This window comes from Trichosurus vulpecula, chromosome 1 (genome assembly GCF_011100635.1).
Source record: "Trichosurus vulpecula isolate mTriVul1 chromosome 1, mTriVul1.pri, whole genome shotgun sequence".
Taxonomy (NCBI): domain Eukaryota; kingdom Metazoa; phylum Chordata; class Mammalia; order Diprotodontia; family Phalangeridae; genus Trichosurus; species Trichosurus vulpecula.
The window spans coordinates 241,818,397-241,890,485 of NC_050573.1; positions in this window are offsets into that span (position 1 = coordinate 241,818,397).

Sequence of the window (72,089 nt, forward strand, 5' to 3'; positions counted from 1 at the left end):
TTCCATTAGTTACTATACTCACCTATCTTACCCGAGGGGTCACAGAAGTCCAGAGGCTCTGACAGGAACAACTTGCTGCTTCCCCAACAAAAACTTTGGGTGTAATCTGAATTAAAATTTTGTATAAAAGAATAGATTGCACAGGTCAGTGATTGATTAAACAATAATCATGCATTAAATGCCTACTATGTGCCAAGCATGGTGATAGGAAGAGGAAATTCGTGACAGCCTATGTAAAGTCCAGAGACCAGAGATACAGGTTCTGTGCTCAAACATTCATCTTTCCTTTCATTTTTTAATTTTTAAAAAAATTTTTTTAATCTTTTTTTTATCTTTCCTTTTATATATGTCTTTCCCTGTCGATTCTTTGACTGCATCTAGAACTATTCCATCAATAAATGTTTCTTGAGCTTGTTTACAGGTGGGCTACTTGTGCAAGGTAATGTAGGGGAATGCACAGAAGTTCTGTGGTGTGGTACAAATAGGACTCAACTAGGAGTTAAAAAAACATCTATTGTAATCCTGGTTCTACTTGTAGCTACTTAGGTGACACTGCAAATCATCTTGCTCCTCTGAGGGTTTTGAACTAGATGTTTTCTAAGATTTCTTCTAGTTCTGGGTCTATGATGGCATAGGATGCAGTCCCTGCCCATGGAGGAGTTTCTTTTAAATAGATAAAGGAAAGAAAGAGACACCAATAATTTAAGTGTTCTCCCCCCAACTTGGGAAAGAGGAGTAGAGGAAAAAGGAGGAAGAAATACTGTAAGAATAAATACTTTTGCATCGAAGTAGAGTGAGCTAAACTAATTATAGGGAATAAGAATTGACTTAAAAGAGGAAGATAATTTTTAAAATCTTAAAACAACACCAGAAACACAAATGGATGAAAACCCAAACCCAACTCTCATAATTTTAAATGTGATTAGTTGTTGTCCTTTGTTCTCGAAGAGGACCAAAATGACATCACTATGCCAGAGTGAAGTTTTAATGTGTCCAACTGCGACTGATCAGACCAATACAGGCTAGAAATGCTCTACCACAGGTTGGGCACAAATAGTCCATGTGAACATTTGGGGTGGATACTCTAAATTTGTGTGTCCTGGGTTTCCTTTGAGCTGTTTCAACTCTGCTTTGCTCATAGAGCACAGCACCTTCTCTGATGTGGGCATGCCATGCTGAGCTGACCTGTGTCAGTGCATTCCATGTCACACAATCAATTCTAAAATTCTTAAGAGAGACCTTGAGAGTGTCCTTGCATTGCTTCTTCAGACCACAATGTGAATTCTTGCCCTTTGTGAGTTCTCCATAAAATAGTCTTTTTGGCAAGCATACTTTTGCATTCAAACAATGTGGCCAGTCCATTGGAACTTTGCTATCTGAAGCTAGGTGGTGCTGTGGATAGGGCACCAGGTTTGGAGTTGAGAAGACCTGAGTTCAAATCCAGTCTTAGAAACTTCCTAGCTGTGAGACCTCTGACACGTCATTTAACTTCAATATGCTGCTGGAAAAGGAAATGCTTTTAAATGTGAATAACTAAACAAATCGATTAAAAAAAAGTCACCATGGTCTGCTGCTTACAAACACATCTAAAAAACAAAGGAATACATAGAATCAACAAGAGGTTGTAACACAATTTACTATGCATCAGGAGAATTAAGAAAAGCTGGGATTGCAATAATGTTTTTAGACAAAGCAAAAATAAAAATTGGTAATATCAATAGATAAATAAGGAAATTACATTTTGCTTAAAAGAAACTTAGATAATGAACAATTATCAATATTAAGCACATGTATCAACTGACATAGCATCTAAACTATAGAAAAAAAACTAAGTCAATTGCAAAAAGACACAGTAACACAATAACAGGAGGAAACTTTAATGTGACTATCTCTGAGTTTGACAAATCTAACATAAAGGCAAACTAAAAAAATGTGGAACTGGACAAACTGTTGGAGAATTTAGATCTAAAAGATTTATGGTGCCTTCTGAATGGGATTGCTAGAGTATGTAAATATTTCTAACATGTCACATGGCATTCTTACAAGATAAGATCACATATAGAGAAATTACAAATAAATGTTTAAAAGAAGCAGAAATACTAAACAAAATTTTAATAGATCATAACACAATTAAAATGGTCAAAAAACACAGACTTAAAAAGTGACTTCACCTAAATCACAAGTTAGTCAAAGAAGAAATCATAGACGTAATTAATAAAGATGAAATATCATATCAAAATTCCTAGGATACAGTGAAAGCAGTATTCAGAGGAAAATAATATCCTTAAAAATAAACATCAATGAAATAGAAAAAAAAAGATTAATGAACTGAATATATAGTTTAAAATTATAAAACAAATAAATAAATTCTAAAATAAGCACAAAAGAAGAAATCTTGAAAATTAAGGTGAAATGGATACAATGGAAACAAAAACCAAACCATAAACAAAACTAAAACTCATTCTTTGAAAAGACTGACAGAATTGACCAATTTTTAGTCAACCTGATTTAAAAAGAGAGAGGAAAACCAAATTAACAGAGTAAAAAACAATGAACAAAGAGAAATTGTAAGCCCAGATGAAATATCAAAAACATTTTATAATTATAAACTGATAATTCAAAAGAAATTAGAAATTATTATAAAAAGTACAAAACACTGAAATAAACAGAATTCCCAATAGAGATCTTAAATAATTCAATCTCAGGAAAGGAAATTGAACTAGCAGTGGGAAGTATCAAGGAAAAAACAGCAATGTTGGTCTAGATGGATTTACAGGTGAACTACATCAAAATTTTAAGGAAAATTATTATCTATGCTACACAAATTATTTTCAAAAATTAATAAGCAACTATATCAAAACAAATATATCATTAATACCTAAGCTACGGAATGATAAAGGAAATATAGATCACTATAGACCTATATAATTAATTGATATCTATTTTAAAATTTTAAAAAATCCTGGCAGAAAGATTATAGCAATTTATGTGGAAAAAAAAAAGAAAACATTTATTATGATCACATTGAATTTATTCCAAGGTGGCAAGAATGGTTCAATAGTAGGAAAACAATTTACAGAATTAATCGTATTAAAAATATCAAAAGCTATGTGATTATTTCAATAAATGCAGAAAATGTCATTGACTAAGTGCAACGTTGATTTTTGAGAAAAAATCCTACAGAGTCATTTTTTATAAATATGGTTAAAAAGCGTCTATCTAAAATCCAAAGCCAGCATTATTTGCAATGATAAAATACTCTAACCTTTCCTAATAAATAGAAGTACAAAGAAATGATGCCCTGTTCCCCCACTGTTATTTGACATAGTTCAAGAAATGATACCAATATCAATGACAAGAGAAATAAAGTCAAAGAAAGGAGGATACTCAAAGAAGAGCCAAGACTATCTGTATTTATTGATGACATAAAAGTTTATATTTTAAAAATATCCTAGGCAATCAGCTAAGAAGCTAATTAAGAGAATTAATAGATTCAGGAAAGTTACAATCTGCACAAAAAAACTCATAAAAATCAATAGACTTTCTATATAACAATAACAACCCAGTAAACAATAAAAGATAGCAAAATTACATTCAAAATAACTACGAAATGCATAAAATATCTGGGAGTCAATCTATCGGAGAATACTTAATACCTGTGTAGATACAGTTATACAATGCACCTTAAAGAAATAAAGAACTTAAATAGCTGGATTTATTAATAACTGGAATATCCTTTGCTTGTGAATGAGACATACCAGTAGAACAAAGTGACAATACCACTCAAGTTAATTAACAGATTACATAATTTATAGTGCTTGATAAAACAAAATACCCAAATTATCTGGGAGAGAAAACTCTATTTGACAATTATTTTTTAAAACTATAAAGCAATTTGGCAGAACTTAGTTTTATATAAACATTTTACACAGCTATACCACAATAAATTGAAAATTGATACATGGCTTGAATATGAGAGATCACATCGTTAAAAAAATAGAAGGTAAGCAGATTGTATACCTTTCACAATTATGAGGTTAAGAGGTGACTTCTACACCAAACAAAAAATAGAGGTGATTCCAAAAGGTAAAATATATAATTTTGACTACATGTATTTAAGGCTCTTGCCTAAACAAATTCAATGAAACCAGGATAAAAGGAAAGTGTGTGACTAAGGAATAATCTTTGTATCAAGTGTCTCTCATTAGGGTCCTATCAATGAATCAATCAATAAACATTTTTTAAGTGGCTACTATGTGCCCGGTCTGATGTCCAAGATATGTAAATAACTAACAGAAATATGCAAGATCAAAGATATTTCCCGATAGATAAGTAGTTACAGGATATGAACAAATAGCTCTCAAAAAGTTGCAAACTGTTAGTTGTTGTCCTTTGTTCTCGAAGAGAACCAAAATGACATCACTATGCTTGAGTCAAGATTCAATGTGTCCATCTGTGGCTGATCAAGCCAATAGGAGCTCAGCATGCTCTACCACAGGTCGGGGACAAATAGCCCGTGTGAACATTTGGGGTGGATACTCCAAACTTGTGCGTGCTGCATTTCCTTTGAGCTGTTTCTGTTTTGCTCATAGAGCACAGCACCTTCTCTGATGTGGGCAGCCATGCTGAGCGGTCCTGTGTCAATGTCTCCCACGTCACACAATCAATTCCAAAGTTCTTGAGAGATACCTTAAGAGTGTCCTTGTATCCCTTCTTCTGACCACTATGTGAATGCTTGCCCTGTGTGAGTTCTCCATAAAACAGTCTTTTTGGCAAGCAAACGCTTTGCGTTCAAACAGTATGCAAACTGTTAACAGCCATGTGAAAGAATACTCCAAATAAATAACAATAAGTGAAATGCAAATCAAAGCAACTCTGAGATTTCACGTCACAACTGGCAAATTGGTCAAGATGACAAAAGATGGAAATAGTCAATCTTGGAGAAGTAGTGGAAAGGCAGGTACGCCAATCCATAATTGATGGAGCTACAAATTGGTCCAACCATTCTGTAAAACAATTTGGAATTATGTAAAGAGAGTTGACTCAGATTCCATTGCCAGGCATATTCCCCTAGAAGATCAATCACCAAACAAAAGACCCCATATACACCAAAATATTTATAGCAGTACTTTTTGGGGTAGCAAAGAACTGGAAACAGAAGCGATGTTCACTGGGGATGGCTAAACAAAATTTTGCATATGGATAGAATGAGATATTATTATAGGAAATGTAGGTGATATAAAAAGAAAAGCTCAATAAAAATTTATTTGAAAAATGGTATGTAAGCTTATTGGGAGCAAGGACTCCTTCCCCCTTCCCCTTTCTGTCCTCAGTACCTTACACAGTGCTTGGCACCTAGTAAGTACTAAATAAAAGTTTTTTGAATTGAGTTAAATTGAATTGATTTCTATTCTGCATCATGGCTTCTTCAGTGATCTGTGATTTTATTGATGTGGGTTCTCCCTTCACCACTGGAGATTATAATCCATTCATGCCCATTACTGTAGTTTTTGTACATCCCTTCTATTTCTTATTTGTTTATGTATCATATCCTCGACCCCACCGCTTCCCCCCCAAACCACCAGATCCGCGAGGGCAAAGTACAGTGAGTATTATCTCTGTATCTCTCCTGGTGATGTTCTACTGAATACATGGCTATTGAATGGAGGACAGAATGACTGGAGAGCCAACAGCGTAATTCAACAATCATTTATTAAGCACCAATTATTTGCAAAGGCACAGACAAAATCATTCCTGCCTCCCAAGGGCTTACATTCTCCTGGAGGGATAGACTACATCTACACAGATAAGAAAGGGTAAAGAATACACCAAAAGATGCAAAGTGGTTTCAAAAAGGAGAAAATGTTAAGGTGGGGTGAGGATCAGGTATAGCTTTCCATAGGAGGAAGCACCTGAGCTGCGTCTTACAGGGAGTGAGGGATTGCAGGAGGTGGAGTTCAGAGTACTAGAATCAGCTTTATGGCACAAATAAAAGACTTTATGGCATAAATCATTGTAGTAGGGGTGGGGAGATGATGGAGGACTATTTCAGAGTGATGGGAATCTCATTAAAAACCATCACATTTTCCATTTGAGGGCCATCTATTTCAAGACTATTCATGGTAATTCAGTTGGTAGAAAGAAGTCTTACCTTACAAATTACATTTTTAAAGGAGCATGAGAAACCTTCCCAAAGTCAACATATTGCAATTAAAGCCTGGGGGAAAAGGGGAAGAGAGTAATCCTTTCATCTTAGAGTGTTGAGGGGGAAGTAGGGATGGAAGAGAAACTGGACAGTTCCCAGATAAACAAACCATCAGTTTGAGACTTGACTCCCACCAGAGCTGCCTGCTAAATGAGGCCATCCATACCCTAGATGGAGTCATTAGGAAGATTTTCAAACCATGAAAGAAGAAATGCTCTGTCCAGTCAGAAGTATCTCTCGGTTTCATAGGTGCTGAGTGTAGTCTCTTTAGGAGAGGAGGTCTTAACCTCGTCATGGTTGTGTCATGGACCCCTTTGGCAGGCTGGCAAAGACTATGAACATCTTCTCAGAATAATGTTTTTAAATGCATAAAAATAAAATACTTTGCATTAGGAAGGAAACCAATTATCTTGACATAAAAAAGTAACTTTTTCTCAAATTCAAATTCATTATCCTCCTCCTGAAATCTATCCAAAGATAAGGGGTCTTTGGACCCCAAGCTTTAGGATTTGGTATCATGCTTCAGGAGTTCCTATTTTGGAAAAGGACAAGGACTCAGAAAAATCAATGGAGTCAGCAGAAATTACACGACAAATCAAATGGGGGCTGGGGAGTGCACAGTTAGGTGGCACAGTGGATAGAACATTAGCCCTGAAGTCAGGAGGATATGAGTTCAAATCCAGCCTCAGGTACTAGCTATGTGACCCTGGGCAAGTCACCTAATCCTAGCTGCCTTCCTCCCTCTCCCCCAGAAAAAAAATCAAATGGGAGTCTTTCTCCATTGAGGTGTAAGGCATCCAGATGGTTCATTTGTTATAAAACTGCTGGAATGGGGTTCTCTTTCCTTGACTTTTCTAAAGAGCTTAGACTTCCTGCTGTAAGGAAGCTCTCCTCTCCAGGAGGCTGCATTTTTATTGAAGCATATAACTTTATAGGATTTCGCAATAAGGCAGCAAAAGGGCCAGTAGTTAGAAATTTGAAAGGAAATCTCAATGGTGAAGCCTGTATGACTGGCTCCCTTTTCCTCTTTTCTTTTAACTTTTGGAGTGAATCCTCCCAGGTGGATGGCCTGTTCAATAAACCTTGGCTAAATGGATATGTTAATAATAAATAATAGTAATTATGGACATTATCTAGTTTTAAAATTTTCAGAATACAGTATAGAAATGAATTCATCTGAATTTACAACAGCTTTGTGAAGTAATTACTCTTATTAGTCACATTTTTAAAAGGAGGAAAGTGAGGTTCAGTGTCTTGTCTATTGCCACCTTACAAAGTAGAAAAGGCAGGGTTTGAAAATAGGTCTTCCAACCTCCACGTTCAATATGCTTCTCATTACACTGCAATGCCTCTCGAAACGATTGAAGGAAGTCAGATGCTTACAGTCAGTCAGTAAGTGCCTACTATGTGCCAGGAACTGTACTAAGCCCTGAGGATACAAAAGAAAGACAAAAACCAGTTCCTGTTCTCTAGGAGCTCACAATTTGGTGGAAGAGCTTACTAATCAGAAAGAACAGTAAACCAGAGCTAGATGGAAATCATTCTCTTGGCCTCACTCTCTGCCTTTATTTGTTGTTGTGTCCAGTCATGTCCGATTCTTTGTGACCCCATTTTGGGGTTTTCTTGGCAAAAATACTGGAGTGCTTTGCCATTTCTTTCTCCAGCTCATTTTCCAGATGAGGAAACTGAGGCAAACAGGGTTAAGTGACTTGCCCAGGGTCACACAGCTAGGTAGTATCTGAGGCCAGATTTGAATTCAGGAAAATGAGTTTTTCCTAACTCCAGGCCCATCATTCTATCCACTGTGACAACTAGCTGCCCTCAACAATGCCCTAGAGATCGGCGGTTATGTTGGAAGATTCCCTCTGACCATGTCCGATACGTGAGATTAGCGGGAAGGGGACAGCCACTTCTCCTTATGCCCAGTTTGCCTAGCCTGTGGGGGGAACCTCCAGAAGTTAGCCAGGAGAGGAGGAGAATCCTGCTGGAAGTTAAGCAGAGTGAAAGGAAGTCCTGCGAGAGATCTGATAAGGTGAGAGGACCTATGTAAAGTACTTTGTAAATTGTAGAGTTCTAGGCAAATGCTAGGTGCTATTATCAATTTTATTATTTATTGTTCTCTTCATTCATCTGACAAACATTTATCAAACAGCCTAAGATGTGCAAATAACACAAAGATAATATAAAGCAGCTTCCCACAAGGATCTTATAAACCACTTGGGGAAACAAGATACACCTGTAAGAATGATGGAAGAGAGGCAGTTAGGTGGAGTGGTGAGTAGCGTACCGGCCCTGGAGTCAGGAGGACCCGAGTTCAAATCTAGCCTCAGACACTTGATACACTTACTAGCTGTGTGACCTTGGGAAAGTCACTTAACCCCAATTGCCCTGCCTTCCCCCCCTCCAAAAAAAATGATGGAAGAATCAAAGATTTGCCCAGGGCAAGAATATAAGCAGTTTCACAAGACAATATAGATTGTGTTCAGTGGATGGTACTGAAGAAATGAATGGTGTAGAAGTTACAATGATTGTAGACTGATTGCCTTTATGCAGGAGATGGAAATAAGGAGAGTCATAGATTTAGGCTTGGAAGGATCTTTGGAGACCATTTAGTCCAGTCTCTTCTTTTTATTGACTTAGGTCCCAAGAAATCAGTGACTTGCCAGGTTACACAGCTAGTAAATTTCAGAGCTTAGATTTGAACCCAGGTTCTTTGACTGTAAGCCTACTATAGACTGCACTGCCTTACCATGTGAGTGTGAGTTAGATATGTTATGTGGGGAATGGGGAAAAGACATAGTCTATGGCCCTGAGGAACTTGTAATTTTTGGAGATAATAATACTATAACAATGCCACATTAATAATGTTCATTTTTCATTTTCAAAGAGGACCAATTACATCATGGATGTCTTGACTTGCAAGTGAATTGGATTTGAGTAAGGCATGTTTGCACAAAGTCATCAGCCTTGCTCTCTTCCAGAGTCACTGAAGTCCAATGGCAAGACAAGAGTCAGGATGACTAGTGGTAGTCTGGGATGCAGTGGACACCCTTGGCATCATTGATGCCTGACCAAGCTCTCAGCACCCCACAATGCTTGCTTCAGCTGCCTTCATGGCCATTGGAACTCATCGTTGCCTCCTGCCCACTCTGGCAGGAGAAGTTTTCACATGTTTGGGGTAGACATCCTCTAACTCACCAACTGCTTTGAGGCCTGCTGCTTACTCTCCACCTGGTTAACCTGTCTGCAGAGACTCATTTACCAGGGTGTGGCTGCTGTGCATGCTACAGCTTCTTGAAGTTGGATAAAAAGTGGACACCATTAATAATAACTATATTAATATTAAATATTAATAATAAATTAATAAGATCAGTAACTAATGAACTTGTTGATTTGTTCCTGTTTCATTTTGTCGAGTATGCTTGGACAGTGATGCTGTTTATTCCACAGAGATTTGCCAGCAGGTTGTGAGGAACCTAGTGCTGTAAGCAGTGACTAGGGATCAGAAAGGTAGGTCAATCAGAGCCAGCCTGAGGATACACTGGAGCTCTGCAGGTCTTTGGGCCATGTTTTCTCAGAATCTGTCTGCTTTTGGGGGTTATGGACCCTCTCTTCCCCACATCCCCTTTTCTGATTCTGGATCACCTACAGGAGTTGTCACTAAAGGGAGGGTTCTTCCTCATGATGCTTTCCCCAGCTTCTAAGAGACCAGCAGTCTAATGGCTTCCTAACATCTGTGCTTTAATGCAGTAGATAGAGTACTGGACGTGAAGTCGGGAAGATCTGAGTTCAAGCCCTATCTCAGATACTTAGTAGCTTATGATTCTGTACAGATCATTTAACCTCTTTGAACCTCAATTTTCTCATCACAAGAGGTTTGTACTTGATGGTCACCAAGGTCCCCTCCAGCTCTGGAGTTTTGATTTTCCAACAATTTCCAGAATTTGGATCATCCATCTCCTTTTGAGTAGCCAGTTGGCCAAGATGGAGGGTTGGCTGGGTTTTGGGCACAGGCACATTACCATACCTAGCCAACTAACCACAGTGCCTTAAGAAAGGGACTGAGCAAAGTTGAGTTCACTTACCTGGCCAAAGTTGGTTGAATTGTCTCAGTTTTAGCAAATATGACAATCCATTGGAGCCTGATAATATGTGATTCTCCAGTAAGTGGGAAGGAAAACAGGGACCTCATTGAAGACCCACAGAGCAAGCCTCATTTTGGCACCTAAAGTCATCAATTTTAGTTGATCAGATCCATTTCGCAACTTGGTTATGTGATTCATAGGCATTACCTCTTATCTCCAAATAGAGGTGTGAAAGCAGAAACCGACCAGGCACAGGCTGGCTGAAGGCTCTTTGTGCTAAGTTGAAGGCTTGTCTCAGGGGAGTAGAATAGGACACATGATGCCTCTAGGTTAAATCCCAGCTCCTCACCCTCCCCACCAGCTCACTTCTTTCCTTCCCTCTCCCCCAGAAACGACCTGAAACCCTCTCATGTTGGCACATTGGCAGAAAAGAGATTCCTGGTCATTTCAGAGGGGAAAGGAAGAATGTCTACTACTGCTCACGATCTGTCTTAGTCCCAGCCCCCAGGGAACTTGTAGCTTGGACTGAACTACTTCAAAACCTCGTGAATGTTCCCCAAATGTGTCTTGAAGCTTATCCACAAATATGTAGCAGGCAGTGTTTCAGGGCCCTCCTGGGAGCAAAGAACTAAATGGCACCATGCCAGCAACTTCACAATACGGCATGTTGTTAATGCTCTTTTGGATGTTCCTGGGTGGCTTCAGCAGAGCAAAGGAGGATCTGTTTACAGTGACTGGCTAGTAATATTGATTCTTTGGGGAGTGACAACTACAATACAGGCCTCTGTTATTCTCTGGGCTGGCTTGGAAAGTGCTTGGCTAGCTCTTGAAGGTATCCTATGATCCTTTTTGGTTGGTACGGTACTAAATTACACACCTGGAAGGTGAGCTCATTCCTCCACTTCAGGGAACAAGTCCCTCATGAATGTGCCTGTGTGTGCCTGTGTGTGTGTGTGTGTATGTGTGTGTAAGTTAAGTGGGGAGTAGGAAGGAAATTCAGAGCTCCAGTTCTTTGAAGACTTACTATCTCTTAGAGAAAGGAGAAGATAGTGTAGGGTAGTGGTTTTTAAAGTATAAAAATATTATCTATGAATAGTTGAAGTTCATGAATGCCCTTTAGGTAGACTGGTCCAAAGAGCTATTTATATGGAAATCTGTGGGTTTTCCCCAAGGTTTCTTTCCCACTAATGTTCATCTTCTCTTGCTTCTCAGCGTTTTTTGATAAGATCAGGAGGTGAAGTCTTCTTCTGATAAGTCATTGTGGTATGGAAGTGACCCTAAGTTCTCGATGGTCACACATCTAGACTTGGAGTCAGGAAGTTGTTGTTCAATGGTGTCTGACTCTTCGTGATCCCATAGACCCTAACACACCACCAGACCCTTCAATCCTCCAATAGCTTCCAAAGACTACCCAAGCTCATGTTGGTTGCTTTTGTGACACTATCCAGCCATCTCATCCTCTGCCACCCCCTCTTCCTTTTGCCTCTTCCTTTTACCTTCAAAATTTCCTGACATCAGGGTCTTCCAATGAGTCAGAAAGACCGGAATTCAAATCTTGCCTTAGGTATTTACTAGCTATGTTACCCTGGGCAAGTCATTTGACTCTTTTTGGCTTCGATTTCCTCATCTGTAAAATGACTATACAGAATTGTTGTTAGAGCCAAATGAGGCAATATTTGTAAACGTATAACGCTATATTATTGTTGTTATTGTTATGCGTAAGCATCGGCAAGTTCTCCCACCTGGAAAAACTAGTTCTGGGCCCAGTAATGAACTGTACTTCTGCCATAATAGTAAGAACTAACATTTCTATAGCATTTACTATCTACCAAGTGCTTTACAAATGTTATCTCATTTGATCCTTAGGGTCCATTATTATCCCCACTTTACATATGAGGAAACTAAGGCAAACAGAGGTTAAGTGACTTGCCTAGAGTGACATACCTACCAAGTGTCTGAGGCCAGATTTGAACTCAGGTCTCTTCTGACTCTAGGCCCAGTACTGTATCCACTGCATCACCATCACCATCACCTAATGGTATGTGGAGAGGCTCACTACCAGGTAGATTGCAAGGGGATAGATAAGCTTTCCAATCCAGCTAGGTCTTAATGGCTGTCTAAATTGTCAGGGGGTTATGCTCTTCATTGGAGGGAGCACCCACACCTAGGAAGCCTGAGGCTGTTTTCTGTTGAGGACCCCAAACTGCATAAGTTTTTTGAGTCTGTTTCCCTTTGAGAAGATCCCCAGCACAGCCTAGCACTGTGTCTGGCATGTGGCAGTTGCTTCATAAATGCTCGATGACCGATTGAATCGAAATTAATCGGTACATAAACAATGAACTCTTCTAAATACTGCATGGTTTGCTATCTTTTGCTTAGGCAAAACTCCATTTGTTTGGTCAGAAGTGGGCGGAGTTGGTGACTCTGGAGCCTTTTGTTCTGTGGAACAACTACACCAAAACTAACCCTGGGCGGCAAAATAATGCAAAATTATAAAGTCCGTTAAGCTTAATGGTCTTCTTTCTCTTTTAAGGCCTTTCCTCAACCTCCCTTCTAAGATTCCTCCCACCTCTAAATCTGGAATCCTATGAATTGCCTACATAATGACTTGACTGACCTTCCCTGCCCTGAAATGTATCCCACCCCATTGGAAAATCTCATTGGAATTCTTTCTCCAGGGCCTATCCAGAATCCCATGCTGGGAGTAATTGATCTATTCCTACCATTCTTTATCAGAGGACCTGGGGATCTCCACATAAGGGAGCTTTCCAGAAAACTGAAGGTCACCACTTAAGGCACTAGAATACTTTTATTTTAATTATTTTTGATGGAAATCTTTTAAAAATGTAAATATCCTGAGATCCCTGCTTTTCTTCTATGGGGAATAGTGATGACAATCTGTTCTCCCAAGAATGGCTTAGGGGCATGGATAGAAACAAGGACTCTTGTACTTTGCAGGAATACACTTTTATGTCAGCATTAAAATATTTCTGTTCCCTCTCTAAGCCTGCCTCTAACAACCTCTCTCTATCCATTTCCCTTTTGGTTTGCTCCTTTGAATTTCTTTGAGCAGGGAAATCAGGTAATCAAACCTTGTTAAGAGCTGGATGTTAAGTAGGAGATGCTTGGGCTCAGAGTGAGGAGCTGAGGGATGCAGTGCAAGGTTTTAGGGTTAGGGTTGCTTCTTGGGGCTAGGTGTTGTGACAGCCGTTTGCAGGAGGAGGCTTTGAAACTTTTTTCTACTGCTTTAAGACTAGACTCCAGATATTTCCTGCAGGAAGCCTTCCCGACCTGTCTCGATTCCAGGGCTTTCCCTCTATTAATTATTTCCTATTTATTCTATATATAGCTTGCTTTGTAGGCAGCTAGGTGGCTCAGTGGATAGAGTGCCAGGTCTGCAGCCACCAAGACTCATCTTCTGAGTTCCAATCTGGACTCAGACATTTTCTAGCTGGGTGACCCTGGGCAAGTCACTGAATGCTGTTTGCCTCAGTTTCTCATATGTAAAATAAGGTGGAGAAGGAAATGGCAAACTACTCCAGTATCTCTGCCAAGAAAATCCCAGAAGAGTGTCACGAGAGAGATGTGACTGAACTGCCTGAACAAAAGCAAATAACTTACTTTGTATATACTCGTTTGCGTGTTGCCTCTCCCATTAGAGTATAAACTCCTTGAGGGCAGGGACAACTTTTTGCATCCCTGGTGCTTAGCACAGTATCTGGCATATAGCAGACACTTAATAAATGTTTACTGAATTGAACTGAATATTTGAGAATCTCAGTGAGGATGGAATTAGGTTAGGAGGAGCTCCTAAGGGTATTTGCATTTTAGTGGAGGAAAAAGGAGATCCTGGAAATGTATCTGAGGACCTGGCTTGCAATTCTGTCTCTACTTCTGTAGTTAACTTCCTGTGTGAACTTGGCCATCTTCTTTTACCTTTACCTTTGTGGGTCTCAATTTGTACTCACCGGCAAAATGAAGAGATTAGATAGATGATGTATGAGGTGCCTTTCAGTTCTAATGATCTATGATTGTATAAGTCTTTTGAAATCATCAAGTTAGAGCTGCAAGGGACCTTTGAGGTCACTTTGGCCAACTTTCTGATTTTACAAAGGAGGAAACAGGCTTATGGACTTGTCCAGGGTCACACAAGTGGTAACTACTCAGTGTCAAAGTCAGGAATTTGAACTCATGTTCTCTCTCCACTATTCTATACTCTCTCTCTGAGGTATGACTTGCCCAAGGTAAATAGCAGAGCTAGGATTTGACCTCAGGTCAATGCCTCAGATACTTACCAGCTTTGTGACCCTGGGCAAATCACTTAACTCTGCTTGCCTCAGTTTCCTCATCTGTAAAATGAGCTGGAGAAGGAAATGGCAAACCACTACAGGATCTTTGCCAAGAAAACGCCACATGGGGCCATGAAACATCAGACACAACTGAAGCTACTGAATAACAACAATGCTCATTCCCTTCCACCACACTGCTTCTCATAGACAAAAAAGTCTTGAAGACGGGAAGAAAGTCTCCTTCCCGTCTATGGAGAAACTTCAGGGACCATGACAGGTGTTAAAGGAGATATCGGTGTGGGATGGGATGTCCACCTTTCCTGGAACCCCTCAAATTCAAAGGCAATTTCCTAGTGACAAGGGAGGAAGGAAGAAACAAGTCTTCATTAAGCATCTATGTGTCAGGTGCTATGCTAAGAATTTGACAAATATCAGCTCGTTTAATCCTCAACCAACAACCCTGGAAAGTGGATGCTTTTATTATTCCCACTATAAATGAGGAAACTGAGGAAGCAGACAAAGCTTAAGTGACTTGTCCAGCGTCACAGAGCTAATAAGTATTTGAGACCAGATTTGAACTCAGGTCCTAGAGTGCCAGCCCTCTTTGCAGTCTCATCCTTCTGGCTGGTCATCCCAGAAGAGCATAGGGTGGTGGCCAAAGTAGGAGTTGGGAGAAGGAAAAGGCTCAAACACTTCATTGGCCTATGGAGGCTTAGACAGGTCAGACTTTATCTAGAGAATGAAACCATCTTGATTTTGTCTGCTTGGGGTGGCCAGGATCCCTAGAGTAGCTCAGTCTCCAGCACATATACCAGGATCATAGGATCGTACATGCAGAGCTAAAAGCAAGCTCAGACACCATCTGGGCCAATCCCTCCATTTTACAGATGAAAAGACCGCGGCCCAGGCAGATCAGATGATTTGTCTGGGGTCACCTGGGAGGTGGGTCTTCAGGGCTGTCGGTTGTGCTCTTCAGCAGCATGGGCACTGTTATAACATACTTTATAATGACATGGACCTATATGCTCTGATACAATATAATATCCTACTTTAAAAGTCTGATGCAATACTGAGAGAGGTATCATAGACCAGACGATTGGAATTCCGGATCTGCTGCTGTGTGGCCTTGGGATAGGTTACTAACCTCTCTGGGACTTAGCTTTCTCCTCCCATACAAAGTAAGGGGATTAGATTGGATCAGGAGATCTTCATCTCTTTTGTGCCGTGGATTGCTTTGGCAATTTGGTCAAGCCCATGTACCTCTTCTCAGAATAATGTTTTTAAATGCATAAAATAAAATACAAAGGATTACAAAGAAAACCAATTATACTGAAATAGTTTTTTTTTTTTAAAGTTTGTAGATCCCAGATTGAGAACCCTTGGTTCATATAATCTCTAAGGTTGATTTCAGCTCTAAATCCTATGATCTTGATTTAACCCAAGATCTTTAACACCAGATGACAATATAATATTAAGAAAACAATTCAGTAATGTTTCTTGTCTATTTCATTTTGGGGAATGGGAAAGGGATACTTCCTTATCTCTCCATTCATAGCTCCTTTTCTCTCAATCTGTGCCTACTGGGAAAATCCCTTTGTAGACCAGGGACCAGCTTCCATGCTGATGAGAATGAATCACTAGAAAAGGGTGAACTTTGCTATTTTCTCCCAAGGTTCCTTGAAGAGATCTGAAGTCTCTGTGGTCCCAGTCCATTGGAAAGAGGCAGAGAAATCAGGCCCCTTCCTTGTTAGAAATAATGTGAAATAATCTGTTCTCCCTAATAATAATCAGTCAATAAACATTTTTAAGTGCCTACTATGTGCCAGAAACTGTGCTTAGTGCTGGGGATACAAATAAAGGTAAAAGACCTGCTCTCAAGGTCTGATGGGTATGATAAGTCATGTTTGCTCAGGGAGAAACAAGGACCTAGAGTGTAAGAAGAAATCACAGGCAATGAAAACATCTTGAACCCTCCTTGCCCACCAACCATTGGCACTGGCCATGGAAGGTGTTGCCTTCTTTGTCTGTGTGGATTTTGTCACAACAATCCACATCTTCCTATCTTCAGCCTGACTATGTACGGCAAAGTCCCTTCCGGTCAGTCTATCAGCAAGGATTTATTGAGTGTTTTGAAAACCACTTGGTAATTTGGGCTGGCGCTGAATGTAGAGAAAAGGCAGTGTGTACGGTGCCTTTCAGATAGGAGCCGCTAAGGAAATATTTATTAACAGACTCAGGGATGTTCTAGTTGTATACTGTTTGTTAAATTTACATCAAGCACTTGGAACTAGCTACTCATTTGCTTTTGGATACCGTTCAAGGTGTTCGTTCTGATTAATGAGGCTCAGTACAGCATGTCAGTCTGCAGAAGATTAAAATATTGATTTGGGAGTCAAAAGAATGCTCTGGAAGGGTCAGGAGCTAGTGGTGCTGCCCACCAAGTTTATTTAAGTCCATTTGAAATGGGTGGAAAATGTTCATTTCAAGCTCACATCCAGTTTAGGGTCTGAATCATTTGGCAACTGAGTTCTAAAAACTTCTAAACTCCGCAAATATGTAAGGAACCAAAAGAAGGCCTCCAGCGAATTAGATGGGCTGTGTATGGAGGATTTACAGAAAGGCACCGACAAGAATCCCACAAGATGAGATGGCTTAGAGAAGATGACAGATGGCTATCTTTATTGGGGAGTGGAGTTCCCAAAGTAGTAAGAGACAGCATGGGGGAACGTGATAAATTAGTGGCTGGAGTAAGAGGGCCTGGGTCCAAATCCTGTCTTCTGATGCTTACTACATGTGTAACCTTGGCCAAATTTCTTAACCGCCTGTTTCCTTCTCTGTAAAAAGAAGGGCTTAGATTTGATGGCTTCTGAGCTCTGGATCTTTGATACCATAAAGAACCCAGATTTATTCAAATATCTGCTCACATCTACGCTAGCCACTTCATCTCACTAAGGCTTGGATGTCACCAGCTGGAGTCAGGCATATTTAAATTATACCATACACTTAGAGCAAGGGTTAGACTTCTGATCTGGCGTCAGGAAGACCTGAGTGCAAGACCTGCCTCTGGTATATACTGGCCATGTGACCATGAGGAAGGCAGAGCTCAGGCAACTCTGTATTAATTGCAGAAATGGTACTGACCGGCATCAGTAGGTGTAGTTTCTTTACTGGAAGTTCCCTATATGAATGAAATCATAGATCTATTTCAGAAAAACAAATGTGCCAGGTATTGTGCTAGACATCAGCCTACAAAATGAAAGAGTTTCTGCCTGCAGGAAGCTTCCATATACCAGGAAGAAACGATATGCGTATTTGTTGTTGTTCTGTCATTTTTTTTCAGTCTTGTCTGATTTTTCTTGACCCTGTTTGAGGTTTTCTTGGCAAAGATGCTGGAGTGGTTTGTCATTTCCTTCTCCAGCTCATTTTACAGATGAGAAAACTGAGGCAAATAGGGTGAAGTGACTTGCCCAGGATCACTCAGCTAGGAAGTGTCTGAGGCCAAATTTGAACTCTGGAAGGTGAGTGTTTCTGACTCCAGGCCTGCTACTCTATCCATCACACCACCTAGCTGCCCAATATGTACGTAGATGACTCAGTATGAAACAAATCCAAAGATTAAATCTAACTCTTGTAACCCCAGAACCTTACACATTGGATGAGCTTAATGAATTTAGGTTAAATCTGGTGTTCTGCCTGTACACAATGAAGACATCCCAACCAAGACAAGCTCGAGTTCCCGCAGAGCTTCTGCTGCTCTTTCTACAAGGCTGCAGAGACTCTTGGAGTTTATCTGGAGGATTGAGGGGAACCCATCTGAAATCAAACTACAACACTCTGACCACCTTCTTTGACTTTCTCCCTTCAGTCTTTCCTCTGAAGCTGCTTTGTTGGCCTTTGAGTCCCATAGCTGTTAGCTATTTGTTTACCTGTTGAGTAAGTGATCTCTGATGTCTGAATTCCAATGACTAATTTGTGAGTCACCTCATTCTGACAGAATGCCAAGAGACCTGAGTGCTAGACACACTTTTCCTTCAAAAATATTTTTCAAATTTAAATTGTTTTTCAATTAACAAGTATTTATTTTATCTATTTCTCACTTATCTCCCCCATTGAAAAGAAGAAAGAAAAAACCCCTAGTAACAACTATACATAACCAAGCAAAACAAATTCCCACATTTTGCATGTCTAAAAACGTATGTATCTTTTTCTCCATCTTGGGTCCATCATGTGTCTGTCAGGAGGTGGGTAGCATGCTTTATCATCAGTTCTCTGGAACCCTGGTTAGTTATTGCATGGACCAGAGCTCTTAGGTCTTTCAAAATTATTTAAACACACTTTTCTAAAAGGCACAGAAAGTAAATCCTATGAGCATGCAAACCTGCTCATGTTACAAAAACAAAAACATGCTATACTAGTCTTTTTTTTTAATAGACAAGTTGGGAAACTCAGATTTTCATTGTCTCCAAGAAGGAGGCAAATATTTATTGGGAGGAAAAGCCAGAGACATGGAACTGGAGAGGAACCCTGATGAAAGAAGGAGGTAACTGGGAATCAGATGAGCAAGCCACTCATCCAGGTAGCTTCATGGCAAAATTCAGATTCTTTGGGAAACAGGTTTTCCCAAAGACCAAGATGAATTGCCATGCTAACAACAGAAGGGTTTTTATTTTTCCACAAATGGAAAATGGATTTTAAAAATGTAAACATCCCCTTGTGGTGTTTGTAGCTTCTCTAATACAAGACGAAGGTCTTGGAGCTTAGGGTAAAAGACAGGAACAGGGGAATAGATGACGGTTCTTTTACAGGAGCATAGTGATCTAAGTATCGCAGGAAAAAAAATACACTATACATAAAAACACTGAGATGGTAGATAAATATTGGAATTAGGAGGTTATTGGCCTTTTCTTTTTCATTCTTATGAGTTTTCTTTATCTTTAAAAACAAATGAATCCTGAGAGTGAGGGAAGAGGGGAATAATTTGTACAAAGATAATAAACACAAGATATGTACCAAAAAATGAATGAATCTACCAACACACACTTATTAACTGTCAACCATATGCCAGACTTTGTGCTAGGCACTAGAATTGTGCTCATCCTCAAGGAATTTCCATTCTATCAGGGAAGATATAAATGTACATACAAAATAATTTGGAGGCACAGGGATGCATGAAACAACTGGAAAGGCTTCATGTGGACATTTAATAAAGCCATAGATTTAGAGCTGAAGGAGACCTGAGAAGCTTAATTTTGACCCTACCCAAGGATTCTAAGAGGACACCTTAGGAGGGATATTATTATAGCCATGGAGGATAGCTTATGATGTGCATGGAGATGGTTAATACAATGTCATATATGAGAAGGAGCAAAAAAGCCATATTTAGCTGGATCATAGGATGAAGAGAGGTAAGGAAGTAGACAGTAAATCTGAAAAGGTAGGGGAGAATTGGGTTGTGAATGGCTTTAAATGCCAACCAAAGGTATTTCATATGTGATCCTAGAAGCAATAGGGAGCCATAGAGTTTATCAATTAGGAGACAGACATAGCCCGACCTGCATTTCAGGCAAATCATTTTAGTGCCTGAGTGGAGGACAATTGAAGAAGTTTAAGGCTAGGAGACAAATTAGTAGGTTATGGAACACTTTGATCTTCAAAGAGAGACAGTGGGAGAGTCATTTGGAATCAGAGAGGCACTGACAAAGGTAGAATTTTAGAGCTATAAAGAAACCAAGAGCTCACTTAATTCAACTTTCTCATTTTACAGATGAGGAACCTAACAAGACCTTCTGAGTTTAAATGACTGTCCCAGGTTTACACAGTCAGTAGCCAAATTAGGACAAGACTCTTGGTATCCTGTATTTTTCAGTACCCAATGCAAAAGACATTCGTTAAAGGAAGAAAAAACAGATAAACCGAGGCAGGAAAGTAAAGATAAATGATTTGCCTAAGATAAAAGCCACAAAGAAAAATTCCAAATTGAAAAATGGCTTTTTCAGATGCCTTAGACTGAATTGAATTGAATGCACTAACCAGTATCTGGGTTAACTTAGAAATCAGTCATTAACAGAAGCAGGTGAATTGGAGTGATTGAAAGACAGTTGATTCAGTGGCCACCTGCAGACATGGTCAGTTTGCACGCTGCTCTTTTCACAGACAGGAAGCCAGAAGCCCAATTAAGTTCAGTGTTTCTTGACCAGAATCCAAGATCATCTTTGAACCATGAAGTGTTAATGCTCCCTTTTGTTGTGATATCACTTTTTTTTTTTTTACTGTGATTTGATTGGTGTAGGAGCTCCCAGTGAGGAACTAACTCTCCTGAGGCAGACTGGCACCTGTTTTTCAATTTATAGGCTATGACCCATAGTGACTTTGGAGAATGAAATTTTAGGTTCTATGTCTGCTGTTGGAAAGGTGCTGTGGATTTTGAAGAAAATGAAGATCAGTCAGTCAATAAATAATCATTTATTAAATATCAACTGTATTCCAGGTCCTGTGCTAGGCAATTAGGATGCAAACATGACGATGACAGCAACAACAAAACCAAATGGTCCCTACTCTTAAGGACTATAAAGGCCACCATAGTCATTCGAGGTTTACCTCTCTAGTCACAGTTTATACAAAAGCCATGATTTTGCTCTAGGTCTTTCTAAAGAATTTGTCACCAAAGGTAAAAAAATAAAATTAAAACATCCTTTTAGAAGGGAGAAAAGTAAATTCAAAACATCTTTTTAGAAGGGAAAAAAGTGAATTCAAAACATCTTTTTAAATCAAGCCCTTGGCACATCAAACATCATCTCCTGGGTTCCTCTGTTGGTTATAACTACACCGCCCACCTGTCTCTTGAGCCCTTCTGTGTCAACTGTCTCCAAGAAGTTGTCTGGATGGGTTGGCCAGGAAACCGACAAGGATGCCATGAGTGGGGAGGGTGGTGGTGGTGGTGAGTTCATACCCTGAATGATAGGCGGCGTTTATAACAGGTACATTGTGCAAGCCAGGCAGGCAACTAAACTTGTGAAACTTGTTCTAAGACAGAAACAAGAAGAGAAGGCAAAAAAGAGATTTGGGGAGAACCTGTACTTCTGACTACAGCCTCTGTGGACATGAACAATTTGATTGAGTTGTAAATGGGAATAACCCACCCCCTTCCCCTTTTCCTCCTTCTCTCAAAGGAGACCTGTCAGGTTTGGAGTGAGGAGCGGGGAGGGAAGGGAGGGGGACTCTATTTGCTCAATAGCCATCGTCAGGGCCATGCTTGTTACAGACAGAAACACGGCTGTGAATAGAAAGTCTATCATAAGGGCTCTCAAATATGAAAGTGAAGTTGGAACAAAGAGCAGGCATCAAGCCCACTTCCCCTGTTAAAGATTATGCAGCATGTCGCCAGTGCCAACGTTCCCATAAATCCCAGCAGCAAATGGCAGTTATATCTCACCTAAAGTGACTTAACGGCTTTGAAACCCTGCCCAGGACCTCATGGCATTCCATACTACCACCTCATCACAGGGGAATGAACTTTATCTCTAAGATTTTAAGTGTGTTTGCTTTAAAGATGATTTACTGTGCTCGACAATTATCGAATTTCCTAAATTAAGCCTGATCTCTTGTTGTAATTATGTACCTTGCAATTACAACAAAAGCAATGCCTCAGCGAGGGAAGAAACTCAGATCTATCTCTAGTACTGGAAAGAACATCAGACTTGGAGTCAGAAGGCAAGTGTCTGAGAGTTGACTGGCACATCTTAGCTATGTCACAGCATGCAAATCACCTAGTGTCTCTGAGCCTCAGTTTCTTTGTCCGTAAAATGGGAATACTTACAGTACATCAGAGGGCATGTATGAGGAAACTGGCTTCTAAACTTTGAACATTATATAAATTGGGGGTAAGGGCAGTGGTCTGGTAGTAAATATTTAATAACCAGCTCTCTGAAACAGTTCACCCATATTTTTAAGTTTAATCTGTATCATCGTTTTCTCTATCATTTTCTTAAACCTTAGACAATCATCAAAATGATAAATCATGCCCCAATGTGTAGCATTGCTGATTTCTGAGGTATAATTGCTTGCACCGAAAATTTAACAACCAGCTCTAGTTCAAGCTGCCTATACCACACTTTTTGGTGAAAGACATTATTGAAGAAATGTGATGAAAATGGAGATGGGGTTTCAGCATATGATGTGGGTAGAGGGAAAACAGAAGATTGAGTCCTAATGCTACACAAAAGGACCCAAATTTTCCTACATCAAAGATTAAAAAAAAGAGAGAGAGAAGAGGCCTTCTGTATACTGTGTAGATTCTTTATAGATGCTTTATGGAAATACAGGAACAAATATAACAGGATGAAAAGGCATGGGGGAATAGTGATCATATCAGCAAAAGGAGGGCCAGCTGCTGAATGGGACCTGTGATGTTCTGAAGTATCTTAGATCGCTAAATAACCCATCAGTTGGTGATAAGTATCGATTAAACACCTACTATGTGCTTGGGACTTTTAGGTACTCTATAAGAACACCATACCCTTCTAAGAACTTACAGTCTAGTCAGGGGGAAAGGTAAACTTCCCCTCCACCACATCCTCCCACCCTACCCCCTTTGTGCTGTTCATAAATTCCTTTCATCTGTCTTGGTCAGGTGGATGGGACCTTCTCTACCCCATGACCCCTTTACTGACCCTCCACCCACCAAATAAATAAATAAAGACTGTCACTAGTTTCCTTTTGAAGGACCCAAGAGTTGTGTGGGGAAGGAATAGGCCTCCCCTGTTTTTAAAGGAGAAATATATTTAAAATGAAACACATCAAAAGTAACAGGTGACAAATGTTTATATTTGGAAAGTGCTTCTGCTTTGATCTTGCTTTCTATATTTTAAAAGGTTGACAAATGTGCCCTCTGTAGTTTGGCTTCAAATGTCTTCAGGCCACAGAGTACTTTATTCAACGGGAAACTCATTTGATCCTGCATTAGCTGGTCCCTCAGGTATCCTATAGGGCTGGGGATCATGAAACGGGAAGGATACTTGTTATTATATCTCAGGGGTTGCTGGTCCTGAAGTATCCTCTAAGAGAAAGGTGAGAGAAAGGAGGATCAGGACCAAAGTGGTGGGGATTCTTATTGTTCCTTCTGAGGACTGGACACTGGACCTAGGGAAAATAGAGGTTGTGATTTCACTTGTTGGGAGAATTTGTACCAAAGCAAATTCTCCCCCACCCCGGCCCCCCACTTATAGTCTTAGTAAGTTGCCTAGAGCACTAAGAGATGAAGTGACTTGTTCAGGGTCACCCTGTCAAGTTGTATCAAGAAACAAGAGGAACCCCAAGTCTAGAGTGCTGACCACTCCACCATGCTGCCTCTCTGAGGAATAGGGATCTTTTATTTTATTCTTTTCACTGAATTGTCTCCAGGTACTTTACCAATGCAGATTACGTTTCTCAGATATCTCTCTTGCCTTTCTGTTCCATGAGGTCACCTGGAATCTTTTCATTGGGCTTTATGTGTGCTAAAAGCCCTTGACCAAACTGGTCTAGGAAGTCACTTGCAAAGGAAAATGCACTGAGAGAGTGTTATTGAAGACAGGTGATAACCTCCTAACAGGCACAGGACCTTTGTTTCCCTGGACCTCCTTAGTAGACAAACTTCAAAGGCCTTTTTAATCTTTTTTGAAGGTGAAAACTCATGGTATCAACTTCTGTCCAATCACAAAGGTACATTAAAAATGTTTTAACTAGATTTCAAATGTCCCTAAGCCCTGCCCCAGTTATTAGTTCTGGAGCTGCCTTACCATCTACTCACACCATAACCACCATAGCTAGTTAAGGCCCTTTTCACTTCTCACCTGGAATGCTTCCTAATTGGCTTCCTTCCTGCCAAGGTCTCCTTCCTCCAGTAGATCCTTCAGACAGGTGCTAAATTGATATTCTTAAAGCATGGGTCTGACCACACTGAAGAAACTTCAGTGGCTCCCAATTGCCTTTAATATAAAACACAAACTCCTCTATTTGGTATTTAGAATCCTTCATGATCTGGCTTTTGCCTTTCTTTCTAGACTGATTATCTTAGCTGCCCTCATGCATTCTACTCAACTCAAGCCAGCCTACTTGCTGTTCCTCATACACCACACTCCATATCCCAACTCCAGACCATTATAGATTGTTTCTGTCTTCCATGCCTAAAATACTCCTTCCTTACCTCTGCCTCTTAGAATCCCTTATTCCCTTCAGAGATCAGCTTGAGGACCACCTCCTATAAGAGGCCTGTTCTGATTCTCCGACATGTTGGTCCATGTGCCACCACCTTGAATTTACTTTTTTATATATTTGGGTGCCTCCCCCTTCCCCCCAGGAATGTAAGCTTTTTGAGGGCAGGGGCTCTTTAATTGTCATATTCCCAATATCTAGCACAGTGCCTGACACTTAGTGGTCACTATCAAGTTCTTGTTGGCTTGAAGTGAGTCAATGGCAGAGAACATTAATCTCCTGAAGATTACAGAACTCATCCTGTGGGTGTGTGCTTACAGAGCTTGGGTTGAAACCCTCTATTTTTTTTTTTTTGGAAGTCTTCATTCTCTTCTGTTTGCTTTATTTGGAACCAGGACTCATTTATTTCTGGATTTAGATCAGTCAAATTTACTTTACACTTTCTATTTATTGCTTTGCCTAATTTTATTTTCATTTCCGTAGGTGAGTACCAGAGATACATTTTAAACTAGGATTGATGAAAGAGACGAGTTGAGGGAGAGAAGGAAAACCTACTCGCAGGGTAAGGACCAGCAAGTCCTATAGAAGATGCATGATTTGGGCTCTGGTGGAAATGGCCCCCTTTGGACCTTCAGTCTTTTGAGGACTATATGTGGAAGATAGAGCTCTGATTCTCAGACTGAGCTTCCCAACAGAGGAGTGCAGGACAATTAGGGAGAATGATGAAGGATCTTGGAGAGAGAATGGTATGAGGTAATGGCAAAATGTGTACTTGCTAAAAACAGAACTGTCCATATGTCCAAACTGGTGACAGTCAGCAGGCACTGACACTCTCAGGAGAGCCCAGAAGCAGCGCCGGTGGAGATAACACCCCCAGCTCCTAACCAATCATCACTGCTCTTCTCAGAACTGCTGGCATGGGCAAGGTGGCGTTTCCATGAATGTTCAGACGAGACTGGGGAAGTAGTGAATTCACTCCTGAGACTGCTGAGAAATACAGACAGGTCCAGAGGGGGAAAATAGCATAAATGTATAGGATCATAAGTTAAGAACCAGAAGGGACCATAGAGGTAATTTAGCCCAACCTTAATATTTTACAGATGAGGAAACTGAGACCCAGCGAGGCAAAGTAGCACATAATTATAGGGCAGCTAGATGGTGTAAGGGCTAAAGTGCCAGGCCTGGAGTTGGGAAAACTCATCTTCCTGAGTTTGAATCTGGCCTCAGACAGCTGTGGACCCTGGGCAAGTCACTTAACCCTTTTTGCCTCAGTTTCCTCATCTGTAAAATAATCTGGAGAAGGAGATAGCAAACTACTCCAGTATCTTTGCCGAGAAAGCCCCAAATGAGGTCAAAAAGAGTTGGGATATGACTGAACAACAACTTTCTGAGCAACTGCTTTTTTCATTTTATTTTATTTTTCAATTAATAAGCCTTTATTTTCTCTCCCCTCATTCCTTGTCCCCTCTCCCCAAATGAAAAGGAAAAAATAAACCCCTAACAAATATTATCAAGCAAAACAAATTCCCACATTGGCCGTGTCCAAAAATGGGCATCTCATTTCACATCTTGAATCTATGAACTCTGTCAGGAGGTGGGTAGTATAGATCATCATCAATCCTCTGTAATCATGATCTTTGCACTTTCACTTTCACTTAAGCCTTTCAAAGTTGTTTGTCTTCACAGTGTTGTTACTTTATATATTGTTTTCCCGGTTCTGCCCAATTCACTCTGTATCCATTCATATAAGTCTTCCCAGGTTTCTCTGAACCCATCCCTTTTGTCATTTCTTAGAGCACAACAGTATTCCTTCATATTCATAGAAAAATTAGTATAAAATCATATTCATATAAAAATTCATGTAAAATTTTCAAAGAAAATATTCATATAAAATTTTCATATAAGTTTGTTCAGCCATTCCCCAACTGATGGGCACCCCCTTAGTTTTCAGTTCTTTGATACCACAAAAAGAGCTGCTGTAAATATTTTTTGTGCATATAAATCTTTTTCCTCTTTCTTTGATATTTTTGGAATATAAGCGTAGTAAGAGGTATTGCTGAGATAAAGCGTATGTATGGTTAGTGATTTTTAAGACATAATTTCAAGCCATTTCCTAGAATGGCTGGACCGATTTATGCCACCATCAATTGTGAGTATCTCCTTTGTACAAGGAATTATAGAAACATATGAGATTGGTTCTCTGACCTCAAGGAGTTCATGATCAATACTGTTAGTATTGCTAAGAATAGCTGGTTTGGGGGTGGGAAGAGAAAACAGATATACAACCAGCTACAATACAAGATATCATGTGGCAAATGATTTAAGACAGACAGGGAACTATGAGAGTTAAAAGAAAGGGATAACTTCTGACTGAGGGTACTGGGCAAGAATCACCATGTAGCAGGAAACTGATTGGAGCCTTGAAGGATAGATAGAATTTTGACAGTTGGATATAGTGGAGGAGATGTTTTGAATTTAGCTTAGGAGGTGGGAAAGGGCAAGCAAGATTGCATTTGGGAATGTTAAGTTGTCCAATTTAGCTGGAGCATGGACTATAAGTGGGCAGCTAGGTGGCACAGTGAGTAGAGCACCAGCCCTGGAGTCAGGAGGACTGGAGTTCAAATCTGGGCACTTACTAGCTGTGTGACCTTGGGCAAGTCACTTAACCCCAAATGCCCTGCCTCCTCCCTTCCCCCTCCCCCAAAAAGAAAGCTATAGGGGTGGGATGAGGAGGGTAGTGGAAACTGAAGACTTGGGAGCAAAGGAAGTGATAACAATAATAGCTACCATTTTGGGTAGCACTTCATGGTTTGCAAAAGTTCTTGACCTACAATTTGATCCTCACACCAACCCTGTGAGGGAGGTGCTATTGTTTTTTTTCCATTTTATACATAAAGATACTAATGCTCAGAGTGGTTAAATGATTTACCTAGGATCACACAGCTAGGGGAAAAATTTGACCTTGGGTCTTTCTCAACCCCAAGTCCAGGGCTCTTTCCACTAAATCCCATTACTTCTCATGAAACTACAGACTAACAGGTTAGTGAATCCTACATAATTTTTTGTAGCATTTTATTATTTTTTAAAAAGTCCTTTATTACAGGAATTCTCAACTTTTTTTTTTGTTTTAGTCATGGAAGCCTTTGGCAGTATGGTGAGAACTACAAGCCTCTTCCCAGAATAATGTTTTAAAATGTATAAAATAGAATGTAGGGAATCATTTTGTCATTGTACAGTCTTTGACGTGTCTAACAATATGGGTATAGGATCATAAAGGGAATCAATTCTATTTAAGTATCAAAAATATAGCCAGCAAATTAAACAGTAGTCAAAATAACAATCAAAATTTTTAAAAGTTATCAAAATATATATTAAAAAAAAGTTTCCAGATTCCAAGGTAAGAACCTCTGCTCTGTGAGACTCCAAAGTTCTCATCAAGAGTACTTTACTGAGCGAGCAGGTCAATTTTCTGGTGTGATGCTCTGATAGCTTTCTCTTGCTGTTAAACTCAAGGCTGTATTCTTTGAGGGGAGGAAGTTTCCTCCCCCCTCCCCCACTCCAGGAACTTACTACACGATTTAACAGAGAAAGCACTGAATTTGGAATCAGAAAATTCAAGCCTCTTCAACTTATAATCTTGCATAAGTGACATTGGGTGGGTCATTTAACGTCTCTGAGCCTTAACTTCTTCATGTGTAAAATGTGAATAATGGTCTCCAACTAGCTACTTCACAGGGCTATTGTAAAGATCAGATTCAATCATGTGTAGAAATCAACGTATACACATCAGCTATTCTCAATCTATAGCCTAGACATTTAATTAGAAAAAGAATCACTTAAAAAGACCTCTCAAGAACAACTGGATTTTTCTTCTGTGTTTCCTTCGTGAACACTGGGACCTTGGAAAGAGCATTGGACTTGTAGGCAGAGGACCTCGATTCAAGATCTACTCTTCACTGCTTGTGTGATTTTTGAGTAAATGACTCATTTCCTCAGTTTCCTCTAATGCAAAATAAAGGAGTTAGTGGTACCATCTAGCTCTCAGTCTAAAAGACCCTTCTCTTAGGAATTATCTATATTCAATGTGTTGTCAAGGCCTATTGATTTCACTATTGCAACAACTCTCTAAGATGCCCCCTTGTCTCTTCCACTGACTCCATCACTCCGTCATGCCTGGACTATTGTAATAGCCTGCTATAGGGTCCTTCTACCGCAACTCTCCCCTCACTCCAATCCATCCTCCATTCAACCACTAAAGTGATTTTCCCAAAGCTCTAACCGGTCACGTCACCTGGGCCCCTCAATAAAATCCAATGGTTCCCTACTGCCTCCAACAAAGGCAAAATGCTCAGTTTTGCATTCAAAACCCTTCATAGCCTAGCCTCCTCCTACATTTTCCAGTCTTATATCTTACCTCCTACCACATACTCTTCCATTATGTTTCACGGGCTATTTCTCTGCTCTGGGCCCCCAGTCTCTGGAACGCTCTCCCTCCTAATCTCTGCTTACTGCCTTCCAGGCTTCTCTAAGTTCCAAATAAAATCCCACCTTCCACAGGAAGCCTTTCCCAACACTTCTTAATTCTAGCATCTTCTCTCTCTTAATTATTTCCTATTTATCCTGTATAGAGCTGATTTGGCCATAGTTGCTTACTTGTTGTCTCCCCCTGAAGATTGTGAGTGCCTCGAGGGCAGCGACTGTCTTTTGCCTCTTTTCATTCCCGGCGTTCAGCACAGTGTCTGGTATACAGTAGGCATTTAATAAATGTTTGCTGACTGACTGAATTAGCCTGGATTTCCTTGTTTGATTATGGGGGAAAATGTGAAAAACAATGTACAAGATCTATAGGTTAGATTTCTTAGTAGTTGATAAGTAAGTCAATTCTCTGCCCAGAAATGTTCAGTGGCTCCCTATTGCCCTCTGAGCAAAAATGAAAATTCCTTTATCTGCCATTCAGGGCTCTCCAGAATTGGCACAGCCCTGCATTTCCTTATCTCATAAGGATATTATTCTTATCTTATATTACTTCCCTTCATGCAATCTATGTTGTAGTTCAACTGGATGACTGTCCCCTGAATATACTTTCTTGCTCATTTGCCTTTGTTCACAGGGATCCTTAGGCCCAAAATGTTCTCCTTCCCCCCTACCCCCCACCTTTGCCAGTCAAATTACAGTACTATCACTCACCCTTTAGAAGTGATGCAAATTCTGTCTTAAGCCCTGCTCTGATCCAGAGCAATTGCACGCAGCCCTCAGATCTCACCTAACACTTTGTTTGGCAACTCTATGGCACTAATTGAGTACATATTACAGTTTTCTGCATGAGTGTCTTCCTGCTAGATTGCAAAATCTGCAGGGGAAGGAATAATGCCTCCCCTAAACTTGTCTCTTCTTTAGTATGTGTGCAGTAGGCATTTAAGTGTTCAGTGAGTGAATGAACTCTCATTTATATATGGTTTAGTTTGCAAAATATTTTCCTTGCAAAAACAAAAACTCAAACCATGCAAGGTAGGTGGTATAAATGATTATCCCTGTTTTATAAATGAGGAAACAGACTGAATGAAATAAAGTGACTTAGGCACTGATCACACAGTATCATCACCCAGCTTCAAATCCCTGCCTTCAGCTCTCACCAGATTGCCTCTGTTGTACTCAGGGATGTATTGAAGCCAGCTGGAGAGCAGGTTCTGCCAATTGTTAAATTTTCACTGTGAGTGTTTACACCTCAGGAACTACACACCTACAAATCAGGGCTTGATTTATTGTTTTGTTGATTGTCTAGACCAGGGGTGGGGAATCTTCCACCTTGAGGCCATATGTGGCCCTCTAGGTCCTTGAGTGCGACCTTTTAACTGAGTCCGAGTTTTACGGAACAAATCTTTTTATCAAGGGGATTTGTTCTGTGAAGTTTGGATTTAGTCAAAGGGTGACCTTGAGGACCTAGGGGGCCACATGTGGCCTGGAGGCCACAGATTCCCCATCCCTGGTCTAGACTTAAGAAAGTAATGGAGGAAATGTTAATAATGAAGATTAAACTGAAAAGTACGGCACATATATATTTCCCCTAGAGTGCCAGTTGTTAAACATTCACCTGCACAGCCTTGCTTGCATTCTAGTTGACATTTTCAGAGGAAACTCTGATTCTGGTTGTTTAGCTTCCACAGAGAACAAAATATCACTAGTATTGTCCACTAAGCACCTCCCTCATGCATCACCACCTCCCTTCCCCATCTCATCCCTAAAAAGATGGGAGATGATGCATTTCACTTGTTTTCAGCAGTTTCTGTGGAACAAGGAACAAAAGAACTGTTTTCTTCTCTATTGTTTTCCCAAGTGTTCTCTGTGGACAAGAAGGCTGAATTTCAGTTTCCTTGTTTTCTTTGCAGAGTGATGTTTGATCAACCCCCTTTGATTTTACCGTTCCTTTTTTGGGAGTAAAGGGAGGTCATCTATGTCCTGTCTATGCTTCAAGTCACTTTGAAGTCAATGAAATCTTCATCATTGTGAGACGAGAGGGCGATCCATCTTCCATTGTGAAGACCCTCTCCAACCTAAGTCTTTCAGAAAAGGAGAGAAGGAATTTAGTTCCCCCTCCCAAAAGGTTGGGGTTGGACCAGGCGACTTCTAAGGTCCTTTTCCAGCCTCATTCAATGCTAACCTTAGGATCTGCTAATCTTTCACTCAGGGAGACTATTAGGAGTTGCCAGTTTGGGATGGACCCTGGACTGGTTCGGTCAAATTAGACTATTGTTTTCCGATTTGTTTTGAGAGGGCAGTATGGCGTAATGGGTGGTATAGTGACTAAAATGCTGTGCCAGGAGTCAGGAAGACCTGTGTTCAAATCTGGCCTCAGACACTTACTTGCTCTATGACCCTGTTTGCCTCAGTTTTCTCATCTGTGAAATGAATTGGGGAAGGAAAAGCAAACCACTCCAGTATCCTTGCCAAGAAAACCATAAACGCGATTAGAACAAAATGAGTGTTTAAAATTGTCTATACATGTAATTAGAAAAATACTATTCGAAAGAAAAATCAAAAAAGAGAAAGAGAAAAGGAAGTTTAAAAAAATGCTTTTTTTTTGTGCCTGGCACATAGTAGGTACTATATAAAAGCCTATTCTCTTCCCCCCTAACACTTTTGGAACACTCTTTATTATATATTGTAACTGTCTCCTATGCTTTATCCTTCAACTAGACTAGAAGTTCCTTGAGGGCAGGGACCATGCTTTATTAGTAGGACCATAGTTCTAGAGATGGAAAGGATCCCAGAGGCCATCTTGTTTTATGGATATGGAGTCTAAGGACCAGAAAAGTTGGATAATTTGATCAAGGTCACACAGCTAGTAATGTCAAATGTCTGAGGCCAGATTTGAACTCAGGTTCTCCTGGCTCCAGCCGAGGTGGGATTTAAATGCTGAGATAGTATTCTTTCCACTGTACCAGCTGCCTCCCTAAATATAATACTCCTCAAGCAAAGGGACTGTTTTGTTTTTTGTTTTCAGTGTGGACACATGGAATAAGTGCTTAATAACTGCCTATTGAGTGGATAGTGCTGGGCCTAGAGTCAGGAAGACTCATCTTACTGAGTTCAAATCCAGCCTCAGACACTTACTAGCTGTGAGACCCTGGACAAGTCACTTAACCCTGTTCCTCATCTATAAAATAAGCTGGAGAAGGAAATGGCAAACCACTCCAGTATCTTTGCCAAGAAAACATCAAATGAGGTCACGAAGATTGGACACGACTCAAATGAAAGAACAATAAAATCCCTGCCCCACTGTGCTCCCTTGTATCTTATAGAGTATAGTAGGAGCTTAACAAATATTTTTTCCTATTGGAGTGTACCTTCTGTTGTACCTGCTGTGTCCCTCAAACTAGATTGCAATCTTTCTGAAGGCGAAGATGAGATAATTTTCTTCTGTGTACTGGTAATATCCTGAACAGTACGCTGCTCATTTAAGTGACAGGCATTTAACAAACGTTTTTTAAATCAAATGAAAATGGAGCTGCCTACAGCAAGTCTTTCTTTTTCCAATGGGCCAGTCTAATTTTTAAAATTCTAGACCACTTTTCTTTTTTTTTTTGATCATTGACTATGTGGGGAGCACTGGGCACTGAGCGTGGGGTAGGAAGGATAGAAAAATGTATGAGACCTTGAGGAGTCTCTGCCCTTGGTGAATCAGGCCCCCGGCCTGGAAGAAATTACAGTTTACTCTTTTTCAGTCAGATAAGGAAGGCAGTCTAGTAATAGAATGAGCTCTGGATTTGTAATCAGGAGAAATGGGTCCATGTGTTGGACCCACTGACTACTGTGTGTGGCCTGATCATTTTACCCCTCTCAGTTTATTCACCTATAAAATGGGCAGGTTGGGGGTGGGGGTATGGTGGGTAATAGTACTTGCACCACCTCCTTCACAGAGTTTCTGTAAGGGAAAAAAAGTGCTATGAAAACCTCCAAGTGTTGCAGAAGTGTGAGTTATTATTAATAGCTGGTAGGGAGGTGATAAGACAGGTACAAAAATAGCTACAATACAAGTCTGTGTGTGGTAATTGCCATGAGTGGTACGAACAAAGAGCTTGTGGCAGTCCAGAGGAAGAGGGCTTACTTCTAGTTGGGACAATCGAGGAAGGTTTTCAATAGAGTTTTCTCAACTGTGCTAGGGGTTAGTGCAAGAAAGTAGGACTACTGGAAATGGTGCCAATTAATGGCATCCATCCTTCAAAGGCATGGGTCTAGTGGGATAATGTAAGGAAGGATGGACTCGGGAGTCAAGAGCTGGGTTCAAATCCTTCTTCCAAAGATCACAAGCTATGTGACCATAGTGGATTGTTCCCTGAGCCCCAATTTCCTCATCTGTAAAATGGAATAATAAAAAAAGTATGTAATAGTGAATTCATCAATGAAGGAAGTCCTACCAATGGAAATCAACACTTTCTCTGTAACATATAGTGTTAGAGAGCTGCCTAGAGCCAAGGTGTCAAACTTGGACACGAGAGGCCTATAAAAACTCTGGGAACCAGGGCCTGAAGCAGATTAGGATGTAATTGGAAAATGTTCAACAAAACATTTAAAAATGCAATATAAATAATGTTAATTTGTGGTTTTCTAAGTCAATAAGCCTAGTTCAGGGACCCAGTTCTATTGGAGTTTGAAACTACTAAGACTAAACGACCTTGCTCAAAGTCACAAGGCTGAGAGGCATCTGAGGTGAGTATGTATTTAATGTCAATTATAGCTACCATTGTTTATGACATCAATATGAGCAGGATGGAGAGTTTGGAATGGAGCTCTGTAGTCAGCCATGGCTGCCTCATCCCATCCCTCTGGATAAATGTATAACCAATGCCTTGTAAAGCAAATCTATTTCAGACGACAAATGCCCAAGCTTCTATGGAGGTGGTCTGACCTTTGATTTTCCAGGCTTTTGGTTTTAGGCTCAGAGAGTTTTCAAAGTCGTCTTGGTCCTGTCTGTGACCTGAGAAGTTGTGACTTCCTTCCTAGGTCAGACCCATGGATGAATGACCGGAGACACTGCTGTTGTGACAGGATCATAGGACCATAGATTCAGAGTCAGAAGGGACCTCAGAGGCCATTAAATCCAACTCCTTAATTTTACTCATAAGAAAACTGAGGGATAGAGAAACCACATGACTTGCTTAGGGTTACATGATACATTTACATAATGCAAGTGGATTTTTTTTTCTCCCCAAAGTAAATGCTAGGAAACAACATGGCATAGTAGGTAAAGAGCTGGCCTTGAGGTCAGGAAGATTTGAGCTCAAGTCCTGTCTCTGAGGGCTCTGTGACCCTGGACAAATGCCTAAAGGGCTTGAGGTAGCTCTAAGTCCTGGAGCCTGAAACTCTAATTTACAGAGAAGGATTGAACCTACATTAATGAAGGAAGCTTCCTCATTCAGGAAGTCCCCATACCAATGGAAATCACATGTCCAGTCTCTATTCTGAAGTGTTATTATGCCCAATTTATGGATTTGCAAACTGGGGTTCAGAGAGACTAAGTTTTGGCCTTTGTATCCACAGTACCCAGCATAGAATCTACCATGTAGCACTTAATACTTATTGATTGATCCTTTGGCTCATGGTCCTGCAGCTAGTAAATGTCTCCAGGATTTGAACCCCTCCTAGCCATGTCGTCCATTCAATTCACTAATGGTTGATCCTACAGAAATGATTTCAAAATATGTTTCGTCTACGATAATGTCCTGCATTTATATAACATCTTTATATAACATTTTTGCAAACATCTCCTTGGAAGGACCACCTTCTTGATTCTCACAGTAGGCCTAAATACTAGGTAGGTGCCCAAAGTCCATTTTGTAGATGATGAAACTGAGGTACAGGGTGGATAAGTGATACACTACACTGAGACCTGGGAGAGATGTTAGCTTGAAAAGGCCAAGGTCTCCCACTGCATCCAGGGCCATCTCCAGTTGTCCTGATCTGTATCTGGACACTGGACTCAGATGGCTTCCAAGGAGACAGTGAGGCTGGTTACTTTGCACAGCACTGCCTCACTTAAATCCAATTCACTTGCAAGTCATAGCATCATCTCCTGATGCTATGGTCCTCCTCCAGAATGAATGGCAAACAACAATAACAAGACAGCTCTAGCACAGAGCTAATTCTCCTGGGGCTCTTGTCTAAATTCCAATTCCTCTCCCCTACTTTTAAAAAAAAATTGGAAAGGGGAATAGAAAGTGGTTGAGGGAGGTGGAAGAAAACCTGTAAAAGAGAAAGGGCACGGGAGATAGGCAGTACAGGGTTGTTGCACAATCCAGAAAGGCTTAGGGGTTGAATTGGCAAAGGATGAGGAAGTTGGTAGAAAGAGCTTTCAAGATCAATATACAAAGAACAAATTTCTTGGGCCTTGTTATAGGGATAGGAAAAGAAATCCCATGGCTATTGAGACACTATAGGATGGGAGAAAGGCTATAGTTTATAAAGTATCTTTCCCCTTAGATTTTTTGCCCTCCCCTAACATACTTATGATGGATCATTATATACATACATACATACATACATACATATATATATATATATATATATATTCCCTGTATGTTTCTTGCCTCTCTATATTTGATAGTAATCTCTATGAAATGTTCTACCTAAACTTTGCTTATCTCCAGCACCTACAGCAGAGCACTGCACACAGTAGGTGTTTGCTGCATTAAATTGAACTCCATTTAAAACAACAACAACAGAAAACCAAAATGTTTTTCCAATACTTTGCTGCCTTTCCTGATGATATAGGATGGGGAGTAGGGAGGGAGAGAAAAGTAAACTGTGGTCATAAGGCATATCAATATTTCCTTGATTTTATTTCATTCAAAGTAGATTTTCTTTCTAGAGGTAACCTTTTTTTTCTTTTTCAAATTTCCAAAAGATGATCCCATGAGAGGGATAACTGCCAATTATTAATTACTTTTGTTGCGTCTCTCAGCTGAAGTGTTCTAGGGTTAACCTAGAGTGTCAAGAAGGACTTTATGATGTAGATATATATATACACACATTATATATATATACATATATATATATAATGTGTGTATATATATATATACGTATACATACACATGTATAAATATGTATATATTTTTACTGCCTATTTTGTTTTTTAAACCAGCTTGGTGTGTAGACAAGAACCCTAGGAGAATCAGCTTTGTATTACAGTCGTCTCGTTATTGTTTGTCATTCATTCTCAGATAGGACCACGGCATCAGGAAGGTAATGCCATGACTTGCAAGAGAATTGGATTTAAGTGAGGGAGGGCTGTGCAAAGTTACCAGCCTTACTTTCTCTTCTGGAGCCATCTGGATCCAATGACCAGATATGGATCAGGACAAGTAGAGATGCAGTGAGAGACTTTGGCCTTTTCAAGCCAATGACTTTCCCAGGTCTCAGTTTACTGTATCACTTATCCACCTTGTACCTCAGTTTCATCATCTACAAAATGGACTTTGGGCACCTGCCTAGTATTTAGGCTTACTGTGAGAATCAAGGAGACAGTCCTTTCAAAGAAGATAAACTCTTCAGTAGGGTAAAGCACCCTCTGCAAAAGAGGAGGAGGAAACCAAACCAAACAGGAGAGGGGTTTGGGGACTGAGCCAAACTAATATTGGTAGAAGGAACTGGGAATGTCTAGCTTAGAGAAGAAAAATCCAAGGGGGTGGGGAAGGGAGAACATGATTACTATCTTTAAATATATAGGATTGGACTTGCTTGGCTTTGTCCTAGAAGGCAGGAAGAGGAGCAATGAAAGCAGAGGGACAGATTTCAACTTGAGATAATGAAAACTAGCACTTGGAGCTGTCCAGGTCGGGAATTTTGGACAAGCATTCTCCAAGCTGAGACTGCATGATCACTTATAAGGAGACCTTACAGTGTAGGGGGATTGCTGTTCAGGTACAGCTTTGATTTGATGGCCCCTAAGGGTCCTTAGCAGCTTTGAGATCCCATGAAAATCTGGCCAGCTCTGATACTTACGTGCTACAGGGTGGAAGCTTAGGTGCCCTCAGGTGTAACATGGGGATAATACTTGTAGTACCCGTTTCTCAGGGTTGTTGGGAGGATCAGATGTGTGAAAAGAGCTTTGAAAACTTTAAATATCAGCTGTTATTATTCTGCCTTCAGAAATGGTACCTTTTAAATATATATATATATATATACACATATATATGTGTGTTTATATATATATATGTATATATATATACACATATATATGTGTGTTTATATATATATATGTATATATATATACACATATATATATGTGTGTGTGTGTGTGTGTGTTTATATATATATATGTTTGATTAGCAGGGCAAATAAACTCTTGGCTAGTGTTTGGAGCAGAGAAAATTCTATTTATCATTGGAAAATCAGGTTTTTTTTTTTCCTCTTGGTAAATTCAATTCCTCTATACCAGGTTCTGTTCTCTCTGTCTCTCTCTTTCTTTCTCTATCTCCCTTCCTCCCCTTCCACCCCTGACCCACTAGTTGCCTGCCAGTAAAAAAGCAAGTTGTTTTGGGAATGGGGTTAACTTTTCTAAGGACCAGTCTTATTCTCAGTGATATCCACATGTGATTGTAGCTAGTCCCATTGGTGGCTATGGTAGGGATAAGAAGCCAAAAGAAGGGGTGGTGATGAATGATGGGGAAACTAGGTTCCATAGATATCATTTTGGGAAATGTTATGAAAAAATGAGGTGGCTTAATGCACTCCATCCTATCCAGACTAGGAAGCAGGACACTGATCCTTACTTAACTAGTGGTGTTCAATTTGTTGGGGTTACACCGATGGATATGAGAGCACTCCTGGATGAGAGGTCACACTTGTTTGGTTTAAAACCAAGGAAAGAGATGTAGTCCTTCCTGCTCTCTTTGCTACCTGGGAAAGAATTGGCAATGGATTTGAATTAATTGGTAATGGATTTGAATCTCCGCAAAGCTCAACTCTTTTCCATTTTCCACTTTATTTAACAACACCACCCACTACCACCCCATTCCCATTCTTTCTCATCAAATAATATAATGTATGTAAAGCACTTTGAAAACTTTAATATACATGTCAACTCTTAGTTTTATTATCTTGAAAGAAGTACAGATAATTTTTTTTCTTTTGGTGTTGGTGATTTGGGCTAAGGGAAGAGAGGGAAACAGTATTTCTACTAGAGGACAATTTGAAAATGATTCACTGGACCCTGGATTTGGAGATAATCATTTAGAGGTGGGGGCAGTGGATTCAGTCCCCCCAGGTTTCATTCTTGGAGTTTCCCACGCTGAATAAATATGCCAAGGTACGGATACAAGAAGGGAAAGCTCACCAGATGCCTTTGCTCTACCCAATGGGAGCTTCCCTTTCAGCCAGAAGCTTCCAGAATGTTTTGGATTGTTTTTGCTCACTTCTCAAAGTCTCAGTGAGCCTGGGAGCTAGTAAATCAATGTACCCTGGGGAGACTCCTGGGCTTCTGTCTCCATTGTTTCTCTCAGTTTCTGATGAATGATGCCACCCAAGCTTGGAAAGTGGGAGTGTGCTAGAAGTAGCCTGACTTCTGTGAAACTTTCTGAAAAAGATAGAGAGCTCACTTCACTCTCAAAAAGAACTCCCCACCCACCCAAGGGAAACACTTGGTAACCTCTTGACCCTCAACACTTAAACTTGCCACTTCCTTGAGTGTAAAGAGGATACTTGTCTGATTCAGGGATGTATTTTTCCCTTTATAATATGAGCCTGTTGTCTACCCAAGTCCTAAATCGTGGTGGCAGATCAGCTAGACTGGGGAAGTTCTGACACTGAACTCCACAACCTTTAGAAGATCCTACTCTCAAATTTCAGATATCCTGATCCTATCTCTTCTAGGAGGAGGGTAGGGCAAAGGGAGGAGAGAGGGTTGGTGGCAGAAAGACTCTCTCACTGAAGCTTAATCTGTCCTTCAGGAATTCATTAACTTTGAATTGATTGGCTATACTAACTGGTGACCTCCATGTATTCTTCAGCAATATACATTAAGCCTTTTTGGTAGGAGTGGAATGGTTGATAGGTGGTCAGGTGATGGAGGGTGAGTGGGCAGGAGGCTATATATGGCTTACCATTAGTCACTAGACTTATCAAGAGAGCCCCATATTAGTCAGGGGATCGAATGCTGCTATGTAGTTATCTATCTCTTCTGCTATTTGCCTACTTGATATTCAGGCAAGGTGGATTGCTTCTCATTGTTCTCCTTTATAGATTACACATTCACTCGATCACCTTTTAAGTTTTGCCACTCTCAAATTCCTCTTGGAAGGTGGCTCCTCCAGAGACAAACTGCTAATAGTGTCTGGACAGCCTGGCTTCAGGAGGTTGGCTGTGTCTGCTTCTAGGCCCTCTCCCTGAAATGGGGTGGGGAGAGGTAGTGGTGATGATAGTGCCCACCTTGAGGGCCCTATCTAATGGAGCAGGATGGCCCCATTCTGTGTGTGTGTGTGTGTATGTGTGTATGTGTGTGTGTGTGTGTGTAAGGATGGGTGGGTGGTAGAAAGGATGGCTGCTATGGTCTGGCAAGAACAATAGGAAGTGAATTAAGGAGATCTTGAAAGCTCTTTCAATTAACTGCCCCCCTCCCCCACCAACCCCCTTGCACGATCACAGAATCATGGAGCTGGAAAGGACCTCAAAAGTCATCTAGTTTAAGGGTTGTTAACCTGGGGTCCATGGACCGTCCTCAAAAGATCCTTGGATAGAATTCAGTGGGGTCCATGAACTTGGATGGGGGAGAAAAAATCACATCTTTATTTTCACTAATCTCTAACTGAAATTTAGCATTTCTTTCCATATTAATGTTGGCAACAGAATTTTATTTTGAGAAAGGGTCCATAGGCTTCACCAGACTGCAAAATGAAAAAGGTTAAGAACCCCTGATTGTTGAACCCCACGAAGTGCCCAAGATAACAGAGACAGTTAATAGCAGAGTCGGATTTGAACTGAGTTCTTCTCCTGGAGTCCAATACACCAGCACCTCAGCTCTTCCACCATAGATTATTTTTGTGAAGTTCTACCCTAAACCACACCTGCCAGACAGGGTTGGCAGAGAGTCTGGTGGTGCTACAAGAAGGAAGCTCTCTTAGTTTCCAAGGTATGTGACTGTGCCAGGTACGGCTGAATCTCAACTTAGCTCATGAGCCTTGTGCCTGAAGGCTGAAAAGGGAGAAGAGGTCAGAATCATGCTGCCTTCCAAGTGTCATTCCAGAACCTGGGAAACAGCAGTCTATATGTTTCAGTGAATGAGATAATCACAGAAAGAAAGGGATGAGTTGTACTTAGAGACCCGTGAAAGGTCTTAGACAAGAAGGTGAAGAAAGAAAGGCACAATGTTTAACCAGAATTCATTTGGAAGCAGATAGCATTTAGCAGATATCTGAATTATCATTTCTACTGAGGATGGGTGGGTAAAGTATATTATGCCAATTACATCAAAACTATAGCATCTCGTTCCCCTTCCACTGAACCTGATAAAATTGCCTGTCCAGGAGAAGGAAAGTATTTCATTTGAGTACCTTTGCAAAGGATAATCCTTTCTGCACTTCCTCTCCAGGGGGAGGGTGTCCTTTTTTCTCTTGCCCCTGACCTGTGGGTACTCCTCATCTCACCTTAAGTTTTGAGGAAAGAGCTTCCAGTTGCATAAAATAATGTAGTGTGATGAAATGACCAGCCACCCAAGCAACGAGGAAAAAAAAATCAAAGGGCCACTCGGGAGACTACTTTATTGAAGAAACTAGTATACATGTTTTTATTTTATTTTATTTCAATGGACCCATGATTTCATTGATGTTGGGAACTCCAGGTGAGGAAATTCCCTCTCCCAATAAAGATCAGTGAGTACCCTGCAACCTAGGAGGCGACATGGTACAGTCAAAAGAGGGCTGGCTCATGAATCAGAAACCTTGTAAAGTCCTGTTGCCTTGGGCAAGTCACTTAATTTTTCCAAGCCTTAGTTTCTTCTGTAAAATGAGAGGGTTGGAATAGATGACCTTTAAGGTAGCTTTCAATGCTATTTTATGCTTCTCTGATTACAGTTTTTGAGAAGGGATTCTTAACCTTTTATGTGTTATGGACCCCTTTGGCAGTCTGGTGATACTTATGGCACCCTTCTCAGAATTTTTTTTAGTATTTTGGGGGGACGGGGAGTGACTTGCTCAGGGTCACACAGCTAGTAAGTGTCTGAGGCCAGATTTGTACTCATATCCTCCTGACTCCAGGGATGGTGCTCTAAGAATCATATTTTTAAAAATGCACAGAATTTCAAGGAAACCCAATTATATTGAAATGAAGATATAATCTTTTTCCCCACATAAGTTAGTCATCCCCTTGAAATCTATCCATAAACTCCAAGGGAAGAATCCCTACCTGAGATAGTTGCTTGGGACAATGAGAGTTTAGGTGACTTGCCCAGAAAGTATCAGAAAGGAGACTTGAACCAAAGTCTTTTTGACTCAGAGGCCATCTTTTTATCCACTGCCTCTGTAATGTTTGTATAGGATTCTAATGGATGCCTATTAACTGGGATCAGTACTGCAGCAGCATTCTACCTCCTTCTCTGTGGGGGATTCTGAGCAGATCCTGACACTTGCTATAATGTGTACCCATCAATACTCTTTGGCTTAGAAATTGTTGTTCAGTCATTCCGGCATGCCAGTCTTTCATGACCTCATATGGGGTTTTCTTGGCAAAGATACTGGAGTGGTTTGCCATTTCCTTCTCCAGCTCATTTTACAGATGAGGAAACTGAGACATACTAGGTTAAGTGACTTGCCCAGAGTCACACAGCTAGTGAGTTTCTGAGGCCAGATTTGAACTTGAGTCTTCCTGACTCCAGGTCCAGCACTCTATCCACTGAGCCATCTAGTTAGCTTAGGGATACTCAGGGTGAATGTAGATAGTGAGAGCAGAACCAAAGAATCTGAGAGTTAGGAGGGATGTTGAGGGACATCTAGCTCTTCTTGCCTATCTTATGGATAAGGAAACAGAGGCATGAGAGGTGAATAGTTTACATATCTAGTTGGTAAACCCAGGCTTCCTGGTTCCTGCTCTGCTAGTCTTTTAGATTTGCAAGGCCACTGTTTTGAAGGGCACACTCAAGGACAAGAAGCTAGTTGGGAGGGGGATGTGGATTCAATACTCTCAATATTATGAATTCCAGAGGACTCTAGGAAATAAAAGAGAAAAACTAAAAAATCCTGCCCAACCAAGCTGCCTAAATTATTGTGTCCTTCAGAGGCTCCAAGTACAACCAGCTCCTGGAAATTGTTTCAGGTGTGGTCACTGCAAAGCAGAACTCACAGATATGTTTTCAAGTCCTTCTCTGCCCCCTAGGCCCACCTTCTCTGTGGTGACCTTTAATGGTGCAAGATTTCTCCTTTCTTTGGAAAGATAGTATTCCCTCAGAAAGGCAAGCCCAGAAGACAGTAACCATTGTCAATAACCCTGAGGAGAGACCTCTTTCTCCTTTCTGAGAGGAAGGCCAGCTTGTTAAAAGAAAATTAGCCCTGGATTCTGGACCAGTATTATTAAAATAGCCCTCATGTTGCAGAACTGATTGAGTTGATAGAAGGAAGACCAGATGAGACTTATGGGGAGAACAGTGGGGTAGCTCTATGGAAACTCATCGTGTAGGGGGTGTTCCCTTGCGTTGTGTGCCCCTGGAGAGTCTAGTACAGTGGTCTGAATTGCAAATCCTTAAAGGTCTTAAGTAACAGCACACAACCATAGGATGGGATGGTCATGACGCTACATCAGGTCAGCTCCAGTTCCAGCCTTCCTTCTAGTCACCAAGCAGAGCAGAGATGATGTCCTCCTCTACTATTCCTTCATTTCCACTCACCCGCATGTCTGATTAGTTGCCAACTCTTATTGAATCTACCTACTCAACTTTTCCTTTACCTTTTTTTTAAAAAAAAAATTATTCATTTATTTTAGTTTTCATCATTCACTTTTATAAGATTTTAAGTCCCAAATTTTTTTCCTCCCTCTCTCCCTCTCTCCCCCCTCCCCAAAATGGCAAGCAATCTGATATAGGCTGTACATGTACAATGATATTAAACATATTTCCACACCCCATTTTCTCTTTTTCCCATTCATACCATAACTACCTTATTTTAAGCTCTTTTTATTCATCACTTAGATTATCACAGTAGCTTCCCAATTGATTTCCTCACTTCCTGTCTCTCCCTTCTCCAACTCCTTCTCCTTGCAGCTGCCAAATTCATGTTCTGAAAATGCAGGTCTAACTATATTACCTCTCCGCTCAATATGCTTCGGTAGGTCCCTACTGTCCATAGGTTAAAGTACAAACTCCTTTATTTTGTGTTTAAAAGCCCTTTACAAGCAGATGCCAGTCTTCAAGACTGATGGTTCCCTCTTCATCCTCTCCTACTTGCACAACAACACAACAATAGCTCCCACACACAACACGACCTCCCTTGCCTCTCTGTCTTTGTACTAGCTGTTTCCCATGTCTAGAATGCTTACCTTTGCCTTTTGAAGGCTATTGCTAGCGTCCTCCCCCCAATCACTCTATATTTCTTTTGTATCTATCCTTTATTTATTCATCTATGAATACATGTCCCTAAGTTTCTTCATGGCAGGGACTATAACAATTTTGTCTTTGCTTGCCTAGTAGCTGTACCAGGTGCTTAAAAATTCTTGTTGATTGTGGATTCTGGAATATACCTCCTCAACCTTTTCCTGTTTTTCACCTGTACCTATACCAGAAGTTGTGAGACCCTGGAAATCAGAGGTTATAAGATCTTTCAAGGAAATACCTGAGAACATCATTTCTAGATGATACCCTGGGCTCAGAGACTTCCGTCCCTTCCATCCTACCTAAAATTGCTCACCATCCTAATTATCTTTTTCAGCTGCAAGGAAATGGTGGGAGCCTCTTTCTCAGGGCTCTCCTATGACATCCATCAGAGAGTAAATGATGGGGATCAAAGATAAAATGGACTGGATACAGCCCTGCTCTTTTCTTGAGTGGTGTTTGTCAGTGTTTTCCCTGAACGAAAGGGCCTATGTTCCAGGTGAGAGCAGGCCATCGGTCTCATTAGGGAAAATGGCTTTCTCAGTGAATTCCAAATTTTGAAACTCATGGCAGGGGCCCTTTTGGGTAATCATCAATAGATCTTTGACTGTTAATTGTAACTCTCCTCCATTAAAGTCCTACTCTGAGCCCCATCAGGGTGTGGACGTCTTAAAGGCTTTGCTGGAAGCATACAAGCTTCTGTCCAACTAGAGAGACTGTGGGTATAGGCCTGATAGTTAAGTCAAGTCAACAAGCATTTCATTAATGCCTTCTATGTACCAGGCACTATGCTAAGGGCTGAGAATACAGAGAAAGGCCAAAAAAAAGGCCTGACTCTCAGGGGGCTTACAATGTAATGGGTGAGACAACATACAATCAACTATGTGCAAACAGCATACACATATACATACACACAAATATATGTATATATGTGTATTTGTATATGTGTGCAATGTGTGTATATATACACACATACACACACATACACACATATGTATATATTTGGAGATAATCTCAGAGGGAGGACATCAGCCCTTAGGGGGATTAAGAAAGGTTTCTTAATAAAGGTGAGGTTTTAGCTGAGATGGGAAGGAAGCCAGGGAAGTGAGGAGGCAGGGATGAGAAGAGAGGGAACTGTAGGCCTGAGGGACAACCAATGAAGGAACCATGAGGAAGCCATTGTCACTTTATCAGAGAGTATATGGAGAGAGTAAGGTATAAGAAGACTAGAAAGGTAGGAATGGGCCAGGTTTTGAAGGGCTTTAAAAGCTAAATAGAGTGTTTCATATTTGATCCTGAGGACAATAGGGAACCACTGGAATTTGTTGTAGCTGTTTGTCCTCAGTTCTCGAAGGAGACCACGACATCAGGAAGATGATGCCATGACTTCTTGAGCAGAGTATTGGCATGGTCAAACCTGTGCTTTAGGAATACTAGTTTGGTGCTGTGTGAAGAATAGATTAAATAGGGAAGAGTGTGTAGGCAGGGAGACCCATTAAGAGGCAATTAAACAATGGTTCAGGAGAGGGAGAGAGAGACAGGGAGAGAGAGAGAGAGAGGGTGGGAGAGAGAGATGGAGATGGAGATGGAGAGAGACAGAGAGACACAGAGAGACAGAAAGAGACAGAGATGACAGAGACAGAGAGAGAGAGAGGATACAAAGATAACATCTAGGTTGAAAGAAAGCCTGAGAAGCTGGAAGCAAGGTGGTACCTATGTCAATAATAGGGAAGTCCGTAATGGATTCTGCCTGTTGTCTAAGGACCAGCTGACTTGAAGTCAGAGAATCACCGGAAAGTTGACCGTAAAATGATGCATTTTTTTCAGTCATAGCAATTCACAAACAATATTTTCTAAGTTGTGAAGGGTTTGTGATTCTGGTCAATGGAGGGAGGAACCAGACTGATGAAATCAAGATCCTTGACAAACAGAAGTAAGGTTACCTGTCCTAAAGGGCTGGAACTCACTGTCCGAGCCAGCCCCCTTGCCCTCCACCCCCGGGGTGACCCTATCTTAGGTTCATCCTGAGAATATTTTGAAAAGGAAATTTAAGAGGACTGAAAACATAGAAAAGCAGTATGTTATAGTAGATAGCACCCTGGGCTTGGATTCAGGAAGACCCGGGTTCAAATACTGTCTCAGAGATTTCCTGGCTGCATGACTCTGAGCAAATAATTTACTTCGCTGAGCCTCTGCCATAACAGGGGATAAGAGTTGCTTCTCTCAGGGTTGTTGTGAGACTCAAGTGAAAAAAAATGTGTGTAAGGCATTTTGCAAACACAAAAGGACTCTGTAAATGTCAGCTGTTATTATCATGAAGGCGTCATGGTGCAGGCTAAAGTTATATGTAATGTTTGTTTTTTTTTTTTTAATATCCAATCCAGAATTAGTTTCTTGGAAGGAGGCAGAAGCTCTTGGTGGGGTGAGAGAGTTCTTGTGCCTCTCTCACACAACCATAACTGATGGTAGAACCAGAAGTAATGAATGGGTGGAAGATGAAATTTTGGCTTGATGTCAGAAAAACCTTCTTGGCAGTCAGAGCTATCCAAAAGTAGAAAGGACTGCTGGAAGGTAATGGATTTCTCCCTTTTTGGAGGTATCTGAGTTCTGCTGGAATAAATGAGTTGGCTGAGAGGGTCCCTCCCAAATTTGAAGCTCTGTGATCTGTGATTCTGATTCAGTTATGGACAGGGGGCTATGACTTATTAGTGGAACAGCTAACTCACCAGATAACTCAAGAATAAGTCTAGACCGCATTTCGAGAGGTGAAAGATCAGCGTTTTATTATTTGTTAAACCACTCAGCTTCCTAGAAATAAACATGGTCTCTGATGTTGATTTGAGAACTAGAGGATATCTTTCAAGTCTAATAAATGTGATAAAAATAAACAACATCCTTTCATAAATTTAATGGAGCATGGCCCTGTGTTTATCTTGTGTCATGTACTTGAGATTACCACACCGGAGGAAGAAAACACTTGATTAATGTACTGAGTCTATTTTGTAATCTGTGGCTGGCTGGAAGATCTTTCTCTTCTTCCTGCTGTTTCTTTTCTTTTCTCTTTTTGTCTAGGAAAGTTATCAATGGTGTTACTTTGCGATAATAATAAGGCAACAATCTCTTGATTCTTGGTTTGCACAAATGCAACCAAACAGAATCCCTCTCCTTTTTTTTCCCTTTTGGCAGAAGGATGAATCTTTTGTTACTTTTTAAAATTTCAGGGTGTGGACTTGTCAGCCTTGCACAGGATTAAAATGTGAAAATGGCCATATTTCATTTAAGGTGACTATCCTGAGAAGGGGAAAAGCTATGATTTAAATCCAAACCCCAAAGCATCTGTTGATGAACTCAAAAAAGCAACTGGACCAGAAGTCAGAAGACCAACAGTATCTACCGTTTATTACCTGTGTGACTTTGAGCAAGTCTCTTAACTTTCCTGGGCCTCAGTTTCCTCACCTGTCAAATGAGGGGGTGAGACCTAGATGGTCCCTCAAATCCCTATGAATTCTAGGGAATTATAATATTAATTCACATTTATATTCTATTTTATGGTTTCAAATGAAATATGGTGCTCTCCCTTGATCTTTACAACAACCCTGTGAGGAACTTAGTAAATATATAGTTTAATTTCTATTTTATGGGAAATTGAATAAGGAAATTGAATCTGAGAGGTTCAGTGGCCCATATCTTTTGTCTTCCAGTACAGTGTCTTTCAATGGAGTTTTACCTAACATTGCAACCCAAATCTCAAGCACTCGTCTTACATACTCAGAAATCACAGCAAGACAGGTCTATAAGTGGACCTTTGAGAAACCTGGCCTTTTTCACCCAAATTTACATTGTGTATAGCTAACTCTTCTCAGTGATATGGCAGAGAAACTAAAAATACAGCCTGAACAATTACCTAAGGTATCAAGAGCCTTGAGAACAGAGATTAGCTCAATTTTTCTATTTGTATTGCTAGTTCCTAGCATAGCTGAGCACAAGGTGGACACTTGTTTAATGCTTGTTGGTTGATACATCACGTCTAAAAATACACCAGTAGGTCATAGGCCAGAAGGAACATCTTTCTAGTGGCCGCTGTTGAAGGAACCTACCGTTGTAACATACCAGTGGGGCAAAATGACTTTGAGAGTGAGGGAGTTACTAGATTATAGAATTGAATGGACTTCTCGGGAGGGTGGGTCTTCAGATATGCAAAGACTGACTTCCAGTAGTGACAAGCATATCAAAAGTTCTCCCTGAGAGGGGTAGGAGGTGGAGTGGATGGTGTGGAGTGGTGGAGTTGGAAAGGGAGGATGAGAAAATCACCCTTTCTTATACTGAGAATGCCAGTTTGGGAGCTGATGGACTGTAAGATCCTAGATTTAGATCTGGAAGAGACCTTAGAGACCATCAAGTTCTACCACCTAACTTTACAGATCAGGAAAATGAGGACCAAAGAGATTGCCCAGGATCAGTTACTAGTCAGTTACTAAGTATCCGAGTTGGGTTTTGTATTCAGTCTTCCTGACTCTAAGTCTAGCTGTCTGTCCACTAGTTTTATTGTTCCTTATTGTATGCAAGACAGTCATTTGTCCTTTACCCCCACCCTCTCAATCGAACTTTTCCTTGTGACCAAGAAAAACATTTAAAAAAACAAACGAAGGGTGATGGTATATCAGATAGTGCATACAGCATTCCACATCCTAAGTCCCCCACCTCTCTATTGAAAGACAGGAGGTATGTTTCATCATCAGTTAACTGGCATTTTTTTTGGGTTACATCATGAGTTCGGAGCTGTCTCCCTCCCTCCCAACCTCGAAGTAGAGGCCAACATTTACACTGATATATATGTGTAACCACACAATACACACTTCTATACATCAATTCTTTCTCTGAAAATGGATGGAATCTTCCTTCATAAGGCCTTATTGTTGATTTCAATATTCATATTACTCAGAATAGCTTAGCCATTTACAATGACTCTTCAAAAGATTGCTTTTACTGTATACAACACTTCTTGGTTCTGCTCGTATCACTCTTATTATTTCGTGCAGATCTTTTCATGTTTTTTTTTTTTCTAAAATCAAGCTGCTCATTATTTCTTAGTAGTATTTCTTCACATAGCAGCATTTCATCACAATCATTAACCACAATTTATTCAGCCATTTCCCAATTGATGGGCATCCCCTCAATTTCCAGTTCTTTGCCACCACAAAAAGTTGCTATAAATATTTTAGAACATAAAGATTCTTTTCCTTTTCCCCAATTAGTCAGAGTTTGATAGCCTTTGTATCATTATTTATAATTATATAGGCACTGTACATAGTTTCCTGGCTCTACTTTTTTCCTCTCTGCATCATTTCATTGGAGTCTTTTCCTAAGTATTTCTTCAAAATTCTTATATTTGCTATTCCCTATGGCAAAATAAAATTCAGTTGCATTCATAATTTCCTCAGTCATTCCCTAATCAATGTGTACCCTTTCCTTTCAAATATTTCGTTACCAGAAAAAATGTTACTATGAGTCTTTGGTTATATAGAGTACTTTTCTTTTGGTCATTGCCCCATAAGGATCTGCAGGTTAAAGAATCTCAATGGTTTAATCATTTTCTCATATAATTTCAAATTATGTACCAGAAGACTAGGACCTATTTACAGCTCACCAACAATGACATTTTGATGGCTATAAACTGGAACTTCACTGTAAGTTAAATAACTGAGTTGTTTTAATTCATATTTCTCTTCTTTGTTTCATGGAACATTTTTTTCATACAGTTGTTGATCATTTGCATTTCTTCTTTTGAAAATTATTCGCATCATTTTACTACTTATCTATTGGGGAATGGTCTTTGGTCATACATATTTGTGTCAGTTCATTCACTTATATATCTTGGATAACAGACTTTTATCAGAATACTTGATGCAATGATTCTGTGCCCCCCAATTAGCAGCTTTGTTTCTTTCCAAATTGCCTCAGTTTCTACAAGAGCTGTTTAATTTTATAGAATCTAAATGGACTGTTTTATGTTTTTTAATCAATATTCCTTTATTGATTAAGAATTCTCCCCTTGGGGCAGCTAGGTGGCACAGTGAGTAGAACACTGGCCCTGGAGTCAGGAGGACCTGAATTCGAATCCGGCCTCAGACAGTTGACACACTTACTAGCTGTGTGACTTTGGGCAAGTCACTTAACCCTAATTGCCCTGCCTTCCCCCCTCCAAAACAAACAAACAAAAACAAAACAAAACAAAAAGAATTTTCCCACTATATGGCGTCAAAGAACTGGAAATTGAGGGGATGCCTGTCAATTGGGGAAAGGCTAAACAAGTTGTGGTACGTGATTGTGATGGACTATTACTGTGCTATAAGAAATGATGAGCTGGTTGATTTAGAAAAACATGGAAAGACTTGCATGAAATAATGAAGTGAAATGAGCAGAACCAAAAGAACACTCTACACAGTAACAGCAATATTGTTCTAAGAACAACTTTGAGCAACTAAGTCATTTTGACTGTTATAAATACCCAAATTAACTAGAAAGGACATATGAAGGAAGATGCTATCTGCCTCTAGAGAAAGAACTGATAAATAGAAGTTATGTATAATATGGTTTTACATGCATATGCACATATACATACATACATACACACATATAATATATATATAATGTATATATATATATATGTGTATATATATATATAATTTGTGTCAAATTGTAGTGAGGGGACATTAAAAAATATAAAAAGTGCACAGCAGAGAAGAAAAGAAAATGTAGAAAAAACATACAAAGCAGAGTAGCTTGGAAAATGACAAGCAGTACTTAAATAGCTTTTTTAAAAAAGGAAGCAGTATGAAATATAAAGTGAAGGTCTTAGAGTGAATATTCTTTTTAGGTTTGCTGTGTACATGGAAATGTTTTCTTTTCTTTTTTTTTTTTTTTGGTCTTCATGTATTTAAGTTCAAAATAATAAAAAATTAAATAAAAAAACAATTCTTCCCCTGAAAACCACTTGGTACCAGTTATCTAACTACCAAGTAAACTCATAGTATATGTGTAAGTAATAATAATAGTAGCCAACATCCATATAGCATTTTAAGGTTTGCAAGGTGTTTTATATATATTATCTTACTCGATCCTCATAATAGCTCTATAAGGGAGGGGCTAGATTATCTCCAAGGAAAAAACGATCAACTGCTGGTGTTAATGAAAAACCTACCCCCATCATTTTTTGATTTCCAATGCTTACTTGTCTGTACTAAAGTCCTCTTCCTAAGGGTTTGGCTGAGATTCTGGGTTCTCATAGGTTACCAAGCTTTGCCAAGTTCTGCCAAGCTGGAAAGGTTTGGAGGACAGGCTTGGTAACCGTCTGTCTCTGTTGTCCTAGGACCAACCTAATTAAGTTCAGAGAGGATCATCAATCCAGGTTGGTCTAAGGTTGATGTCTCCCTTTCCCCCTGCCCCTTCTCCCAGCCACAGCAATACTTGAAAACTATCTCTTAAAATGCAGAGGGCCTGCAATTCATATAAGGCAGTGAAGTGGGTTTACTGGAGGAATCACAGGTTTTTGAAATATTTATGTGAGTAGTATGAAATTGGTGATAAATTTCAATCCACTGGCCCCTAGTCCACCATTTTGCTTGGAATTAAGAGAGTTGTTCATTTTCCACATTCCAACCCAGAGAGAAACATCAGTACCTTACTTGCAAAGGTAGTTGAATTTTCATATTATACTTTATGGGATATCCTCTATTTACCTAATGTTTTCCTGTCCAGTCTTTCCAGACTATGAATTTTGTATATTTTATATACACAAAGGTGACTTTTCCTTCCTTTAATGACCAGTTCTTATCAGCACAGGCAACCCATACCGACTCATAAATATGTCACTCCTAGCTCACTCTCAGCCCTTCTACTTCAGAAGCACAATTCCTTTATGAGCTTTTCCTCCTCTTTCCTTTGGAACGAGCTTCACTCCCTCCTCCAATCCAACTTTCAGACTAGCTCTTGGTTTTATCCCCCATTGGCAGATATAAATAAATGGAAGACCGATGCCTGCACACTGGAATCATTGCAGCAAGGGTATAGAGACAATATGAAACAAGGTCCATGGAGCCAGGGCCTTCCGATTCCAATTAAATATTTCCTGTCAGTCTGTGCCAATTGTGCATCTTGTAAGAACATTTGAAAGCAGAAGTCTGAACTCTCAGGGACCCCCCTCCCCACCCCTTGACTTAAAAACCTGCTTCCTGTTTGACAAGATTTAACAAATAGAAGCAAATACGCGCATTCAGCAACACAAGGCATTGAAAGCTAGCTCAGATGTGTAAAGGTGGTCTGTTTCCTCTGCTTGTGCCCACCCACCCAGCACTGCTGTCATCTAGGGCTTGTCTTCTTTCTCACAAAGTGTCTCTGGACATCAGAGTTTTGTTGTATAAAGCTCTAATGAAGTTTCCAGACTTACAGGAAATAATTGCATATCTTGGGACCTTCTCTTCCCCAGCAGATCCTGGGTGTGTTGTCTTGAAAAAGTCCAGTATATTCATGACACTGAAGAGGGTAAGTATTGGGCAATGGGGTGGGGAGGAACATGGGTCTCCATGCTGCCTTTAATATGTGATCTTGCCTAAGTAATTTAAATTGCCTATGCCTCAGTTTTCTTAGTCCATAAAATGGAGATAGGATTAATAGGGAATGTAAGGACAAATGAGATGAAATGAAAACCAGGTAAATATAGTGAAAAGAGTAATAATAGGGGTAGCTAGGTGGTGTGGTGAGTAGAGCACTGGCCCTGGAGTCAGGAGTACCCGAGTTCAAATCTGGCCTCAGACATTCGACACATTTACTAGCTGTGTGACCTTGGGCAAGTCCCTTAACTCCAATTGCCCTGCCTTCCCCCCCTGCAAAAAAAAAATACAAAAAGAAGACTAATAATAATTCACATTTTCATAGTGCTTGTAAACTCACATTTATGAAGTACTTTCTGTATAATGGCCTGGTAAGATAGTTATACATTTATTGTTATCCTCCTCCTCCATCCCCACCACATTTTAAACATGAGGAACTGAGCTCAGCTCAGAGGGGTTAAGTGACTTCAGATCAGAAGTTGTCAGAGTTCAGAGGAACCTTATACGTGAACTAGTCCAATCGTCTTATTTTATAGATGAGGAAATTGGGGACCAGAGAAAGGAAGTGACTTGTCCAAGGTCACACAGGTAGAAAGTGTCAGGGTTGGGACTCGAATCCAGGTTTTTAACTCTAAATCCAGTATTCTTTCTACTAACTCTACCATTAAGTACTGAAGCTGGAATCAGCACTGGAGAGGTCAGTACTGGGAGGTCAACTCTGAGGAAGTCAGAACTAAGGACGTCAGCAATGGGGAGGTCAGCGCCAAGGAGGTCAGCATTAAGGAGGTCAGCACTGGGGAGGTCAGCAATGGGGAGGTCAGCAATGGGGAGGTCAGCATTAAGGAGGTCAGTACTGGGGAGGTCAGCACTGGGGAGGTCAGCACTGGGGAGGTCAGCACTGGGGAGGTCAGCACTTGGGAGGTCAGCACTGGGGAGGTCAGCATTAAGGAGGTCAGCACTGGGGAGGTCAGCACTGGGGAGATCAGCACTGGGGAGGTCAGCATTGGGGAGGTCAGCACTGGGGAGGTCAGCACTGGGGAGGTCAGCACTGAGGAGGTCAGTACTGGGGAGGTCAGCACTGGGGAGGTCAGCACTGGGGAGGTCAGCATTAAGGAGGTCAGCACTGGGGAGGTCAGCACTGGGGAGGTCAGCACTGAGGAGGTCAGTACTGGGGAGGTCAGCACTGAGGAGGTCAGTACTGGGGAGGTCAGCACTGGGGAGGTCAGCACTGGGGAGGTCAGCAGTGGGGAGGTCAGCACTGGGGAGGTCAGCACTGGGGAGGTCAGCACTGAGGAGGTCAGCGCTGGGGAGGTCAGCACTGGGGAGGTCAGCACTGAGGAGGTCAGCAGTGGGGAGGTCAGCAGTGGGGAGGTCAGCACTGAGGAGGTCAGCAGTGGGGAGGTTAGCATTAAGGAGGTCAGCACTGGGGAGCTCCCTGTAGTGGAAAGGGTATTAAGTTTGAAGTCAGGAGGCCTGAGCCTTAGCTCCATCTGCGCTACTTACCACATGACCTCGGAACATCAGCTCTTTTTCTCATTCGTTAGCTGTCGGGGGCGGAATGAGACTTCTAAGTCTTCTTCCAGCTCCAACAGGTTTCTAAATCGAGAATCCTTTGGGCTGGTCAAAAGGCACAGCTGCCTTGACAGTTGATGGATACTATTGCTACCACTTTTCTGCATTGACATTTGAGACTTAAGGGGCCAAATAAATTAGAAATAATACAGGAATCCCAAATCTCAGAAGTCATGTTCCTAAACTCTTCCACCTTACCAAGGATAATGATGATGATGGTGGTGGTAACTATAGCATTTATATAACACTTTAAGGTTTACAAAAGGCTTTACGTAGTATCTGGGGCGGCATTCAAACTGAAGTCGTCCAGACTCAAAGTCCTGTGCTCCATCCACTCTGTCACCTAGTGTCCAGTAATAATCATGACTCATGAATGGGGAGCAGTGTGGTATAGTGCAAAGCCTCTTAAACAATTTAAGAAGCACTGAAGCGGTTTAAGAAGCTCTAATAGTGGATAGAGTGCTGGTCTTAGAGCTGGGAAAACCTGGGTTCAAAGCCCACCTCTGACATACTGCCTGTGTAGCTCTTGGCAATTCATTAACCTCTTGCTGTTCTAGGCAACTCTCTAAGAGAAGTTGCTTATCTCCATTGGTAGTGAGACTTTACTCATTTGAAAATTCTCTACACCATTGAAATCAAAGATCCAGCCTGTTTTCATATGAATAGGGTTAAAAAAATGCTTTCACATTGGTGTTTATTTGCTTTGAGATTGGGTCTCCCTAAGTCACCCAGACTGGAAGTGCAGTGTTTTGTTCATAGTGACCATACTGACTGGCATTCTTTCTGTTGCTGATCTGGGCTGGTTTGCTCATCTTTAGAGAGTCCACTCCCTAGGGATTCACCACATTGGTGCAGGACTTGGTGTGGGCACTCATTCTGCTTTAACCCCACTGCAGCTTAGAACTCCTGGACTCAAGAGATCCACAAGTCTCCGCCTCTCTTAGTAGAGAGCAGGCATGACTTGCCACAAATTGGTGTTGTCCTCAGAATATCCTCTGGAGGTGGCAGATGCCACCATTTTACCAAGAAGAAAATTGGGCTTCTGGGAGACCGATTTGCCCAAGGTCACACACCAGATAAAAATTGCTCCGCAAAAATCTCATCATCACCCATTTGCCTCAGCTTTGGTCCTCAACATTTCCTCAGTACCATCTCCCCTCTAACTGGAAGGCTGAGTCGGGGTAGAAGAAACAACAACAAACAACAACAAAACCCCCTCCTCCCAAAGCCTCCCTTTATAGAGGGCTGAGAATTTCTAACTCTTCATTTTCCACCAACCACTTTGTTGGTTTCAACTCCAGGAGGAACACCATGTCCTCGTTGCCCTTCCCCCTGCTGTCCAACTTCTTTGTGTGTAGTCTTCCCCCATTAGACTGAAGGGTCCTTGAGGGCAGGGGCTATCTCATTTTCTTAGCATGATGCCTGGAACATAACAGGTGTTTAGTTAATGTTTTTTGGCTATTGAGTGAAGATTCAGATTTAGGTCCTCTGATGTTAGGTCCATTAAACCTATATTGACACTGACCCTGGAGTCAGGAAGACCAGAGTTCAAATCTAACTTCATACCCTTAGTATCTGCGTGACCCTGGGCAAGTCATTTAACACCAATTCCTCAAAAAAAAAAAAAAAACCAACCTAAAACCTGTATTGATCTTAGACAAATGAGTATTCCGAAGAGTTCAAAATGCTGTATGAGTAAATAATTATTGTTTATTTACCTTTTCCAGCCCCTGCAGCAAATCCATAGTCTTTATCTTTAAAATGCCTCTCTGTCTACCTGCTCTATAAAATAGGCCCATTCTTATAGTGCAGGTGGAACTACTACAATCTCTGGGGAAGCAATCTATCACTGCACACTAATAATACACTAACAAGTATTAAACTGTTCATGTCCTTTGACCCAGTTACCTTGCTCTTATAAAGCTAGTAGTTATGAAAAGGGGGAAAAAGATCTATTTGTAGAAAAAATTATTTAAAATTGTATCATTCAAATGAATAAAATACTGGAAATAACCTATGTATCCAGTGATTGGGAGCTGGCTGAATAAATTGTGGTGTGTGAGTAGGGCATCATTTCCCTATAAAACCTGACAAATATAAAGTAATCAGGGAAATATAGGAAGACCAATAAATGGATGCAGAGGGAAGAAAGCAGAATTAGAACAATTCATGGCCACACTATATGTAAATAACATTAATGATGGTAACAAAATCTGAAAAAATTTAAAAGAATTTGGAAAGGAACATGGAAACAAACAGGATACTTTTGTTATCATTTTGTCAGAATTAATACGGGGTGTCCCCAAAGTCTTAGTGCTTTATAAAAAGAAATCTTCAAACAGCACTAAGACTTTTGGGACACCTTTTATATTGCTAGGTGCTGAACCTGGCATTTCATTGGTAAGGAACTCCTGAATAAGAAAACTCCTTCCACCAATACAGGTTGGCAGCACTTCTTCAACTTATAATGTTACAGAATCGCTTAGAGTGCTGAGGCTTTAAAGTGACTTGCCCAGGGTCACACGGCTGGTATATATCTGAAGTGGGACGTGAACCCAAGTCTGCCTCCCCTTCGATTATTCCAGTCTGAATGCACATTTGAAAATAAGCTATAAAGATAGATTTTTGTAATGATATGATTTTTTTTCATTTTTGTTAATGGTTACTAAGTTTGAAAGAAATAAAATAAATTGAATTATCTTTCTTCAGGGATGTGGGAATGAAAATACAGAGTACAAATTCACTTTGTGGAGCTTCTTGGACATGGTAATCACTTGCTAAAAATTTTATTGATTGTTCCCATTTCTTTCTCAAGTGGAAATACAGATTTGTGTAAAATGTAATAACCGAACATCATTTCTAAGCTAAATTGTCCTGCTCTCCCAATTACTTCCAGCTCACGATTGCCATCAGCAGCTCTGCTATGGACATGATGAGCCTCCACTAGCACCAGGAGCAGCAGCACTGAAACTCCCACCATCACTATCACTATCAGCAGCAGCAGCAGCAGCTACAGTCGCTGCCACCAGTATTGCTCCCATCCCCAACCCCACTACCCCTGCCACCCACCTCCATGACCCTCACCAACCTGTGACAACATTTTTGTTAACACGTCAACAGCCATTACCACAGGTCTGGGTGACCCCATTGTCAAGCCTACCACTAACACCACCACCAACTGCCGTAACCAATGTCACCCCAGTGTCACAAACTTGCCGTCCTTGTTTAACTGCTGAAAGAGACGGCTTCCATTTCTATCCCTTAGCCCTAGTGAACCATAGAATGTTTCTAAATCTTAATGCCATTTTTTTTTCTAATAGGAAGAATAGAATTCAGAGTCTCATTAAATATACAGCTCCATATGGTTTTTACTGGGATGGCTTACTTCACTTTGGTGTAAAGGGTTCTCTGGGGCTCTAGAAGCTTCTGAGTTCCTGAAACTTGCCAAGGCCTCATAGCCTTTCCCATAGATCAAACTAGAGGTACCTGTTGCTACAGTTTGTTTGTTCTTACATGTCCTTTGAGTTTGGCAACACGTGATGAATCCTTTATATGAAAAATACTCAGCCAACCAAAAGATCAAAACAAATTCAAACAAACAAACAAACAAACAAAATGACAAATTCTCTGGAGCAGGGCCTAAACACAGGGAGTTCACCAATAGGTGGTGCTCCTGGAGCTGACCTTAACATAAACAGACTCACCTAAGAACATGACTGCTCAGAGACTTTCCTAGTCATTTAGCACTAATCATTTTTTAAAATGATGTTTTCTTGTTCACTAATCTCTTCTCACAACATCCCTGAGTAACAAAATCTTTATCTACATTCTTCAGACAAAGGAATTGAGACTCCTTGAGAAAATTATTTCCCAGAGGACACCTATGGTGAATCTGCCTTCTTTTTGTTTCCTCTTAGTTCTCCTTCCCCATAAGGAAGAGGCATGGACTATGAAAGGCAAGGTTAGAATGCCTCAGAACACAAGGATGCATTGACTTAATACCTGTGGGAGTCACGTGAAGTCTTCAGATTTCTCCAGAGAAGGGAGGTGTCCCTGGAAATGCTGCTCTGTATTTTGGTATCATGGGAATTTTTTTCCACTTTTGCTTTGTGAGGTTCAGAGAGGAGATGATGAGGAAAAAAGGCAAAGCTTGACAGTGTTCCCTGGGGTGCCTTGAGGACATTAAGAAAGGATGGGTGGACTACTAGGTCTGCATCCCAAAGAGATCACAAGAAATGAAAAAGGACCCACATGTACAAAAATATTTATGGAAGTTCATTTTGGGGTGGGAAAGAACTGAAAATTGAAGAGATGCCCATCAGTTGCAGAATAGCTGAACAAATTGTGGTATATGAATGTAATGAAATACCATTGTGCAATGAGAAATGATGAGCAGGCAGACTTCAGAAAAAACCTCGAAAGACCTACACGAACTGATGCTGAGTGATGTGAACAGAACCAGGAGAACATTGTACACAGTATCAGCAACAATATGCAATGACTCACTTTGATAGACTTAGCTCTTCTCAGCAATCCAATGATTCAAGACAATTCCAAAAGACTCATGAGATGGAAAATTCTAACCACATCCAGAAAAAGAACTACGGGATCCGAATGCAGATCAAAGCATGCTACTTTTACTTTTTTGTTGTTTTTTTTTTCTTTCTCGTGGTTTTCTCCTTTTGTTCTGATTCTTCTTTCACATGATGAATAATGTGGAAGTATGTTTAATATGATTGTACACGTATATGCTATATCAGATTGCTTGCCTTCTTAGAGAGGGGAGAGGGGAGGGAGGGAGGAAAAAATTTGAAACTCAAAATCTTATAGAAGTGAATGTTGAAAACTATCTTTACATGTAATTTGAAATAATAAAATATTAATAAGTGGGGAAAAAAAGAGAAAGTTACCCCTAAGGGAAAACAAAAGAAAAAAAAGAGTGAATGGGTAGAACTAGACTCTTTTAAGACAATATTAAGATGATATTCCACTTAATTTTCATTAGTGGAGCAATTTGGGACCATAGAAAGGTGAGCGTAGTTGGAGTCGGGATCCCTGGGTTTGAGACCTACCCTTACCACTAACTAGCTGTAGGATTCTGGGCAAATCTTTTCACCTTTCTGAACCTTGGTTTCATACTTGGCAAAATGAGACTCACCTGTACTATCTGCATTCCGGTATCGTGAGGAAAATGTTTTGCAAAGTGGAGCAAAGCATATTATAAAATATCAGCTCCTCTTTTATCCTTACCTTAACTTTAGCACAAGGTATAAGTGAACTCTTCTTCTACCACCACCCTGAGGGAAATAAAGCCTGAGGATCCTGATGGGGAGTCAAGTGTTTTTGGTTGGAGTTAACATGGGACTATTTTATAGAACTACAGCCTCCTCACTGTGGCTCAGAGAATGTTAAGGTTAAAGGACTTTATTCGCTGCCTACATTAGGCCACCTACAAAACCAGGAAAAGAAGCACAACCCATTAGGCAACTGGTTGGAAGCCATTCAAGCAAAGAGGAGAGTCTGGGTGCACCCTATGGACAAGCAAATAATCTGATAACCATTTTTTACAGGTAGAAAGTTCTTTCTGATTCCCATCTGTATGTATGTTCTGTTGCATCGTTAGCCTTCCCCACCCCCACTTCCCTGACCCCACCCTAAGAAAAGAACATTTGGTCACTTCGTATAAAAACATTGAAAATAATAGCTATCACAATGCATATTATTCATGCAATTAACAGAGATGCAGAGAGCATAAGGGTGCAGCTACGTGGTGCGGTGGATACAGCACCAGGCCTGGAGTCAGAATCAAATATGGACTCAGAAAAGTGTGTGCGACCCTAGACAAGTCATAGCCCTATTTGCCTCAGTTTCCTCATCTGTCAAATGAGCTGCAGAAGGAAATGGCAAACTACTCCACTATTGTTGTCAAGAAAACCCCAAATGGGGTCAATGAAGAGTCTGAAATGACTGAACAACAACAATAACAGTGAGTCCAAGATTTATTGGTGTCTTTTATCTGATGATTTTAAAAAAATCTTTTCTCATAAAGGCTCTCTTCAAAAAAAACTATCTCTTATACATATGTTGAGAACTCATGAGGATCTAACACTGAGGTAAATATCAATAACAAGCAAAGTATAAAACAGCAAGACATTCCCATATCAAACAAGCACCAGTACTGTGGAAGATGTCCTGTGCTGAGTCAGCATAAGATTCCTATTGATGGTAAGGTTCTTTTAAATGCTAGGATTTGTAGATAATATTGTACTCATTGAAAGGAGTAGAAGAACCCTGCAGAGTCTTTTCAATGAAATCCATAGTCATTTGGAAAAGATCAGTCTAGTCATTTGCTCGGAAAAACAAAGTGGATGAAAAATATAGTACCGATATTATGATGTGATCAGATGGGCAGTCCATTGAGTTAGTCAATCAGTGTACGTCTTGGGTGGTGCACAGATAGATGATGACCTGGGCCTAGGATTGAATAGGAGGAAAATATTGGGATGGATTCCACTTGGGAAATGATGTTCTGACTGAAGATTACTTCTTAAATGCTAGTATTCAACCACAGACTCTATATGGCTGCAAATCATGAAATCCCATGACCTCCGTACAACCACAGTCACCAAAATTTCAGTGGAAAGATGCTCATCTGATTGATGTGTGCCCAACAGGGTCCTCTATATCTTGGCTTCAGCCATATTTCACTGTTCTCTTTGGCCATCTTCTACCTGGCTGCCTTGACCTGGGTTCCATAATCCCTACCCCTGCCTCTTTCTAGTTCTGGAATTATAATCAAATCAGTACTACCATTGTTACTAGAAAGCATAGTCAAACTACTCTCCTATGACTCCACTTAACATCTCTTAACTTCCTAAATCAAAATACGCCTTCCTAGAGACTACTCCTTTATATGTTTTGTCTTCTATTATAATGTAAGGTCCTTGAGGGCAGGGACTGTCTTTGTTTTGTTTTTGTATCCCCATCACTTAGCTCAGTGTTCCACACAGCCTCCTATCCCCTAACCACCACCAATACCTTCCTCATCCAACTGTCAGCCTAACTGAAGAATTAAGGCACCTTGAGAATGAGTCAGGAGAAGGCATTTACTGTTGTTTGTGTCCAACTCTTTGTGACCCTGTGGACCATAGTATGGCAGGCCCTTCCAACATGATGGGCTCATCTTCCAATGTCATATCTTTTAGCATTTTAATACCCTCCATGCGGTCTCTTCGTATTGGAGTGGTTTGCCATTTTCTTTTCCAGTGGGTCATCTTTTCTCAGAGTTCTCCATTATGACCTGTCCTGTCTTGGGTAACCTTGCATGGCATAGCTCACAGTTTCACTGAGCTACACAAGGCTCCCTGCCATGACAAGTCAATGATTCAGGAGGCATAAGCTAGGCAAGCTAAATCACCTCAACCATATATCTCCCTTCATTCTCTGCTAGAGAACAGTCTAGAACCTTGAGTCCAAGAGCCCTGGGAATGGGATTTCCCAGATCATCTGTTTCCCACCCAGCTCCTGTAGCCATCGCCCAAGGAAGAAACCCTCCTGGAGGTTTAACTTGGTATCTGCCTCTGCAGATGCTGTAGGCTGCATTTCTTTAGCAGTCAGAGTGGCTAAAGACCCAGAAGAAGAAAAAAAGTTCACCAAAGTCCTAGTCAAATGGTTCAACATGAGAAATGGATATGGTTTTATTAATGGAAATGACATTAAAGAGGATACATTAGCATCTGCTTTCCTGCTACACCCTCAGGACCATGAGGCCTTTCCATCTGACTTGTAGCAGAAACTTCAATATATGTTGTCTCCCCCTCCCCATTAGAAAGTGAGCTCTTTGAGAGCTGGGACTGACTGACTTTTCTATTTATCTCCCTAGGGCTTAACCTAGTGCTTTGCACATAGTGTTTAACAAACGCTTTTTCATTAATTTGTTTATTCAAAAATGCATTCATTCATGTGGGTGAAAGTATACAACACCATATTACCAATGATGACTTTGTAGGGAGAAGTGTCATTAAAGTCATCACCAAGGGTATTTATACTTGGAAAAGGAATTGATGAATGAGGGACAATAGGTAGGCAGACAGTTTTCTGTATTAATATTCCTGAAATAGTTAAATAACCAACTAACCAAAGGAAAGCCACTATCACAATGGGCAAATTCTCCATGGAGGATTTATGAAAAGACACAGGCAAAAAATCATACAAGTTGGAAAGGAATAGAGGGACTGTGATCTGTAGCGGTAGAGAGAGTACCCGTACTTATCAGATTGCCCATTCATCATAGGGTAACACCTCTCAGCCTTGCCTTCTCCAAAATAAATAACCTCAGTTTTTTTTTCCTTTCCTCAAAGTTCTCTTAATCCATCACATTGCTCTCCCTCTTAAATCTTTTTATCTAAATTAAGAACCTCAAGGTTCACATTCAAATTAAAGCCATGAATGCTTGTTCATGTGTAAGTCTATGCTTATGCTTACCCAGTTATTTTTTGGGCAATCCAAATAAGTGGATAAGAAAATATTCAAGATTGAATTGGACATGTAATTGGGAAAAAAACAGAATACTATTAAAAAAATTGAATTGGATTTCTTTCATCTAATTTCTTGAAAGTAACATTTCCTTTCTATGCACATGCTAGGTAGCAATGTTTTGGTGATTGTTAAATTTAAATAGAAGCACTTGAGAATACATACCAAGGATACTTGGTAGGGTTTTCTCTGATTGTACCATTCCATAGATTCCTTGAATGGAGATTTGAGTTTTGAAAATACAAATTTATAGGTAATTTCACCAAGCATACAGAAAACTTAGCTTAATGAGTCTTTGAAAATAAGTTGCATGACAGGGCTAATGAATGAAAAAAGTAAGTTTTCTCTGGACAACAAAGACTTCGGCAAATGAACGTGCAGAATGCTGATCTGCAGAAGTCTTCCTTCTAGAAGATATAGCTCAAATTGCTTCTATAAAGTTATGAGTAGAATTTATTTTATAGCAGTGGTCTATAGTATTTGCTAATTATTCTACTCCCCCTCCTACTTGGTTCATGTTTACTAGAAATTTTGAGGAGAAATATAGTTCTCTTAATTTTCAGAATCTGATACTCACTTGTGACAACTTCAAGAGCTGCTCAGTGCTCTATCATTCATTATCCTGGTTCTACTTTTTTTTTTTTAATACATTCAGCTGATTTGTCATGTCCATGGGAAAGGAAGGATAACACTGCACTCTTGTTTGTAAGTGAAATAGAGTTGTTTTTTATCTGGTGTAGTTACATGATATACTTCAATCTTTGAAAGCATATGTATGATTTCAGCAGTATGGCTACTCCCACTATTCAGATTTTGACTCCTTGCCACCCTAGTAGATAGACTTAATGAGTTGATGTGGCCAAAACAATTTATCATTTAGTGCCTGAACTTCCAGTGTTCCAAACTTAACTACTGTCCTCAGATAGCAGACTCACAGTCCATTGCTAGGTGACCACTTCAGTCCTTCCCAGCTTGGTAAGTCTAGAGTTGAAATTTTTTAAAAAACCAGAAATCACTTTCATTCCATAATGAAACAGCATAGTAATACTATAGTAAAGAAATGAAAAAATATACATAATAAAACATAATATTTAAAGTGTTTATATATGACATAATACATATTATATCATATATTAATATCACATATTTGATATGCTATATAATAGATAAATGCCACATATTTATATATTAAATATATCCTATAATATACTAATGTTGCATGCTTATATATTAAATATATAAAGATAATTCCATTTCTCCTAGATAGGGACAGATACTCATTTTATCTATCTGTCTACCTATCTATCTGTTTCAAAATAACCTGAAATTCAGTTTACTTATTTAGCAGTCTTCATTAGGGACTTACATTAATGGTGATGTTCAGAAAGACATGAAAAAAAACCACCTTAATAACTGAGGATAAAAGAGTAGCAAGAAATAATTATCATCTCATCAGGCTCAAGTAATATTAGTTTGATACATTAATAATCCCTAAAAGAAGAGACAACTCTCAGTTACGTGTTAAAATTGATCTCTCTCTCTCTCTCTCTTTCTCTCTCTCTCTCTCTCCCCAATCTGCAACATAGGATTGGACTATATGATCTCTGAGAATTCTTTAAGCTTTTAAATCCCATGCTTCTATGTTTCTACTAAACTATTAATTGTTGATGGATGTATGCTGAAACATATGTAGTCTTTAACTGCTTTGAGTTTTCTGTGAGTGAATATTACAATATTTTAAGCACACTGATTTGCAAATGGCACCATTTCATACATATGATGGCAAATAGTTACAATATATAGGATTAATTTATTAGCTACATAATCTTTCAAAGGGCTATTATCTTGTGCAAAATTAAATTAATTAAGATAAATATCTCTCATAATCTGTTATATAATATGAGTTAATATTCAAGAACAAAGTCTTTCCCTTAAGCAGTCACATAACACTTTGTAATTCTCAATTTTTAAAATCATATTCTAAGTTATTCAATTCAACAAACATTTATTAAACATTACCTGGGTGCAAGGCACTGGGCTGTGATACAGTTCTTGGTCTGAAGAAGCTTATATTCTGAGGGAGGGATTCAATGTATACCCACTTAAGTGTAATGGGAAGTAGTGTTTCATGGGGCTAGGGAGAAATCCAGAGAAAGTGCACTAGAAAAATCTGAGGAGAGAGAGAATACTTTCTGGAGGAATCAGAGAAGGTTTCATGGAAGATGTGACACCTGTTGAAAATTCAAGTTAGAAAAAGGATTTTACTATAATTTTCTGTTTGTCTCTAAACTCTCCTAAGAGTTCCTGGAGAACAGAAACTGTCCCTTGTTTCTCTTTGCGTCTCTCCTTGGGCCTTACGCATAGATAGAATGCTGGCCTGAGTCAAAAAGACCCAGGTTCAAATCTCCTCCCTCCAAGGAATCCCACCTCTGGCTGTGTGTTCCTGGGCAAGTCACAGTGTGTCTCAGTGCTCCAGGAACATAAGCTGCAGAGGTGTTGATCTGTATTGGTGGGAAAAGTCCCTGTCTGGAAACTCTCTACCCTTATGAAATCATGGGACTGGCCAAAAAATAAATAAATATTTGTTGAATTAATGAATGGAAAAACAAGGAGAAAGCAAATTGAATGACCACACTATTGCATATTGGAATGCACAGATGGTCTCTTTCCTGCAATTTGCATTTCTAAACAAAGTGTTCACCTTCAGGTGGGCATTTTCTGGTATTTTGTTTGCATTGAATGTTTACCCATTCTTTTCCAGGCTCTGCTTCTGGCTCTCTGGGTTTCGACCCCATACCTAAGCTGCCTTCTTGCCCTGGAACGTTCCTCTTCCCGTGGAGTCCCCTTCTCCTGTTGGTGAGATTCTACTGGAACCTCCATTTTGAAGAAATGGCCAAGGCAGCCATTTTCCATTCCTTTTGCATCTCTACCTCTGATTCTCTGGACTTTGCCATCACGTCACCCTCCTCCCTCTCTTTTTAGCTTTCATTGACATCAACCTCCCCTGTCAGCATGTAAACCCCTTGAAGACAGAAGCTGTCTTTCTTTTTGCTTCGTTTCCTCAGTGCTTAGCATAATGCCTGGTATATAGTAAATGCTTAATAAACGCTTGTTGACTTCATGCTGGACATTTAGACAGCACCCGTGGCTAATTAATGTCAGGCATTAGTTTTATTATGCTTTGTATTACGTACTCGCTGGCACTTGAGGGTTAATTGCTTTTTAAAAGCTTTTGAGACGCATTAATACTTTGTCTGGGGTTTTTCTTACATTGTACTATGGGTTATTTTCTGTGGGTCGTTGCCCTACTTATTTTATCCAGTGTTATCTGGCACATTCCAGCCTCCCTGATTTATGTGAGTGAATGAAAGAAAACGAATAATATATTTAAACAATAAAAAGATGTTGGGTGAGATAATCTGGCTTGATTGTTGTGAGAACAGATTCCTAAAGACCTATAAATATCCAGCATGCACCACCAGTCATGAAAAACATAGGAGGTAGCAGTCATGCCTGGAGAGATTATTTACCTTCCCTCCTGTCTGTCATCAGGCTGGAATATTCTTTATGTGGGCATGGAGTCTGAGATCAGGGAGCCTGTTTCCACAAGAGAAACTCTGGGAAGATTTGTGGCTTCTGTGGGATTTGGTGGCTGGTTGCTATTGCAGAGGGGTAGCACTTGGCTTACCTGTGGTCTGGATAAGATCATTATTTGGCTTTTCAGAAGGTCCTAAGTTCAGGGGGAAAAAGGCAAGGGGAAGAGAAGGATGAGACCTTTTCAGTGTAGACCTAGAAACCTTCATGTGGGAAAAGGGATGGAGTGAGGGATGTGGAATGATTGCCTCATCCTTAGGGATGTGATAATAAAAGATCTGCCATATGTACTTACTAAAACTCATCACTATCTTTATTAGAAACAGTCCTTACTCAGGCTTTATAGTACCCATTGGTAATTAATTCTTCCCTTCAAGGCCGTCCTCAATGTTCCCTTCATCAGATTTTGTCTGCATGAAAATGCTGAGGGTGGAAGACAACCCATGGTGAATTGCCCCAAGCCTTGTGCCTCATAGCCTCTATCTTTAACAGAGGGTGTAGGTATATCTTGAGATTTGTCAATAGAAAACTCCAACTCATTTTCACTCACTTTTATTGGAACAATACTTCCTGTGCACCATAGATCCAGAACTGGAAGGGACCTCAGAGGTTACTTAGTCCAACCTTTTTATTTTACAGTTGAGAAAACTGAGACCTAGAAGAAGTTAAGTGACTCACCCAAGGTCATTCCATTTGTACTTCTCAGAGGGGGCATTTAAATGCAAATCCTCTGACTCAAGAGTCAACACTCTTTCTACTGTTCTACATTACCTGCTACTTAAATGACACATGATTTTGTGGGTGCTCCATCCAGAGGCACAGGAAAGAAACTCTTTGGGATTCATTACATGGTCTTGGAGAGTTACTATATCTACAACCCTCTCCCTCTTCCCAGATTATTGAACTGGTAGGCAAGTTGGTGATGAGCACCTCTGAATTTAGCTAAGCTGGTACTCAGACAATAGGTTACGTAATCTATTATTGCTGACGGGAAATCAAAGCCCTTCGGGTTTGCAGGACCAGAGTTTGTATTCTATTAGCCCAGACTTAGAGAAACTGAGGTTACTTCCATACACGATAGTTGGTGGTTGGTTGGTTGGTTGTCATCCTTCATTCTCGAAGAGGACCATCCACAGTTCAGAACAACTGAAGAGAGGATTTGGACCAACTCATGAAATGGTTTCACTCCTGGGATGCCCCAGAAGCTATTGGTGAGGTTAAATTGCTACTGTGAAGTTGCCTCAGAGAAGAAGCATGACTTCCTGGCAGGCCTGTTGACACATGAAATTAATTTGCCTGCTTTGAGAAACATTAATTAATCAGAAACTTCACCTCCCTGCCTTGGACTTTTCCTGGCCCCTTCTGATAGCATTTCTAACTCAACAGCTTCTCCCAATCAATGCACATACTTTCAGTCACATCCATGGTGAGGAGGTCAAGAGGAGGAAAACAGTTTGTTTTACCTTAGGACAATGCATCTTTGTGGCTCAGGTGGGGTGACAGAAATGCCACAGCATGCTTGGCAACTAAGTTAAGAGCCAATCTTGAGCTGGTTCAGAGAAGGGAGGCAAAGTTGCTTTTCGAGGAAATAGGTGAAAGCATCCTGGCAGGGAAGGGATCGTCTTAGATCAACAACTAAAAAATCAGGAGAGAAGAGAGAACCCAGGAGCTGGTGCTTTAGCTCAGTGACAGATCTTTAAAATGTATTTAGTTTGTGTTTCAAGGAAAAAGAGGGAAGTGTTTATGAGTTATTTGACAGGGAGACCAGAGGGACTTCTACATTCCCTTTTGGTTGATGCTGATATTGTTAATGTTTCAGGGTTCTCTTGTGGTTAAACTGTAAAACAAAACAAAAAACCATGGGAGTTTTGATCCTCACTCCTTAGGTTTTCTGAGCTTCCCAGTCTGACCTGACCCTTGACTATCTGGTAGTATAACACTCAGGAAGAAAATGATTTCAGAAGACTGATGAAGAGGTGGTGCACTGAAGATGCAGACTGAGATATGTATCTTCAGACCATTTTTACAATCCATTTTCATAGTATTTACAAGTTTTGATTTGTTTTACTCATTTATATTTATTTATTACAAGGGAGGGTGCTGTAGGAACATGGGTGGGGAGGTAGTTGCTGGGAAGTGACAATGATATACAAAAAAAATGAAAACAACATCGATAAAACATTAAACACTAAAAAAAGGGAAGATATGGGTTAGCTGATAGATATATGTCCCAAAGTGGGTAAAGACAGAGAGGTCCCATTCAAACCAAAATATTTCTAGAAACAATCCTTCTAGCAGAGAAAGAGTGGTAGCAAAGAACTGGAAGAAAGTAGGTGTCTGCTGATTGAGAATGGCTAAACAAATTGGAGGGCATGATTGTAAAGGAATATGACTGCCCTGCAAGAAATGAAAAATATGAACTAAAAAAACATGAATAGATGTGGAGTAAAGTAGGCAGAATTGAGGAAGACAATATGTGCAGTGACTACAATAGTGCAAATGGAGAGAACACTTTAATGAAACTTAATGTTGTGGAATTATAATCACCACGCTTGGTCTGGGAGAATCCGTGAGAAAGTATCCTTCCTTCTCACATTGAAGAGGTGGGGAGACTTGGGTGGCAGATATTGCTTATGATGTCAGATGTGGTTGATGTATTGGTTAGTTTTGCTGAACTTTTCCCCTCCTCTTTTAAATCTTTGATATGAGAAGACTTGCTGGGGGTGGGGATGAGGGTGGTGAAGGATGTATCAGGAGCCACGATGATACGAAAACTAAAGGTATCGATAAAAAAAGGTTAGAAAAAAAAGAATTCATGCATGAAGGAGGGCTTTCATTTGGGAGCAAACACTTGGTTTCAATACTTTTAGTAGATGGCTCTGTTTTCCCTCTCAACCCAGTGCCATCTGGGAGTGCCGTTTTGGTACACTTACCCATCTGTAGAAAGACTTTAGAAAATCTTGGTCTAAGAGGACACTTTTCCCAGTGTCTTGTCTTCCAAGATTTCTTATAACCAATGACTCTGGACACAGTTAAATCTTCCACCTGTTAGAAACTTTGTAAATCAGGAGTGAGTATAAGCAAGGAATGTAACAATAGCACCGCTTGTCACATGACTTCCCAGTTTCTGAAATGTGTGCTGTTACTTTGTGAATATTTAGGTAGGAAGGAAGGGTTTGGTCAGGCTGGAGAGGAGAATACAGGAAAGGGGTGGAAGGAGGCTGTTGATTCCCTCCTCCAGGGCTGAGAGTGGGGGGTCAGGGGGAGATAGACATTTCTGGCACCTCCAGAGATCAAAGGGGGAAGGTGAGTCATTTATGAAGGTCCTGATCTTGGTCTGTCTCTACAGCATTATTGCAATTGTGTTTTCTGCAGTAACTGTGGCAGGTCATGCATGGGAACAGGGGCCAGTATTCCCCACAATGGCCCTGTAATTCTTGCTAAGTTAATGTTCCCTGAGACGTGGAGGGTCTGGGGTGATCTGGAATTTTTCTGGAAGTCTTGCAGTTCTCTAGAAGGGCTACTTATAAGATGAACCACAGTATTAGTGAAAACATTATACTTTGCTGTATGTCGTTTTGAGCCCAAAACCTTCAGGAATTTCACAACTGAAAAGACACTTTCCAAATTCCAGGACAATCAGAGTTCTCTCTGGGTACCTGCATTACAGTAGGAAATCTGTAATGATGTAAACAATTGAGAAATACACAGCCAGGAAAGACACAAACCTCTCCCTTCATGAGTATGAAGTATTTTTAAGGGGGGAAAAACAACTCTATAGGACAAGTTCTTAGCAGTCAGCATCACATTTTTCCAAATCCATTTATGTCATTAAAAGCCCATTTAAAAAAAAAAAGAGTTTTCCAGTTCAAGAGTTTATTCCAAGAGTTATGAAGCAATTTAGGAAAATAATAATGTCCTGTAAAACAATCCCATTAGAAAGAAAAAAAAGCATTTTAGGAACAGAAAAGGAAGGAAACGGCAACTTCTGTCAAAGCATCCCAGCCCTAGATTAGCACTGATGAAGCATTCTTCACTGGGCACAATGGCCGTGTTAGACCGAGTAAGGAACATCCAAATAGCTTCCATTTTCATAATGTTTCCGCCATGATAAAAAGCGATCTCTTAATTCATTACAGGAAAGAAAAATGAAAGTGGACATGCTGGTTCTCCCTTTTTCTCAGCGGGTAGTCCCTCCTTGCCTCATTACTTCTCCTACCACGTCCAGTGGCCCAGCTGATCAGCCTGATCTTTGAGGATAAATGACAGCTAATATCCTTTATTGTGACTGGTTGCTCTATGCTTTTCCAGGAGGCCTTTCCTCCACCAGCTCAGCCTGGGGCCATTTATTTGCAGATCTGTTGAGGTCTCTCTCATTTGGTCCCTTGAAGGGATCAGTAACATTCACAACTGCTTTTAGATCTCAGCTCAGGTCAGCTGAGAAATGGGCCAGCTGTGTGTTTTTCCTTAGGGCAAAAAAGAGGGAGAGAGTAAGATAGGAAGTAGGTTTTAGGCTCTTACTATTTCAGAGAGAGGTAATGAGTGAAATCTGTGCTCATTTTATATGGGCCCGAGATTTGTGCTCCTGACATCTGGAAATGACTTTGTATGTACTTTAGATTTACTTATCTATGTACATGTGGTGTCCCCTGAATAAGACATACTATCCTTTAGGACAGAGACTATATTGTTTCTAACTTTGTGTCCCTAGTGCCTAAGAGTGCCTTGCACACAGTAGTCATGTAATAAATACTTAAGACTACAGAAATAGACACGCACTTTTAGATTCAACCAACACAACACAAATTTATTTTGCTTGATTATACATGTTTGTTATAATTGAAGGTTTTTATCTTGCAGGGAGGAGAGTTGAGGCAGGACCATTTGGGAGATAGTGATAGATGCAAAAAAGGGAGAGGAAAATAAATACAAAAACATCCATGAAATGTTTACAAAATAGGTAAGCAAGGCAAAGATAGGCAAAGCAGGGCAAACCACCATGTTACATTTACTATATATATAAAATCAAATCATAAGAAATAGATTTAGGGTTTAAATACAGTCCTCTTATTCTGACCTTCTTTGTACATGGAAATGTTCTTGCTTGTTGAATAATTTTCTAATTTATATAACAGTTTTAAAAATGCTCGTTAAGTGGAATTGTGTTGGAATTTTCCATTCCAGATAACTGGAATTTTGAAGTTTATTTCCCAATAGGTACAAATGCTATGAGTAGAAAATCACTCTGCTCAAATGAAAAAATTTAGTGATTTCTAGATTTGAAAACTTTGAAGCATCATCATCATTGTTGTGTAGGGATGTAATTATATACAGACCCCAAAATGATGAGTGATGAGTCTTTAGTGAACACAATAGACCTTGGTTATCTAGAAGAATTTTGTCCCTAAAGGTAGTTACTTTGGGAGGCTGTGCTCTTGTCCCAGCAATACTGACATTGTTCATTGCCTTTGGACACTTGAGTTCGAGAGGTGACGTTAGGACCAGCTGACCAACCAAACAAGGAAATGAAGGAAAGGGCAGGGCCAATTGGAATGTTCCCTAGAGTGTGTTGGCCCAACCAGTCCATACTCTACACCTGCCCATGGATTGTACATTTTTTTTTTGGCTACTATACATGTATTAATGTTGTTGAAAATCACATTAGCTTTTCGTTTGCTAATCATTTCACACGGATGACTCAGAATTTAGCTTTAAGTAAAATCTCCCAAGTATTTTTCATATGCATTTCTGGCTAATCATTTGTCCCTTATCCTGTACTTTTGTGGGGTTTTGATATTTGAAGCTCAATGAAGGACTTTATGTGTATTCTTAATTAATTTAAGCTTATTAGATTTATCCATTACTCCAACCTGTCAAATTGTTTCTGGATCCCAAAGCTGCCACCCAATATATTAATTACCTCTTCTAGTTTTGTATCAACTG